General features: G+C 45.1%; 1 long non-coding RNA gene across 1 annotated transcript; it reads left to right on the top strand.

Moving 5' to 3' along the window:
• The first annotated feature begins 39,497 nt into the window (after positions 1-39,497).
• LOC146797764 (uncharacterized) lies at positions 39,498-42,013 on the top strand. The gene is made up of 3 exons (XR_014969043.1): positions 39,498-39,733; positions 40,054-41,052; positions 41,373-42,013. It is a non-coding gene; the product is annotated as an uncharacterized LOC146797764 (long non-coding RNA).
• Positions 42,014-72,089: the final 30,076 nt, after the last annotated feature.

Raw genomic sequence — 72,089 nt, 5'->3', positions numbered from 1 at the left:
ACCTGGCTCTATCCGCGAGCATGCTCTTTGGCATCCTGCTAACCCTCTCCTGGCAGGGGGCACAGTCTTTACGCACTTAGCTAGACACCTGTACCATAGTGTCAGGTTACCCGTAGGGTGTCAGTTGCGCTCTATAAGCAATGATAAATAAATAAATGTCACTTCCTGGGACAAAATGACATATTTGTACATTGCCTATGATAATTTATACCCAACTATTTTTTAGGGCTTGTTCCCGCCTTCCTAGGTTCAAGGAAGAGGGGTTCTTTTCCGGTTCAGTTGTCAACTCTACACAACATTATTAAAAGAGGTTTATGCAAGGAATAAAAACCTGGAACAGTGCAGGAAGAGGCATTAATCTAGGAGCTGCAAATTCTCCTACAGCTGGAAGTTCCTATTGGGGGGGCTGGTAATGCGGTAGCTGAAAAAAGCCATTTCACAATAAATTCTCTGACACCTCAAACTACGATGCCTCCAGTTACAAGAAATCCATGGGTGTAACAGGGGGCCCGCAGCTCCGGCATTGTGTGGGGGATTGGAGCATGTTTCTTGGTTTGGATCAGGCCCCCTCACTTCCCAAAGCCATGCCATAGCATGCTTTGCAGATTGAGTGCAGTGAAATGGACTGAGAAATAGGAAAATGCTTGGGAAAGTCACTCTGCTTTTCCGAGTAGGCGACCTGCAGCATAGGGTAGTCCCAACCCTTCAGTGGGACCCCATTGAGCCCAAGAACAATTAATATCTGTGTGATCTGGGAGACGACGGACCCCTTATCTCATTTTGCAAGGGGGCCCCATAATTTGGCGTTATGTCACTGAAGAAATCTTTGATAAAATGCGTAACAATCAGAGAAGTTCCTGTAGATTTTCCAAAAGGACATTCTGTGGGGAGAGCAATGAATGGATGAGCTCTTGTTATCCCAGTTTGGTGCTCTGGCACCACTCCCTCCAGCCCCGCTGCGGAGGAAGAAAGCCTACTTCCTCAGTTTACTCAGATGCATTGTGTTAAACGCAGTGTACGGTAACCCTTACTTCAGTAAAAGTCTTCAGTTTTTACCATTGTTGGTGCAGCCAGTGCTGTGTCTCTCTGGACTCGTATTTCATGATTGCTGTCCTTCTTCAGTAGATTGTAACAAGTTGTGTTAGAGGTTCTGGAAATCCTGTTCATAGTCTTCTCAGGTCTCTATTCCACTCACTGAGCACAGGTGCATCAACTGGAGCTCATCAGCTCGAGGCAACATTATCAAACAGCGGAGGAAGGCAGCACACTGCCTAGACGCTCTTGAAAACGTAAAACCCTGGCCTTCCCCAGGTGTTCAAAACTAGAAAGCTGGGGTGTCCAGGGTGATGTTCCTTGCAGGGGACCCATGACGTTTTGTTGCTCACAATGACCTGCAAACATCAAACTTTGCTTAAATCATGCATTTTCCTCACATTTTTGTGACGGAATGTTACAGAATCTGTGTGAATCTGTGTGGATTAGCAAAATTCCTACAACCCAGCCTTCCCACATGTCTCTCAATAAAAAGGCTACCCTAGTTGTGTGGCTGAGTGTATCACTCATAAACAGAAACAGATCAACCAGGGACCTTGTGAAGCCCATGTTGGCTTTACATTGTCCCCAGTTTCATCCTTTCCTATTGCGTAGAATAGGTCTGGCTGAGAAAAGGCCCTGGGCTATTTAATACTAACTCTCCTTCCACTTTCCTTGCTTAGATCAAACTCTGCCATGACAACATGTTCAACTCTTCTTCTTTTTTGCAGGAACACCATCAGCAAAGTGACCATCCTGTGGTCTTGCAACGTCCTTCCCAGCAGATGAGGTAGAGGCTACTGCTTCTGCAGCAGTAAGGCTTTCAATTATGGCTAACGTAAAGTCAAGAAAAGATAGTGATCTTCCTGTGGTGATTTGAGAGTAAACAGCATATGCACTGTATGTTGCTAACTGGATTAGGTGGGTAAACAACTTCTTATACCATGTGTGAGCTTTATGACTCTTTATATGGATGAAGTACCCAATTATTCTTATCCACCCAGCCCATGCACTGTTGTGCTTGTGAACTTCTGCCAATTGACCTCAAACTGTGGCTGGGAAAGTGCTTTCATTCTGGATTATAGTGAGCATGTATACATACTGCCTAACTGAGGGGCCGATTCACAGAACTAATCTGAGATAAAATCCTAAACTTACTACTTTTGGTATTCACAGAAGGCATTTAGTAGTAGTAAAGTTAGGACTCCTAACTTTACTACTTCTAAACTGAGCCAAAATCCTAACTTTACGACTTTCCGTATTCACAAAAAGCATTTAGTAGTAGTAAAGTTAGGACTCCTAACTTTACTACTACTAAACTGAGACAAAATCGTAACTTTACGACTTTCGGTATTGACAAAAGACATTTAGTAGTAGTAAAGTAAGGAGTCCTAACTTTACTACCACTAAATGCCTTCTGTGAATATCAAAAGTAGTAAGTTTAGGATTTTATCTCGGTTTAGCGGTAGTAAAGTTAGGAGTCCTAACTTTGCTACTACTAAATGCCTTCTGTGAATACCAAAAGTAGCAAGTTTAGGATTTTATCTCAGATTACTTCTGTGAATTGGCCCCTGAGAGTTTGACTGTGAGCAGTGTTTGAACAGAACATAATGCTCTGGTTTTTTTGGCCCTCCTTACAAACAAGTACCTTAGGGAATCATTTTCAGTGACATCATACTATACTGCATACCAGAGTGACAGCTTTATGCAGTTTGCTGAGAACTTGACTCCTGTATAGAAGTTTTTCCACATAAAAATTATAACCTTTTGAAGAAGTGATTAGACAAGCTCCCATACAATCTACACACTGATTCCTAGCGTAGAAGGGCAACCTGCAGGATTTATAGCAGAATCCTTCCCTGTATACACTCTCAGGCTGTGTATATAACCATTAGAGCAATCACACATCATGTACATCTTGATGCCATAATGAGCTCTTTTGCTTGGTATGAACTCTCTGAACAGCAGTCGTCCTTAATACAGGATTAAGGACTCATCAACCACTGTATTTGTTCCTGGAAAATTTTGAACAGCCTGTCATTGTATGAAAGGTCCTGCGGCAATGCTACACTATGATCAGTGCAATGCAGCATACGCCGCAAAATCAAAAACCTGTCTCTACTCATAACTGGCACAAAGCTGGGTGTTGCCCAAACCATGCGATTAGACCAATAGGAATGTACACTTGGTTTGTGCACTATTCCAATGTTCACTGAAATGCCCAGAAATGATTTGATCTTCCCAAGTGAAGTGGGAGTCCACCAGTATGTGCTAAAATGTGGCTCCAGGGTGCCTCTATGCTCCCTAGTAACTTATTTTTATATGTGTTTATTTATTTTCCAAGTATAATGCATAGCCACACATCGTATACAACAACAATACTCTACAGTGAAGGAGGGGAGCCAGGTACAGCATCATAGCTCAATATAAATAAGGCCACTGGAATCCTGCAGTTGTGGGCCCTGGCAATTTTATCATAATTATAGATTTGCTGCATTTGCCATATAATCCATAATCTGCAGATTTTAACAATATAAATTTTGTTTCTAGCTTAAATGGTTCAAAGGTTAGTAACAATGCAGCTACATGTGTTGCTGTGCAGTGGAAGGCCCCATGCAAAGCTGGACTGGTCACCTTTCTGTTTCTTATTGCTGTATTTGGGATGTTAAAATGGCACTAAGGAGGTGCACCCTATGCTCATACAGTGTTACCAAGTTTAAAAATGATGAAATAATGAAGTAATACTATTACAAAATATGCTGCATTATGCTGCATAATTTGCCTTTTTTTGCTGTAAAATTTACTCAACCCTGCTGCATAATTTAGCCCTCTCCTGCCCCATAATTCCAGGGGCTCTGAATATACATGCTACATCAAATAACACATCAAAACCACAGCCTAATCATGTTTGTGCATGGCCAACTCTGCTCTGGTTCCTGTCCTCCTCCTGTAGCCTCCAGATTCCCTTTAGTGTCCCACTCTAAGATCAGTGTGACCCTGCCCCCGCCACTCCATACGGTCCATGCCCTGCCTCACCAAGTCTCCCTCAGAAACTGTTGGGCATGCAAATTTGTTTGCCACACAGTCGCCTTAAGGATGTCAATATCCAGAAAAATATGGATATAGTCAATAGCCAACAAATTGCAACATTGACTTTAAATCAAGTGTCTGCAGTGAATGGAGGAATTCGAGACTGAACTACATTGGGGGGCTAGCAAGCGAGCACTCTCGCTGTGCTCGGCACTGTGCCTGTCTGCTGTCTAGGATGACCCTGCTACTGCCCCTCCACTGCACAGATTGTGCTTGCGAAGAGAAATCATAACTTCCATGACCATGTCCCTCAGAATCACTGGAAGATAAGCCATCATCAGATGAAACTTTGGGATATATTTACAAAGGGATTGCACCACCGGAACATCACTTTTTATGACGTTCTGGTCGCGCAAACCCCTGCACCATATTTACAAAGAGGTGTTAAGCTACTTTGCGTGACTTTACACCACTTTGTAAATATGGCACCCTTTCATGCAGTTTTCTGTTTGAAAGGGGCGTGCAATGGGTGTTGCTGTGGGCATTCCACTGCACAACCACTGATTTTTGATGCTGCACTAGATTTCCTAGTATCTATAGATTTTAGGCAAGGCCAAAATCTAATGCCATGCAAACGCAGGCGTTAGATTGGCGTAATGTAAAGAAATACTTTTATTTCTCGTTGTTTTTTCTTTTTTTATGTTTGCTGCATTCCGCACCCCACACAGAAAGAGCAAAATGCCTTTAATGATTATATATGTGCAGGATTATTTAACAATCATTAACCCCATGGGTGCTCAGGACGGCTCCCGGCCGTCATGAGTCACGGTAGTCGTGTGCTCATGACGGCCGGGAGCCGTCCGACCGTTGCCGCTCCGCGCGGCTAATTCCCCGGCTGTGCGGGCAAAATAATTAGTGGGCAGAGTTCGGACGGCTCCCAGCCGTCATGAGCACACGCCCACCGTGATTCATGACGGCCGGGAGCCGTCCTAAGTACCTCAGCCCCACGCCCAGCCCCGTCCCACCTCGTACTACGGCAGAATTTGCCGCGCGGCGAAGGGTTTAAATAATGACAATTTGCTACAGAGCAGCCAATTGTCATTATTGATTGTTTATGTGCACGAAGGAACACCTTCCTGCACATAAACAATAATTTTCTGCAATGCAGGCACCCTTGCACTATGGCGTAAGGGTGTCTGTGTTAGCTCTAGACATAGGGTGACCAGATTCTCAAAACAAAAAACGGGGACAGTTTATAGACATAGAAGTAGGGCTACCGTTTGCAGTAATGGTCGACATAAAAGTAGGACTATTTGACAGCTGTCATAGACATGGAAAAGGAACTAAAATGACAGCCGCCTCCACAGACACAGATGAAGAATTACAGACAAATCATATGTGTGACAAAGACTAAGCCGAGAGAGACATCGAGGTTTCAGTGACCGTCACCCGGGTGACCAGCTAATTGCTCGTTGTGATATCCTTACTTGGTGACACTCATTGTTCCCTGTGGATTGCAAAGTATGACTCACTGCACAGCTTGGACAACACGGCCTGGAGGTGCGGATTGAGCAGCAAACCCGAATTGCCGGGGCATGCAGTGGCTCGCGGCCTGAGCCTACCAGTGCCTGCAGCCTGGCCAGCCTTGGCAGAGTGTGTTACAGCCCAAGTAAGTTTAAGTTTCAAGCCAGGGGGCCACTGGCAGCGCACGATCAGGCAGCTGCAGCGCCTGCGGTGTTACTCAAAACGGTGAAATGGGTTGCAAGACTGGCACCACGTGAAGTGTGTTTTATGTTGTTGGGGGCCTCTGACGTAGGTTCCCTGTTGGGCCGGGTCACTCACATGACCCCGAGTCCTGATGTTCTCCTGACTTCAGTTTGCTGGGAATGAGGAGGGCACCGCAAAGGCTGACAATCATTATGTTGATTTTTCTGCTGGCCCATCCAACAACAGTAGCCACCAGAGTGTTGTTGGGGCCTCACACATCTTTTTTGAGCTGGGTCCCACTTTGGAGAGAGGCACGGGGTCACTCATGTGACGTCAGAGGGTGGCCCGAGTCCTGATGTTCTTCTGACTTTAGTTGCAGGGAAGGATGAGGGCCACCACAAAGACTGGAAATCTTTATGTTGTTTCTCTGCTGGCCTATCCAACAACAGTAGCCACCAGAGTGTTGTTAGTAGGGCCTCGCACATCCTGTTTGGGCTAGGTCCCACCTTGGAGAGAGGCCCTGGACTGAGTGATGCTCTCTGCGCAGCATCATTAATTACGAGGGAGGAACCAGAGGATCCAGTATAAGTAAGCAAAGGCTGAAGGTACAAACCTCCAAAAACAAACAACCACAAAAAAATAAAAAACAGAACAGCTCCTGACTTTGTGTGGAGAGAGAGCCTTGATTTAATACGTTGCAAGGGAGTTTCCTGATATTTGTACGATTCTAAGTATATTTACTTAGACATGAGTATAAATGAAAGTTGTTTAACCATTATTTCTTACGCTTTGCAGCAGCTAACGTAGAGTTTCTAGTTGCTCAAACGGGTGTCATAGCTGATATTTATAAGTTTCCCTCGTTTTAATATCTTGATTTTGCTCGCAAGAAAGTGCCACTCATAGACGTTAAAATGTCACTCATAATTAGTCTGAAATTATGAAAATGTCACGCATAGAAATCCGAAATCTTGGCAGCTATGCATGAAACATTACACCTGCAACAAGCCAGGACTCTTCACTTTGTCAGTTGTTCTTAGCTGCCTAAGATAAATGAGCAACAAACGTGGGCTTTGTTGTACATAACATTGAAAATGCTTCAGTTCTGGGATGATGAGCAGCAGTAAAATTGTTTTTTCATCCTGAGGGTAAGAATGGACATCCCAATAGAGGCCCGTCTCAGCACCTCTGCTAAGTAAGCAGAGACATGTCCCAGTTTTTAAATAGTGTTTCAGTGCGAGACACTATTTAAAAACCGGGACATTTCTCCATTTATCCCGGGCACTACACAAAAACCAGGACATTTCTGTAATTAGGAGCAAAGTGTCGGGACACGGGGACACTGCTCCAAAAACAGGGACCGCCCGGAGAAAACCGGGACCTCTGGTCACCCTATCTAGACAGGAGTTTTTTGCACCAGCGTGAAGGAAAACACAGGGGTGCTCCGTATTGTTGCAAATACGGCGCATGCCTGCGTTTTTTAAATGATGTGGTGCTGCAAACTTTGCCGCAGCACCACGCAGCGCCATTTCCTTGTAGATATACCGCTTCATCTCTTCCAGTGTCTACTCCATGATCCATGCCCGCAGATAACGTCTCAGTGTCAGATCCTGCCTCATGCCCGTTTTCCACTGTTTAAGTTAGGGCCTGGGCAGCAGTCATCCACCAAGATGACATCTCTGTTAACTGTCTAAAAGTTTCCTCCTGAAATTCTATGTCCTGTGTAGAAAGCCCACATATGCTTACAAATCAGTGTGTGTGTGGGTGTGTTAGATATGAGCTCAAATACTGTAATAACATAGTGGAAAAGCAAAAAAGCACTTTGCTCTCGTTGCTGCGATCCAAAGAACCTCTCCGAAGATTCTAAAAGAGACAAAATGAACAAACTGTTACTTCAACTTCCCAAATGTGCAATAACAGCACACAAGGTGGGACGAGGAGAGAACCCACTCCAGTCATAAGGACTGATTATGACTTTGGCGCAGTTGCGCCGGCTCTCCACCGACACAGCTGTGCCAAAGCGGCACAAGGACAGCCCGTCATATTACAAGTTGAACTCGTGTACGGCGGACGGACTTTCACATTTCCCATGGCGGGCCTGGAAAACAGGCGCTGCAATGGGAACGGCAGAAAAGTTCCAGCACAGCATGGACGGTGACATCCAGGCCATGCTGGAACTTTTCAGGAATACAGACAGGGGGGCACATGCTGTGCTCCCCTAGATGTATACCCATGGTGGGGGGGACATGGGTACCCTGTAGGGCCCCCTTTGTTCCTCTACATCCAGCCTTTTCATGATGGTGCTCCCGCTATCAAATGGCTGGCAGTGGCGGAACTCATAACATGCTGAGTGGGATGGCCCCAGTCCCGCTCAGCATGTTACATGTTACGACTGTTCTCTGGCACAGCCGGTGGTCCTCTGCCTCAATGACTTTTTAAGTCATAATGCTTAAGACAGACCACCAGCACCGCGAGTCTCGCAGTCTTACGACTGTCAGACTCGTAATCAGGCTCTTAGCTCATTTACTGCACCATTCACCGTGCCCACTTCAGCCATTGCTCTTTGTGCTGTTCATACTGCCAGCTCCAGCCACTGTTTATCTACTATGGCATTCACAGGGTTGCCAACTTTCTTATAAAAAAATACAAGCCACGTGTTAATGTTTAGATTTGGAAAGAACCAACAGCTTGTATATGAAAAGAATTGATATACAATTGTCAGGATTTGTTTTTAACACAATTATATCTGTTTGGTCTAAGAGCACAAGACTAGTCCCAATATCCGGCAATAACTAACAATATCCACTGGATTATCCACTAACCTTAGGGTTCTGGAGCAGCTTGCACTTCATCTCCTCTCCAAGGGTAATGAGGTCTATATAAATGTTATTAAAATACCATACATGCCAACAGATTGAAACTGGAAATAGTGGAGGGCACTTTGGTTGTAGTTTTTATTTTCTCCTGGGGGGCTGATCAGGCCCTCAGAGAGCCCAATCCTTAGGGAAACTAAACATTTCACTGAAAAGTTATGTCCTCATGGTGCATCAGCCCCTGGACCTGAGGGGCCAACTGTCCCCAAAAACGGAGGGGCAGATTTACAATCCCCTTGCGCTGCCAGTACATCACTTTTTGTGACGCACTGGCAGCGCATTACACTGCACTACCTTTACGAGGCCAGGAAAAGCCACCCTGTGTGGCTTTTCCTGTCCTTGTAAATTCTTCCCCTTTACATTAGGGGTGGGCGGAATTTGCGAAATCCACTTTCGCAAATTATCGCGAAAATTTTAAAAATTATCGCAAACACGCGAAAATATCGCGAAGATGCGGAAGTTTTTTTCCCGCATGTTCGATTTTCTGCATGGTTGCGGCTCGCCAACTTACCCATGCGGTTGCTCGCGGGCGCGGCCATCTTGTTTTCAGTTGTCTCGCGGTGCATTATCGCGAGAAGAAAGACGTGATCGCGCGACGCATGACGTCACTGCGGGCGCGAACTGTCGCGAGACAGCGCAAATGGCTAAAAACAATACAACATCTCATGGAGAACGCGACCGGATCAAGAAAACTTGTCGGCGAACGCAGGGATTCAGGTAAGGCGATCGCGCGCGCGCGAGAATGTATTATTTTACAGCGCGAGCAAGAACCAAATTATCGCAAAGCTGCGGAATGCGGAAATTTTGACATTTTCGCGCTTTCCGCGAAACGTGAAAATGTCAAATTATCGCAATTTCCGCGAACGGAACGAAATTTTAGCCCTGGCCTACTTTACAGGCATTACTTTGCGTGAAAGGGGTGTTCCATGGGTGTTGCTGTGGGTGTTCCCACGCAACACCCATGAAACCAGACACATTTCCAGATTTACGAGGATTCGTAAACCTGGAAATGCGTCAGTATGCTGGCACAACGAGGAGAAATGTTTTCATTTCTCCTCCTTTTTTTTCCTCTTTTAATGCGTGCTGCATTCTACAGCATGCATTGAAAGAGGAAAATGCCTGTAGTGATTGTTTTTGTGCACAAAAACAATCTCCCCATGATGAAGGCATCCTTGCACCATGGTGCAAGGGTGCCTGCACCAGCGCAGGGGAGAGCACAGGAATGCAAATTATCCTTGTAAATATGTTGCATTCCTGTGCTCTGATAGTGCCGCGGCGTGGCGCAGCCAAAGGGCTTGCGGTGCCATGCTGCAGCACCTTCTTGTAAATGTGCCCCGGAATTCCCAAGTGGTCTAGTGGACTCCTGCATCCACGATTGCAGAACAGGAATTTGTTTCCATTGATGCCTCCTTTCCATCGATCGTTCCCCCTCTGGTGGGGAAGGATCCCCACCAGCTGCACCCAGGAGCAAATCCATTGGCCCCTCCTCCCTGATCTGGTGGGGTTTTGTGCTAACGTTGCTAATAGGCGGGGGGAAGGATGGGAGTCAAAGTGGGAGAGGAAGCGTTTCCAAGTATCTCCTGTTGTGAAAAGCTGGCAGCGCAAGATTTATTAGATGCTTTTCTATAATCAGCACCTCTGCACCATTCCCTAAACACAGGCCTTAAAGTGGGCCAGGTCCTACCGGTGCTGAGCACCGGCAGTTCTATAAAACACAGGTGTCAAGACGGGTCCCTATCGGGCGATAAATTTTTGCCTTCACCCTCCATGTGAATTTTTTTTTCTTCTGCAGCAGTACCACCCTTTACCACCTTCGAGGTAACTTCAAAGAGACTCGTTATAGTTCTTTCACAGTCTCATCATATCAGAACTGAAGGATGGTCATATTATATTCATCAAAGTCATAGTTGTTTCTTATGCAACTAACAACCATTGACAAAGCCAATAGTTTTGATTTGCTCTCGGTGTAATGTTACTTGTTGTATGACATATCTGGATGCAATGACAGAAGTAGCAAAATACAAGTCGGGCGGCACACCATGCTAAGCACAACTTTTTCGCTTACGTGTTTTAAGCCTCTCCCTTAATTACATTGGCCACACCCCTTTGAGACACCCCCCAGTTTATTCATCCCACTTAAAGCCCTCCCTAAAAACCTCCTGTGAAGACATGCAATCCAGAATCAGAGCTAGTGCAGCCGCACTGTGCACTGGCCAGGATGGGGGCACTGACCTGAGGGGGTGGGCCGCTGTATTTATCATAAATTAAGATTTGAAAGCCCCTGCTGCAGAGTTTCCATGGGCGTCCAGCTTTCAGGCAGCAATAAAAATGTAAATGTAACTCTTGTGATTAATGTTCCTCCTAGAGAGAGAGATGGAGTTTTCTCTAGCGGCAGTTTTGACTCGCTATAAAGTAGCGTAGAGGGTTAATATGCATGCGGCAAATGACCGGCGCCCCCGCGCCTAGAGGAGGGGCGCCCTTAGTAGCGCCACGGGACTGGACCTTCCCCAGGGCCGAAAAGGGGGCTGAATGAGGTGACGTCATCGGGGTGCGCTGGAAGGCTATTTAAATCCGCGCCCTGCGATCTTCAGCCTCTTTGTCCCATTAAACCTCCGGCAAGCTGCAGGGGCACATCGTCGACGTGGTGGGAGTTCGAGTCGGCGGAGTGTTGCGTGTGGCACAGGAGGTTTGAGGGGGCCTAGGCGTAGCTCGCCCACATGGGGTCGGTCGCGATCGTGTATTTAATTAATTATTTCCTTTTGGAGCGCGAGGCGTCCCGCTGCTATATGCGGGGGACGCGCCGTTGTTTTGCGTGTATTTCCTATAAAGGCCGCGTGGTGATATGAACCATACTGTTCGTACTGCGAGGCGTCTCGCTGCGATATGCGAGGGGACGTCCCCCCCCTTTGTTGTCGAGGGTATTCGCGCTAAAGTTTTTCGAATAATAATGCGTTTTGCACATACTGGAGTGTCAGATGCGGGGGACGTGCCGATGTTTCGCGTGTATTTCCTATAAAAGGCAGCGTTTTGATAGGAACCATACTGTTAGTAGTGCGAGGCGTCTCGCTGCGATAGGCGAGGGGACGCCCCCTCCTTTTTGTTGACGAGTGTATTCGTGCTAAAAGTTTTTGGAACAATATTGCGTTTTGCACATAATGGAGTGTCCGGTCGGTTGCCGTGATGCGGCCCGTGGAGCGAGGCGTCCCGCCACCAAGCGCCCCCTTTGGTTTTCGGGTGGTTTCTCGCAGTGGGTTCGAACAATTTGGCCGTTCGCACCCATAGTTGTTGGTGCAATTGTTTGGTGAAGCAGCGTCGATACCGCTTTACATCTAGGCATACGGTGCTTGCCATATTATTTCACCAATTGATCACTCCCTCACATACCCCCGCCAGGCATCGGGAGCGGCTCGCGGTTGGATTTTTCCTTAAAGCTGGATGAGGCGAGGTAAAAACACCCTTGAGATAAGTCTATGGTCCTCCCACTTCTACACAGTGGGGTCGAGCCCGTATGGAGGCGGTGGAGCGATACTATCCACGCAGCTCAGGAGGCGCGGTTCGCCTAAAACAGCCAGAAGTTAGCTCACAGGTACAGAGGGGGGCCGCCCCGTAGCGGGTAAGATGCGGCTAAGATGCGGCTTGCGGTGAGAGGCGGCCCTCGGCTTTCGCATCGCTTGCGCTTCATGTCAAAGTCATTAGCCCGGATCTTGGTATATATTCTACTTACGATCGGGAATTTTGCTCTCTTAATGCGCTGCATGCCAAAGAACTTTTTCAAGGCACCATTAGATCTGCCAGTGCGCTTCATGCAAAGAACTTTTCAAGGCATCATAGTCCGGTGATTTGTTCTTCTGTATCCTTGCTGTCAACGCGTATGTATAACAACATATATAGCGGAGGTAGTTGTATTACATAGTATTAGAAGTCTTTGCGCATCATGCCGCCGGCTTCCTGTATTTGCTGTATTTATTGTCCTGGAACTGTAAGTTGTGTATCGGTGGGTGATTTACAGTGACTTTCTTATATCATAATAATTAGCATAAAATGTAAAACAATATGTATAATGATTGTAGTCGTTTCTCAGGGTATCAGAAGTGTTGCTGGGCATCATGCCGTCGGCTCCCTGGAATTGCTGTACACCCATGCGTCATGCTTTGGTGAAACGGGAGAGTCGGATGAGGCAGAGGTATTAAATATATACAGTCAGGTTAGGGGGTTGAATTGGTAGAAGTGCCTAATGTACTATCATTTTGCGCAGTCCAAGTTCATGAAATAACTGTTTCGCCTGTATTTCGCATGCGCTGCACTTTGAAGTTCATCCCATTCCTGCAACGGGGGCTTCAGCACACTTGTACACCGTCGGGAATTAACTACTTCATCGATCATTAGGAAAGCCCTTTAATTGTGCTGTGCAGTTATTATTGGCCAGCAAAATCCGTCTGGGCTGACGGGGTAGTCCATAGGGGTCACTCAGGCACACCCAGTTGACATGCACTGCATGTTGAAGTACATCTCATTGCTGCAAAGTGTGTTTAAACACACTGGGTCTGTGTCTCCAGTCAGTTCCCACGGTTAAGGAGTCATGCTGTTCTTATTTACATTTCAAATTGAGACAGGGGGTTACTGGTTCATTTAATCTGCACCTGAATTAGTGGCCTGCCGTGGAAGCTGTACACTGGCATTGTTTAAGGTCCCAGGTGCCATTCCCGGCGGGCACACCGATGCATACAGAGGCCGCTGGCTAATAGCGGGTATTCTTACTGTGTGGGTGTACAATTCATGCCAAATGGCGCGGAAGCACACCGCTGCGCACAGCAACTGCACACTAGTAGTGGGCATTGCTTCCGGGTGGGCGTACGCTTATTACCACTCTCGGTACATTGCAATGAGGCAGTGGGATAGGGGCTGGACGTGGAAATACTGGAAGCTGATCCAGCCCAGTTTCCATAGGCGCCGGATGTGTACCTGAATCCACACGCTATAGGTCACCTGGTACAATGCATATACAAGTTCTCTAAACAGCAGGATTTGCGGACTGGCTTTCCTTCATTGATAAGGTACACGTTGGAATAGGCTCTTGCAGGCACAGCTGAGCAGAACTTTGCGTACTCGGGTAGCTCCCATTACACCAACTCCAGTAAGGTTATGTAGTCCAGTAGGAACTCTGTAGCTCTAAAACCGGACAATGCTGTTATTGTAAAGGCAGCACATACTCATTTCCGTTTTATGTTACCAGCAATAAGGAAATCAGCCATTGGTCTCAGTCACTTTTAGTACGTTTGGTCCCAATACTCCCGTCAGTGGCAATAAAAAAGTTTCCTGGGGGTAACACGGTACGGTTAAAATTGCCAGCCATAATGGTCCTGGTGGCTAAGTCTCTGAGGAATGTAAAACAGCTTGTTTTACCTTATAATCTCTTGGATTACCAAATGAAAAGACACCACACAGGTATTTATGTCAAATATATATGTATTTATTGCTAAATATACTCTACTAATCTCTTTATGAGATTAGAGCCAGGTAAACATTCAAAGATCAACAATTCTCAATAAAGGAAGGACAAATATGGCTGTAGCCCTAGGGGCGTACCAGACCATATATTAATATAACATTTTTTTTTTTTTAAATGGTTTAACAGTTCAAAACTTTTACCTGCTTCCAGTTATCTGTGAAACGTTAGGGTCAGTTCAGCACAAGGGACATAAGCTCTGTCTTGCCAACATAATCACATGGCTGGTGTGATAGTATAGGGGGAATCAGACTTGGCCTGAATGGAGAACGTCTCATCAAGTGCTCATGGTGCTGCTAAGAAGTCAGGAAACAGATGAAATTTTGTCTGCTTACAATTACCCTTGAGCCGCTAGTGCGGGGGAACCAATTCTGGCATGGATGTAGTTTCTTGTTATGTTTTCACGGTGATGCCAATAAGTGTGAGAAGACAGTGCAAAAACATTCTCAAGGCTTTGTTGCAGGAGGACCCCTTCCAAAACCCAAGTTTACAATCACCAGTTTGTGCCGATATGGAACAGTATTTATTCCTTTCACGTAGGGGGTCTTTTGCGAGGGACATAATACCCGTTAGGGTAGTAGTCAGTTTGGGGCTGAACGGTGAGTATTGTTGCGTGGGCTACCGGGTCTGGCTAGTTACCAGGCAATAAATTAAATCATCCAGCCGCTGCTTCCCTCGACCAAGGGCAACGCCATCTTCACATAGTGTCGGCCATGCGGGGGTGGGAAGATTTATAATGAAGAGGCACATAGTAGAGGATACGGTAACCGGAGGCTCCCTGGTAAAGGTGGTTATGGAGTACAATTTACAAACTTCACCTCGGGCACAGGGTAATTACCCGGCAGGTGCTACATTATCATGGTAACCCAGCCATTTATACCCCTGTGGCAGCCTGTAACCACAGGTCTTAACAGTAAGGGGCGAAGCAAAACCAGCCTTTTATACCCCTGTGGCGGCCTATAACCACGGGTCCTAACCAGTAAGGGGCAAAGCAACACCTCTCACAAAGGGAGCAGCCTTGTCTGTGGGTGGAGAAATAGCTCAGAGGGTGGCAGTGCAGGAGTCCGGCCCAGTGCAAGTCCGGCTCAAGAGGGCCTGTTGATGGACACAAAATATGTAGCATAGCTGAGTGGTTTCTAGGCACAAGGAGGTGCCTGGTTGGTAAGTTAACTATGACTGATGTCAGCAGGTAACGGTATGGGGCAGTAGTTCTTCTTCGTCTGGCTGGCGACAAACGGGACTGACCTGCCGGTGGTCCCGGACGTCACCTGGCTGGTGACAGAGTTCGGACCTGCTGGGGGTCCTAGACTTCATGGGCATACCGGAGAGGCTCGGGAGAGTACACTTAGGGTTACACTAAGGTTGCAGGCATCCCGGTGGGCAGAATTGCTATTGGAGGCCCCAAGGGACTAGTTTCCTTGGGGAGGGAGGTGGATGTCATAAGGTAAAAACGGGAGATAGTGTAGGGCCTTCCCAACTCGGTGGGCATTAAGAGAGGCTTCTGGACAATGTGCCAGCTACTGAGGTTAGTTGCCAAGATATTTTATCTAACGCATTCTTGGGCCTGGTAATTTATCACAAGGCTGTAAGAGGTTGCGTTATTACGCCACCGCTCAATGACCGATGGTCTGAAGGGAAGTTTCTATATGTGGTCGGTAGGATAACGCAGGCAGTATAAGTTAAGGGGGTCCTGGTTAAGGCCAAGGACAAGCTTGGGAAGAAAGTGATACGGGCGACCAGTAAGAGGAAGGCAGCGGGTCCAACACTTCCTCCGCTGTCCCAGGAGACCAGGGGAGTCCAATTGGGTTGCGCTAGCAACTAGGCACCCGTACGGGCGGAAATTTTATGGAGGGCCTGGGTAGTAGTTCCCTTTAGGATAGCGGTGGTGGAAATACAGCTGGTGACAGGTTCCTGGCAGGGGGTCATGGATTAATTCAGGGGAAACAGGAGATGGTGTAAACTAGGGTCTTCACAACTCGATGGCCACTGAAAGGGGGCAGGTAATGTATCACAGGACGGCCCAGTTAACAAAAGGGAGAGGTGGAATCAGGATGGAGGGCATAATTTTGGTAGATGGGTAGTGGCTCATACAAACAATACTAGGGGCCATTTGGGAGCACAGTTAGCGCGGGGGGAGGGCGAGCGCGCCAGGGAGCTTCTCGCCCTGTGGCGGTTAAACAACTGGATGGCCCCCAGAAAGGGGTAGGAGCCACGTGTGCAGAGGGTAGGCGGAAGGGGGGACTGGCCTGCTGGTGGTCCCTGACTCTTCTGCCCTAACCCACAACCTATGGACTGAGGTGAACCCTGGGGAGGCTGCCTGAGTGCAGGTACCCAGGTGGGCATGCCAGTGTGCCATGCGGGGCCCTGGTTTACAAGTAGTGCAACTGTTCGCTGTAGCGCGTTGGGGCCTGCTGGCACAATGTGCACAGCAGAGTGGGGGCTTGGTGGGCCGAGACGGCCAAGTTCAAGTGTATGGCCAAGTTCAAGAGTTCAAATGTAATGTGGTGCATATCTTCTTTACTGCCTTTGACAGACCAAGGCCACTAAAGTGTACGGCCAAGCTCAAGTTCAAGTGTACTGTTGTGCCTAATTGCCTGGCAGCCTTCGTCAAGTTAATACCGCTAAAGAGTGATGCTTTGGTAATTTTATATCCAAAAGGGATACTGTTACTCTCGTGTTGGTCACTGGTGAATTACCTGTTTCGTGAATAAAAAGGCTACGCCATGAACAACACGCTCTGTTTCTGAGAGTTCTTGGGCAAATGGGAAGAGTGAATGTCACGTTGTGCGCCTACTATGACCGGCGCCCCCCGCGCCTAGAGGAGGGGCGCCCTTAGTAGCGCCACGGGACTGGACCTTCCCCAGGGCCGAAAAGGGGGCTCAATGAGGTGACGTCATCAGGGTGCGCTGGAAGGCTATTTAAATCCGCGCCCTGCGATCTTCAGCCTCTTTGTCCCTTTGAACCTCCGGCAAGCTGCAGGGGCACATCGTCAACCACCCACCCACCCGGCAAGAGAGTGAGGGCGGAACGGTGACAGTTAACAACAAGCAAGCACAACAATGGTGGTTAAACAACTGGATGGCCCCCAGAAAGGGGTAGGAGCCACGTGTGCAGAGGGTAGGCGGAAGGGGGGACTGGCCTGATGGTGGTCCCTGACTCTTCTGCCCTAACCCACAACCTATGGACTGAGGTGAACCCTGGGGAGGCTGCCTGAGTGCAGGTACCCCGGTGGGCATGCCAGTGTGCCATGCGGGGCCCTGGTTTACAAGTAGTGCAACTGTTCGCTGTAGCGCGTTGGGGCCTGCTGGCACAATGTGCACAGCAGAGTGGGGGCTTGGTGGGCCGAGACGGCCAAGTTCAAGTGTATGGCCAAGTTCAAGAGTTCAAATGTAATGTAGTGCTTATCTTCTTTACTGCCTTTGACAGGCCAAGGCCACTAAAGTGTACGGCCAAGCTCAAGTTCAAGTGTAATGTTGTGCCTAATTGCCTGGCAGCCTTCGTCAAGTTAATACCGCTAAAGAGTGATGCTTTGGTAATTTTATATCCAAAAGGGATACTGTTACTCTCGTGTTGGTCACTGGTGAATTACCTGTTTCGTGAATAAAAAGGCTACGCCATGAACAACACGCTCTGTTTCTGAGAGTTCTTGGGCAAATGGGAAGAGTGAATGTCACGTTGTGCGCCTACTATAACAGATCGGTATTTTATATGGATAGCTGAGTGGATTAGTAAAGCCAGTCTTTGCCAGCACTTTAAAACAAATTAAATGCTTTTGAGAGAAGGGCTATGGAAAGATGAGGGGCACTTTTGCAGGGTGGTAGTGAGGGAATCTGAGGAGGAGGTCATGGAGGGATTGCCAAAAAAGCGCTAATGCCGGCCCTGCCAGAAAGTACTATCTGCCCAAAATTCCAAACAATTCCACACAGCTCTTCCTGCTGAAATGTAGGAGATGTGATACTGCCAGCTGACTAATCACACCGCATAACCTCTGCCACCTCTATTTCCTCTCAGAATTCAGATCTCTACAGCTCCCCCTAAAGGCAGGTGCAAGAACAGCACTGAAGGCCTCTCCCGCTGCCAACTTGACATCAATCCCCCACCCACCTTCTGTCAGAAGCAGCTACTGTTCCTGTGGCAGTGCCGCTGGCAGCTGTAAGCTGAAGGAGGCCATGTCCTCAAGGACTAACGCAATACGCAGCAGCACCCCCTCTCATGCATGGAGTTTTCCTCTGCAGTTTGAATGACTTTGTTCGATAAGCTGACCGTGTTCATTTCCTGCTATTCTGAACAATTAAGATTCTGCATAGATTATTGAAAAGATTTCATTTGAGGCTGCAGTTCATATTTTAATTAGCGGTACTCTGGTGTCCTCTTGTATCTGACGATCATCCTATTAGATGGTCACGAAACAATCCTCAATTGTTCTACAGACGTCACTAGTGTATGGATCCGTTCCAAGAAAAAAAAATTCCCATCAGATCAATGCAGAGGAAAATTGAAGTCTTTTCTATTCATGAGTTCGACGGGGAGAAATTCTGAGGTAAGATATCTGTTTTCTGCGCCTTCTTTGAAGCCCAAGTCGCATAGCGGCTACAAAACCAGGCAGATATTTTTAGCAAAATTTCTGAGAGCTTCCAAACCTTCCAAAGACTTGTAGAAGGGAGAGCAGACCGACTGCAGACCGGCTAAGCTTTCTGGAGCACTTGAGCACCCGCTGGAATTGCCACAGAGCCATTGCTCTGACCACAGTTTCTTCAGTGAAGACCATTCTGGTACCTCCTGATTTGTCTTGAGATGGTTGGAGGTCATGAGCGCAACCTTTCTTAACAAGTAAGTGATGATGCCATAGATCACTGGTGATGTCTTTGAATTTGTGTCAGAATTTTTCCTTGTTTCGTGCAGTCATAGGAACAGCCTATCAATATCATAGGTAAGATTGCAGGGCTTAATCACTGACCAGAACACTGTGTAATTGTTCTGCTATATAAAGATGGACTCCCAAGTCTCCTTAGGCCTAATGGCTGCTTGATCGAGCAGTCACGGCCTAGTTCAATGGAACTGGTGTGAAGGTTGGGTAGAGGTATGGTACAACACACTCATACCATAACAACGGGGCTCTTTTTACGTCACAAATGTCTATGGCAAAGGAATGAGTGTGCTTGTTGGGATGGAAAAGACCCCTGCATGGTGAAGATGTGTACCCCTGCCCTGATTGGCCAACTGTACAGTTGTCTGTAACCTAATGCAGATTTTTTTGTCATAGGCGAACACGGATCTTGAGTGTGCGCCGTGACATAGGCCTGTCTCAGAGATTGTAGTCTTGTTGGACCAAGAGGGGCTACCACCTTCAAAAGTAGTTAAGCAGCATCAGCGGGTTGAAAGAAAACTATGTAGTGATCAGTAACAGTGAACTGTGCCACTGGAATGAGGCCTACAGGCTCACTCACATTTTTACAAGTTCCACTGCTGTGTGCTTAACTCACCCTTGGCCTACATCAGGTAGATGTGGAATGGTGCACAGCGCCGGAGTGGTGACTCCGCATTGGTTGCATGTGTGCCTGGCAGGGCCGGACTGGGAACAGCAACCAGCCCTGGCAGATTGCTGCCCGACCAGCCCTGGGAGTGGGGGGGTGGTTACTAGCGAAAAGCACCACTCCCACATTTGTTACAGGGGGCCGATGGTGGTAGTACTCCTGCAAAACTGGCCCCCTGTAACAAAACCAGCCCCCACAGGCACAAAACCATCCCCACCCGTCTGCCGACTGGGGAAATGCCCGGTGCCCGCTATGGTCAGTCCAGTCCTAGTGCCTGAAAAGGGTACAGTACAAGGATGGTGCAGTACATGTGTGGTTAGACATGTGCAGGGTGTATGCATGCCGGAGAGGAATAGAGTACATGAGGCATGTCGTGCTGTGCAGTGCGTGAGCAGGGACCGCATATCCTGGGTGCCTGTGTGCTTGAATGAAGTACAATAAATGAATGGTGAAGAGTTGTACAGACAGCACATAGTGAGTGTGTGTGCTGGAAGTGCATGTGATTAGAACTAACACACCCTGGCTAAAGATAGAAAAGCTTCAGTGCTGGGCTATGCACGCAGACTGGGTGTGTGTGCAGGATGCATAGGTACATGTGAGTGTACAATGCATAGAGGTATTAGTGCTGGCCAGAATGTGTGATATGAAAGTACATTGAGTGAGTGTGCCTGCAATGGTTCATGTATGGAGGACCCTGAGTTCCATTTTGGGAAGCATGGGCCTATCTATTGAAGACATGAGGAGGAGAGGAATCCCCCAGACAGATTTGTGTATTGCTGCATTCCTGTGAGCTAGGTGGGGACACACTGGAGGGAAGGAAGAGACTCCCTTTACATCTCAAAAGACTGCTCTTTGACTTAGTTTTAGATCACGAGGAAGTGGCCTGGACATATCTTAGGAAGGGAGAAGGAGTTGATAAGAGGATCACAAAGAGTAGGACTGGAAGTCTGGGATTAACCTTTAGAAGCACATATCACTGTGGCTGACATTGAGGTGTAAACTCTGGTCGCTCACATGAATTATGTTGTGGGCAATGAGCTTTGGAGTTGTGCATGCTGTGACAGACCTTTTTCATGAAGGAAGGTGGAAAGGAGAAGTGCCCACTTCAAAAGAAGCAGAACCCCAACATAAAACTTCAAAGATCCAGACCCTAATTACATTTGATGTATGGAAAAGGACTATAAGAAGGGGAGGTTGAGTTCCTAAACATTTGTCATCTGCCAAGCAGCCAGACAGGGTGTGTGAGAAGTGAACGCTAAGTAAGATTTCTGCCAGTGACCAGGACTGCGGGCCAAGGCCTGCTGGTCTCGCTGTTGTGTGAAGGGACATCACCCAGGGAAACCAAGACCACCTGTCCTGGAGCCTGGAGCACCAGCACCTGCCTGCTTGCCAAGACCAGTGTGACCTGTGAGGAAGTGGAGGGTGTTGTAGGAAGCAAAGTCCAGTGTGGACATGTGCAAGTTTGTTTCTGGTGACCCCTGTATGCAAAGTCAGGGCCGCCATAGACTGAGCTGTATGTTGAGCACCATGCAGGTCCTCTTACATTAGTACGGCCATGCTGCAGTGACATCGTACCCAGAGAGGGCAATCGGTAAAGTACCATCTCAAGGAGTGTCAAGACTTGTGACTGGAAGAGCCTCCACCCATATCACCACATAGCATGGCAACCTGTTCTGCCAAAGAGGAGCTGCCAGTACCAACATTGTGAAAGGATTCAGGCTGCTGCCTGGAGGAGAGACTGAGTCTATGGGCCTTATTATGAGTCTGGTGGTCCATGGACCAAGGCGCCAGCAGTCTGACTGCCATATTATAAGTTTGGCAGCCGACCACCGTGTGTCCCCCTCAACTGAAAATAGCTCCTTACATCACATGCGATTTTACCACATGCTATTACAACACGGTCGTTACAACGACTACGTTGTTAGTACACAATACCATTACATCTCAAGTCATTACAGCGACTTGCAGTAGGGGGCGTGCTGGACTTAGGAATAGTATTATTTACTATTCCTACTCCAGTTTGCACAGCAGCAGGGAACGTGTCAGATTTTAAATCCAATACCAGTGCGCCCCCTACAGCAAGTCTTTGTAATGACAGCATTGTAAACGTTGTTTCCCCCTCAACCGCCAGGGAACCACATTCCCTTGTGGTTGTGCGGTGGTCAGGGGCTCAGAATATGCTTGTAGTGCTGCTGTGGCACCGCCATGTATATTTTGAGTTTCCCGACCACCAGCCTTACATGGTGGTCAGCACCGCTATGTAAAAGCTGGCAGTAGGGAAATGTAGGGCCCCCTTGCCCCATGCACGTAGGTGCATGCAAGGGGTCACATGTTGTACCCCCTGTTTGCAAGCACATCCCAGTTTCAGCATGGCAAGGACTTTACAGTCAATACCGTGATAGAACGCGCTGTGGCGGTCTCATGTGGGGCAGTATTAAAGGCTCATTGAGCCTTTCTAGTGCACTGCTGTGGGATCGCCACGCTGCCCACCTACGATTTGTATCATTATGTGGCAGGCAGACAGCATTCGGGACGGGTTTGTCGGTGCGGGAGTGGTGGGGTAGTGAACAACCCCACTTCACCAAACTAATAATGAGGTCCATAGACTTGCGAGGTGGACACACGCTGTGAGGGAACTGTGTCAAACTCACCATGGAGGAATGCCGGAGATGCCATGGATGACCTTGATTCCTCGCTGGCTCCAGTCAGGAACTGAATGAAGGATTCTGCACCCCATTTAAAAAAGTCAACTTACAGTCAACTTACCACTGCTCTGCGAGCAGGAAGCTGCTCAGACATCTGGGAAACCTCCAGCAGCACTGCTCAGGAGAGAGAGAGAGCCTTCTCCGCTGGGTGCTGCCACGTGTGCTGCTCCGAACTGAGCAGGACTCGTAGGTGCGTGTTTGACAGCTCCTGCTGAATTGCTGAACTCTTCTGTGCTGCGAGAGCAGGTAAGACAAGAACTGGGTCATTTGGACCCCGGCAGACTAACGGATAATTTTGCTACGGCACCATTGAGACTTTTGTCTAAATTCCTAAAAGGACAGAAGGGAGAACTCTTAAGTATGACAGAATAGTTTGCTTTCCCTGATGTGACCACCAGTGAATGGGGGGATAACCCTGAACACATCTCACAAAGGAAAGTGGGACAGGGATTCACCTGACAACAACTAGAGCCTGGCCTCAATGGGGGTTGTGTTACTGCATTTGAAAGTCGCATTTCTTTGCCTGTGTAAAGTTAGAATTAAAATCCTACTCTTTCTTATAAAGGTAAGTATTTGACCTGGACATTGAGTTATTGTTTGCATTTTTAGTTATGAGTTGTGTTCACCAACCTGTATCTAAATCCCCCCCCCCCCCCGGAGCTTTGACTGCTCAATCACGGCTACCACAGAGAGTCAAGTGCAGAAGGGCTTGAGTGCGATCCATAGTAGGGCGGGCCCCGGGACATCAGGAGCAAAAGGCCTCAACCACCACAGTTGGGTCCAGTAAGGGATTCTGATGCTTCTTTAGAGAATGATTCCAACTGAATATAACTAAAGGTTACCTCTAAGTGCTAGAACCCTTCCTTTTCCTACTGGCCCTCAGATGGTGGCCATTTTTGTATGCTTCAGAGATCCGCATCTAGACGACTGTGGCTGTATAGGGGTGTGGCTATAATTGGTGCAGCACGTACAATCGTACTTAGACCCAGGGATCAGAAGGGCTCACTGCACCTGCTGCAGTCGTAATTATCTTTTATTGCTCACCTGTGGCTTCATGGAAGTAAGTTACTTGCTTACAGTATGCCCGCAAAAACCTTACCATGCCACCATGCCTATGAGTCCAGTGGGAGAAGCCTGTTTTGAGCAGGTCACTACCATCTTCTTTCAAACTCCCTATCTTCTGACACAGGGTAGGTTGGAAGCATCTGGCAGGAGAGGGACTATGTAGACGGCCTCTGCATATGTAGAGATACATCAGAGGATGGTATTTAATCCATTGCTTATATTCAAGGGAAGATATGATGATTGTGTATTTAGCACAAAGTGCTTGGGTAGGTTGGGGAAAATACATTAAATCCTGTGAAATGTAGTTCAGTAGGGTGCTTGCCGTTATCCGGCACTGTAGAAGTTTTTTTCTATTTATTATGATTATATGTGTATAAAGAATAATTTGCATTTCTGCTCCAGGATTGGGGATTCCAGGTTTTGAGTATATTGTGCTTACACAGTCAAGACCAGGCACTCACATCCACCCATACACAAAGAGATTAATTTTACCATTCTGCCCAAGGACATGGTGGGAAAGATTGCAAAGTGTAAAAAAACTCGATTAGTGAGCTGTGATGGTGAGCTGTGGAACTTCACCCAACAAACGATTCCTCCTGGACAACATCTCAAGCCAGCCACACCTTCCTGCTTCTTCACTGGCGTGACAGCTCGTCCTACACACAGGAGAAAATCTATATTTTATCAAGATGACTATTCTTGAGAATTTACCAAAAATACACACTACAGAAGTAACGCATGGTGACAATCTGATGATTATTTTGCTCTGATGTGTACTTGAGGTAGCCTCGAGAGCAATAAATGTAAGGACTAAACCTGAGACTAATTGTAATCATACCGGAGTAATTGGAGTAAATCCAATAATTCTACGGTACACTATATTGTGGAATTACCAATAATAACGCGATTATGCCTGCTTGCGTAATTAGGAGTAATTTGGGGCAAAAAAATCTTACTACTAGAACACATTTGGGGAGCACGAGCGGCTGCTTGCACAGCTCTTTATATTATATTGCATTTAGCACTATTTTCTTAGTGCAGAATGCATAGTTGCGTCCATTTTGGCGCTAATTTGGCGCAATAAAAATAGCACTAAATGTTGGTAGTAAATTGGGGGAAAATCCTACCCCAAGTGCACTAAATGTGCGGCTGCACATGCTCACTATTTGAATCCTGTTGCATTTAGCGCTATTTCTTATCACAGAACGCATCCTTGCATCCACTATGGATTCAAGGGGGCATTTCTGTGTTAAGGAAATAGTTCTAAATGCAGATTTACACTTCGTGTGATTCCATGTAATCTCACAGATTATTTAGGTAATCCAGATGATTACACTAAATGATATTTCATGAGTTATGCCATGCCCAGCCCTACTAAGGAGGAGCATGCCCTGCTGGTCCCCTTGCGGCAATGCCGTCTGCATGAAGGAGAGATAGTCTGAGATATTGAAATAGCAATAACACGCCTGCCAACAACCTGCCATGAATATCAGGGAGTTTTCCAATCGGAAATAATCAGAGTGACTCTGAGCCCCAGAGCCTCCACAACACAGATATACCCTCCACAGATAAAGTTGATCAGAAGCTTAACAGCTCCTTTTAACACTTAAGCAGTATAAGTTATCAGGCAGATCAGACCACATCTGCCAGGTAAATATTAGAAGCGCCATATATTCTTAATTTCTGAAAGCTTAAAATGTTAAAAACTGTAACAATTAGTTCCCCAGAGCACATGTAATGACCAGGAGGGCACTGTCAGTGGAATAGTCTGGGATTATTGGTCATCACATGCATTGGGGTTCTTGATAGAAGGATGAATGGGTGTTTTAGATAAAATGAGACCCAAGGTGATGGTGAGCCTGGAGGGAACAACCTAGTAGCAGCAATGCTATGCGTTGAACAGCAGCGGGTGAATTGTTTGAATGCTGAATCATTGGTAAATCAAATAAAAAGTCTCCATGAAGCAATCTACAGGTCTGTGTGGATGGCCAACCTGGAATGCACAAGTGAGGAGTTAATGGCTTCCATGATGGTCTCTCAGAGCTACCAAGATGGTACTCCTTTCGTGTCTGTTGCATGGTCAGAGAACCCCAGCTCAATGTGCAGGGTCTCGGAGAATGGGAATACTTTCAATGGATAGGAACTGGACACAGCTCAAAGGTGCTCCACCTTTCTGGACTTCCGATCAGGTAAATCTTGTGCTGCGAGAATATGGGCATTGGTAGAAGAATGTGTGTCCAACTAGCTGAACTACAACATTCTGCATTGAACCTCTACTCTCTCCTTTTGGACATCTGGCCCTGTCGGCTTGCCTCTGGAAATGGAAATGGAAATGGAAATGGATGTACATTTGTAAAGCGCAAATTGCTGCCCGGAGGCGTCCAAGCGCTTGAAGATAATAGAGGAGACCTCATAGAGTGGCTGAATGGGGATTAATAGGGGAGATTGAAAAGGAATGTTTTTAACTGCTTTCGGAATGAGGAAAGGTTGGAGTTGGCTCTGAGATGCAGAGGGAGAGCATTCCAGGTCTTGGCTGCATTATAGGCGAACGTCCTGCCGCCCGACCTGGTCTTTTTTATTCTGAGGGGTGTAGCTAAGAAGGTCTGACTAGAGCGGAGGTTTCTGGTGGGTATGTAATGGGTGACTAGATCCCGGGTGATCATAGGACCCGTATCCCAAAAGGCCTGATGAGCAATGCACATGGCCTTGAATCGGATTCTTTGACGAACTGGCAGCCAGTGAAGGTTGACCAGACCGGCCTTCACAGATTGTCTGCGAGGAAGTTCGAGCAGTAGACGGGCCGCGCAGTTCTGCACTGTCTGAAGTCTGCGTAGGGTGTAGTCTGGGGCGCCAAGGTATAACACATTGTTAAAATCCAGGCGGGACTGTATCAGACACTGTATAGCTACCTGCTTGGATTCCATTGGGAGAAGAGGCAGGATTTTCTTAAGCATTTTAAGGAGGCCAAAACAGGTTGCAGAAAGTTTTGTGGCTTGAGTCTTAAATGAGAGGGAACTGTCCAGCCAAACCCCAAGGCTCTTGATGTTGTCCTTAGGTGCTGGAGGGGGGCCTAGATCAGAGGGCCACAGGGAGTTGAAAGAAAGGGGGTCAGATGGGCCCAAGAGCATCAGCTCCATTTTGTCCCCATTCAGTTTAAGGGATGATGAGGACATCCAGCTTTTTACTTCTTTTAGGGCAGTCTCTAAGTCCGCCTGACGTAGGTGGATTGGCTACCTGCGCCAGTGAGACCACCAGTTGCGTGTCGTCCGCGTAAGAAATGATCTTAATCCCAAAAGGGCGGACGACATCGGCCAGTGGCCTCATATAGATGTTGAAAAGAGCGGGACTTAAAGAGGAGCCCTGAGGGACTCCACACCTCAATGGTCTACTGGTGGACACGGCCTCACCGTCAAAGACTCGGAAGGATCTGTCCTCCAGGAAGGATTTAAACCAGAGCCAAGCTTTGTTCTTAATTCCGACGCTGGACATACGGTGCAGCAGGGTGTCATGGCTGACCGTGTCGAAGGCTGCGCTGAGGTCAAGGAGGATCACTGCCACTGATCCTCCCTGATCCAGGATTTTTCTGGAATCCTCCGTGACCATGAGGAGGGCGATCTCAGTCCCGTGTTTAGGTCTGAAGCCCGTCTGGGTGGCGTCTAACAATTGGGAGTTTTCTAAGAAATTTACCAGATGGCAATTAATGTATTTTTCTAAAATTTTGCTCACCCACGGGAGCAGGGAGATGGGCCGGTAGTTGCTGAAGTCTAACGGGTCTAGATTAGGATTTTTTAATAGTGAGCGGACCATGGCTCGTTTCCAGGCTGAAGGAACTGAGCCGGAAGTGATCGAAGCGTTCAGTACATCCCTGATGATTGGCAGTGTAATTAGGGATGCTGACATTAAGATGTCTGGAGGGGCTGGATCATCAGGGGAACCGGTTTTTACTTTCCGGGCTAAGGTTTCCAGAGTGACAGGATCCAGGAGAGGGAAGTGATCCAGGGCAGGATGAGGATAGGGGGAGGAGGTAGTTAGAACTGCGTTGGACTGGGCTAGGGAGGTGATCTTGCTGGGGGAAAAAGTGGAGTAGATGTTATTAACTTTTTGATGGAAAAACTCAGCTACATCGTTGCAGTGAGTGGTGGATTTTGTATCGTGCAAACTAGGAGGGGGTTTGGTTAATTTTTTTACAATCTGGAAAATTTCTTTGGGTTTAGATTTGGCTAGGAGAATTTTGTTCGAGAAATAAGTGGTCTGGGCGATTTTGACTTCAGCTTTGTTTCGCTGATTGACTCTCGATCACAGATTTTGCTTCCTGGTGAGTAGTCTAAACGCCAACGTCTTTCGTTTTTTCTACACTGGCGTTTCTTGTCCCTGAGAGCCTCCGTATACCAGGGAGCCGTTTTGTGGGATCGTTTTAGCGTGATTTTATTTTTAGGGAGGGTGTTTTCGAGAGTTTGCGTGATCCAGTCAGCGTAGGCCTGGTTGGCTAGGCCTGGGTCATCATTGTAAAGAGGTTGGTTGGTAGCGAGCTTGGAAGACCAGTCGTCGACTGAGAGGCGGGACCAAGCTCGGGTGAATTTTGTGGTCGGTCTAGTCGGCAGAGGCTTAAATGTGGTCCATGTGAAGGGCACAAGAAAGTGATCTGTCCATGGGAGCGGGAATGGCGGGTCGACTGTAAAGTATACACAGTTGCTAAATACCGGGTCCAATAAGTGACCCTTGACATGAGTTGGGGTTTTGACGTATTGGGTGAGTTGCAGCGCGGCTAGGTCATCTACCAGTGTGGTGACTCCCTGATCCAATACAGAATCAAAGTGAAGGTTAAGATCACCTAGCAAAGTGAAGTTGGACGTGGTGCTAACGCGTTCCGCGACAATCTGAGGAAGAAGGAGGTGGAATTGCTTAGGGGGACCTGGGGGACGGTAGATAAGTGTACCGGAGAACGAGTTATTCGGAGAGAGAACAATGCTGAAAGCAAGGCTCTCACAGTCGGGAATGGTTTCAGGAATAACTCGGCATTGAAACTGTTCTTTATGGATAATTGCTAGGCCTCCACCTCTCCCATCAGAACGGTCCTGCCGAGTAATTTGGAAGCCAGGAGGGAGAGCGCTAACTAGGGCAGGATCGGAATCTGTGGTGAGCCATGTTTCCGTCAGGAATACTATGTCCGGAGTGAGTTCATCTAATAACAGGGCAATTTCTGTCCTATGTTTCGGCAGAGATCTGCAATTTAACAAGAGCAAATGATAATCGTGGGTTAGAGCAGCTGTAGGCTTGGGTTTAAGAAGTGATTTACATCTAGGGCATGTTTGTGGAATGTTTTCAGCTGAGTAGAGGTGCCGTGAACAGTTCGTAGCAGGGGGCCTTAGGCTGTGAAGGGTTTCAGCATTGTAGTACCTGGGCTCTGGTGTCTGAGGAATAGGGGGTACGGCCCTGTGCCCGGACTCGGCGCGGACGTGCGCAGACGAGCTTGCCTTAAGCGCGCCTTCGGCGCGCAATCGTCGCGCCCGCTGCGCTTCCGGTAGATACACATGTATATAGTGTAGGGGAAAGTACAGGGGGCGTGGCCTCAGAGTGGGCGTGTCCTTGTCTGGGCGTGGGTGATGGCGGGTGGAGTAGGTCGGCGATTTTCTCCCTTACCAGCGCTCGTTCCGCTGAGTGGGGGATGCCTGCACACCGTGATCGTGTGTCAGGAGGAAGGTGACTGAGTTTTAAAAAACAAATTCACAAGTTTAAAAGCGATCAATACGCTGTGTTCTGCCTACTCCCGGCTGTGCCTCAGGAGGTTCCGTAATTATCTATCGCGCTCGTGATGTCAGCGCGCTTTTATGATGGTTGCAGGGGGCGTGGCCTCAGAGTGGGCGTGTCCCTGTTTGGGCGTAGGTGATGGCGGGTGGAGTAGGTCAGCGATTTTCTCCCTTACCAGCGCTCGTTCCGCTGAGTGGGGGATGCCTGCACACCATGATCGTGTGTCAGGAGGAAGGTGAGTGAGTTTTAAAAAACAAATTCACAAGTTTAAAAGCGATCAATACGCTGTGTTCTGCCTACTCCCGGCTGTGCCTCAGGAGGTTCCGTAATTATCTATCGCGCTCGTGATGTCAGCGCGCTTTTATGATGGTTGCAGGGGGCGTGGCCTCAGAGTGGGCGTGTCCCTGTCTGGGCGTGGGTGATGGCGGGTGGAGTAGGTCGGCGATTTTCTCCCTTACCAGCGCTCGTTCCGCTGAGTGAGGGATGCCTGCACACCGTGATCGTGTGTCAGGAGGAAGGTGAGTGAGTTTTAAAAAACAAATTCACAAGTTTAAAAGCGATCAATACGCTGTGTTCTGCCTACTCCCGGCTGTGCCTCAGGAGGTTCCGTAAATATCTATATTAACTCTCCTTTCTTAAGAGTCCAGGACTACTGTCAGGCGAACGTCAAATGTCTTCTGCTTCCATTGTAGACCTCTAGACTTGTAGGTCTACCTGATGAAAAGGAGGACAATTGCGCTCCACTAACAAATCACATGTGCAGGCTGAATTTTCTCCTCCCAGTGACAGAGATCACCAAGCTGCGCCACCCTGGATGAAACGGTAGCAGCCGACCGGCCTTTGTTGCTTTCCATACTGGGACTCAGAACAAGGCCTGGCACTTCCTGGATCTTGAAGGAGACTAAGGAGCATGCTGCATCCTTGGGTCTGATCCCAAAAGTGATCCCACATCGGGCATGAAGTCATCATAATACGTGGGCCATTTCTTGGACCAAGGTAGATTTGCTGCTTTCTGGGGCATGCAACAAACCACAGAGAAAAAGTCCACATACCATACACCAGATGCGGCCCAACTCACTCAGCTCAGATTAGAGACAACAGACTTTCAGTGAAGCATTGTGTGCCTCAGCAGTATAATTAAGAGCACAGTTGAATGAATACATTTTGTAAGGCACAGAACAGCCTTACATATATATCACTCTTTGGCATGTATCCATAGAGTAATTTATAGGGAGGTTAAAATCACTTATTTGTATTTTCCTTGACGTGATCTCCATCATCCTCCAACTTAGAAATTTAGTTGCAACACTGGTGGGAAGCAAAGAGTCTCTGGGCGATCTTCAATGTCACTAGCTCTACAGATTGATTTAGGAAAAATCGAACACAGAAAGAGCATTTTGTTCTTTTGACTCTCTGTGTGAGAGGTAATGATCAGTTTGTGCTGTTTGTGGAGCCGAAATCTGATTAACAAATCAAGGTTATTGATCATTGGTCCGGAAGAGGCTGAGGTTGCCAACATTTCAGGATATCTATGTGAGATACATTTACATACAATGAAGCTGAATGGGAATCATTTTACATTTAAGGATATCCTTGTGAGATAAATTTATATTCAGTTAATCTGAATTGGAATCATATATATTTCAGGATATCCATGTAAGAATAAATGTACATACAGTGAATGTGAGTGGGAATCATTTACATTTCAGGATATCCTTGTAAAATAAATTTACATACAGTGAATCTGAATGGGAATCATTTACATTTCAGGATATTCATGCAGTAATAAATGTACATACAGTGAATGTGAGTGTGAATCATTTACATTTCAGGATATCCTTGTGAGATACATTTACATACAGTGAATCTGAATGGGAATCATTTGCATTGCAATTAGTTACTCTAGTCATCTTGGATACCATCATCATCATCATGAGCTGATGCTGGACAATCCTAGTTGAAGGAAACATGCGTCCTTCTACCACTCCTTGACTCACGGCACTTCGCACACTTATATCCCACGCTGGACTGCCACACATTAATCAAACCTCATTTGACGGGCTCTGTTTATCTCCCGCTACCTCATTTCTGCAGGAGCTCCTTCAAGCCGAGGTTCACAGCAGAAAGCGGTCATTTGCATTGCATGCCATCCGTTCCCTTCTCATTCGCTGTCCCTTTCCCCCACTTCCACCTTGTCACTCTCTGCTTCTCTTGCTTTTCATCATTTGTGGGATATGTCTGTGGTAGCTGGAAGCCTTATTGTGCTTGCGGAAGCCCCCCCCCCCCCCCCTGGAGAGGGATGGCTGCCATCACTCAACAAACAACCGCACAGTCTCTCTATAACAATGAGACAAACTGCTAATTTTCTGCAGACTTTGTTTGTTTTTTCAGTAATTATTTTATGAGGAAGCAAACATCCAAGCAATATCATTGCATCATGCATACAATATGATTAAAATATAGATTTAAAAATATCATGCAAATGTGCAAATTAAATTAAGCCTACCGTGCATCATCCTGCAAGCAGCAATGGGTGTTTAAGAAACCGCCAATAAATAACAGAACTGTGTGCACTCCATACTAAATGCAAGTCATTCACATTTACAAACTACTGAAGGCATTTCCATTCTGTAGAGAAATTATTTACCTCTGTACCAGTATATATTTTAAGGGAGAAGCTAATTAAATAATAGACAAATTGGTGCCAGTGGGGGAGGATGGTGGGACAGGCAATGTGTGGGAGGTTGTAGGAACCTTTGTTTACCAGATGGGAATACCGAGTGAAGAGGTAGATCCCTTATTGCTTACTAAGGGGCATATTTACAAGGGCTTTATCTCCGCTTTTTTGGCTTTCAAAGCCAAAAAAGCGGAGATAAAACTATCGCCCTATTAACAAGAGGATGCTAACATGCATTAGCGCGTTAGCACCCTTTTACCCAACGCCTCCCTTTGCATCTCTAATGAGATGCAAAGTGGGCGTCACTGGGCAGGACAACCTTGTAAATATCGCTGATGTTCACATCGCAATATTTACAAGGTTGTCCAGCATTTTAGCACACGTTAGTTTTTGGAGAAAACCGCTGTTTTCTCCAAAAACTAACGTCTGCTAAAATGCAGACTTACCTATCCCTTACATTGTGGTGGATTATGCTGATACGACCCTGTGGGTCGTATCAGCAAGGTTATCGCCGTTTTGCAGGGAACATCGCTGGAAAACCAGCGATGTTCCCTGCAAAACGGCGATAACCTCGCTATCTCTGGAATTTGTATCGCCCTGGAGAAACGCGTTAATAACGCGCTACCAGGGCGATAAATTCCAGAGATAGCCTGCGATAACAAAATGATCACTAAGCACGGCCAACGATAATTATCGCTGGCCGTTGATAATATGCCCCTGAATTGTTGTAGAAGGTGATGGTTGAGGGATAAGAGGTGTTTCTTCTACAGCGCAGAGCACATTGCAAAAAGGCAGTTATCTTTATCAAGCCTTTCAGGATCTTGGGATCTCCATTCTTTTGAGGGCAGTGTTATGTGGTTGATACAGTTTGCAAAAAATAGATAGTATTTCTGCCCTTAGTCTGCTTTAAGAGTTGAAAATCCTGGACATTATTCAATAGATATAGTCTTAGCAAACCAAGTGCTGAATTAGGCCTGCTGAAATTTATGTTATGCAGGCATTATCTTTTTCATAATTTTGGTAATTAGATGTTAGGCTTGTTACACAAAATTCCTGTAATTACCCGATTCCACCATGTAAATATGGCACTGGGATAACACGGATGACCCGAATCTGAGTGACTGCTGTTTGCAGCACTTGTGTTGTCTGCTCTATCTGTTTAGCATGAAATGCATCCTCACTTCCAAAATGGATAAGAGGATACATTTTGTGCTAAAATATAGCACCAATTGCAGGTTTTGCTTTCTATGTAATTATGCGTAATTTCCCTTACGTTTTCAGAAATTTTGCATAATTATGTGAAAGCAAATTACACAAATGTTGCATTCCCCTATTCTAAATATCGTCTGACAAAAATTATGTATCCTAAAAATCGTTTACAAATATTGCCCTGTTCGAGATAATAATAAAAAATCTACATCTAATGGCATTATATTTTTGTAAATTGTATAAGAGCTACAATATTTCAAGGGCAATGTGTAAAGTATTGAAGCGGTGCTTACAACATAGAAAAAGTCACATAAAATAAATAATAAAACTTCACAAACAATTTTAAAATAAAGAGAAATATTTAATGAGTAAAATAAGACCAATAATGACAAAAAGTCCAGTAATGAAACCAGCCCTGGGCGTAGTGGGCGTAGTGAGGCTACGTGAAGCGTTACGGAGTGGGGGCAAATCTACGCCCACCCGCACACTTCGCGTAGCCCCACTACGTGCCGCCCGCCTCCCTCCCGCCCTCATTTCTCCCGAGAAATTCGCATGCGCGGGCGTCCGCGCATGCGCATTCGTGAGGAAGAAGCTATCCAGGAACCAGCAAGATGGAGCCCCGGGACACGGCAGCTCAGGTAAGTAATTTTCTTTATGTAATGTTTCTGAGTAATTGTAAAATGAGGGCGGGAGGGAGGCAGGTGGCGGGCAGCTCTGCTCCGACGCGGGGTGTGCGTAGTCTGCCCCTGCTACGCCTACTTTGCGAAGCGCGAAGTGGGCAGTACTACGCACACTCCGTGGGCGGAGCGGAGCACTGCGCCCACCCTTAAATGAAACCAGTTATATGGCTTTTTAATGCTTTAAGAGCAAACATAGCCAAGAAACGCAAAGTGCCAATAATAGTCAATGGTCAATGTAAACCAGGATATAGGAGTGATTTGAGGCTGACTGCGATGGAGCATTGGTTGGATAAGTCAATTGGTCCTCGTGAAAGTCTGGAAGTCAAAAAGTATGAAAAGGTTTCTAAACCCACTCCAGAAAGTGACTTTGTCACCTTTTTGGGGGACAGTGCCAACACCAAATGGGACTTTGTTACGTTTTGAGAAGAAAAATCCTCCCTCAGGGGCTGCTACCAAAATTGTATCTGTTGCCAAGGAACCAAAGGATGATATTTGAAGCAGGTTGGCCCTGCTGGCGCACTGGAGTTTTGGAGATTTCTTGCGGAATATTTTCTACGTCCAAAAACACAATAGGACTTAGCCATTTTTTGGGAGGTAATTGGATCCTTGAGTGGAAACTGCTGCCCGGACACTTTTTCTGGCACATTCCACTGAAGCTCTGGAGGAAAAGTTTTTAAAAGTTCACCAACCCTCTTCTGGTTCCCAAACAACCTCAGAAGCACACTTCTAAAGCTCCCAGGACTTCATGTGAGGACAATTAGAGACTCAGAGAGTGTCGGACAGAAGCTACCAGCAAAGTCCAACCCAAGTGCAGTTGCTACTTATAAGATAGGCATTTCCAGCAAAAGGCCTCTGTCAACTTGCAGTGTCCCTGTACTCACACTGAAGGTCAGCCAACTGATCTTTATAGTCTAGTTTTCTTGGGTACAAGATGGAGCTGGTACGCTCATTCAGGGCGCCTCTGAAATCACAGACAGCATGTCCAGTCCTCTTCTGATCTTTTGCAGTGTTCGCAGGATGGTGCATTGGTGTTTTACATTTATGGTTGGCACTAGCAAGTGGGTTGGGGCGGGGGACTCATGGAGACTCCACTAAACTTGGGCTCAGAGGGCTGGGGTGTGCATGGGAGTGTTGTAGGGAAATCACAAGTGTCCTCCCATATCTAAAACTAAACTCCAGTTTGAAGCAAGCTCTGGACCCATAACAAAACAGGAGAGAGAAGTCTAGTAAAACAAAACAGTATCCCTTAGTGACCAAAAAGGAGATAAACAATAATTGTTTTCTGGTCAAGTTTGATCCCTTTCTAGAGTGAAAAGGTTTTACATGTGCCTCAGGTAGACCTGTCAGGAGGAACTGACACTGCTCGGGACAGGGTGTGGTGTTACAGCCAGAGCTGCTGACTGTAGGAAAGGGCCCTTTTTGTATGATCACCCCCCCAATCTTTGCCCCAATGCTGATGGTTATGACTCTGAAAGTGCACTGGAGCCTGCTATCCAGTCCCCAGTGGCAGTGCTATCTCTTACTAAAACTGATATGTGTTAATTTGTAAACCTAATTGCCAAAGGGCTTTAACCCCTCCCTATAAGTAACTAGTATATGGTACCTGTGTTACCCAGGGCATGGGTGTTAAAGGGCTCACCAGGGCCTGAAGCATTGTTCATGCCCCCTGAATGATCCAAGTAAACTACTGACAGCAGGCTTGCCATTGCAGACTGCAGAACCAGTGCAAACTGCTCAAATTCGACTTTGCCCTCACCATATGTGGCAAAGTCAATGCACTATTATTAATATATGCCAGTCACCCCTAAGGAAGGCCTCCTAAGTCCAGGAGGTAGGATGCATTACATTTCAAGGTCTGGACAAGTAATTGCAAGTGTATATGCCCCTAAAGCGGTATTTACCATTAAAGGACACTGTTAGACCTGGCATCATTGGCATGAGTCTCTCCTCCATTTTCTTCTGTTTGCCTCCTCTGTTTACGATGTTTTTGCTGGATTATTGCTTTGGGCACTGTGCCACTGCTGATCAGTGCCACAGTGCAAGTGCTCCCTATGTTAAATTGTTACATTGATTGGTGTTACCATGATTGGCTTGGTTGACTTACTGTTCAGACCCTAGTCTAGTGCACTGCGTGTGCCAAGGGCGTGTAAGTTAACTGCTGCTGGTGGGCTTGCAGCACTGGTTGTGCCACCCACAGAAGCAGCGTGTAAAATGTGTCTCAGGCCTGCCATCGCAGAGCCTGCGTGCAGTCCCTGACTGCCATGTCGACTTGGCAAGGAAACCTACTTGCCAGTCTCTAAAACCTTCACTTTGCCACATTTCAGACACCTCTATGGTAGGCCCTAGGGCTGGGTGCATTGTGGGTAAAAGGTAGGTCATGCCCTGATGTGTGTGGCATGACCTAATAGTGAATTACAGCCATTTTCGTTTTTCACTATTGAAGGGCTACCTGCCTCCAATAGGCCAGACTGGGCAGACTGATTATTAACTCCATTATAATCTAACTGACTCAGGGAGCATGGTAGCAGATCGAGTTTAGTATCCCTGAACTCAGAATTTAATAACACACCCTTAATGATGGATGGTTTTTAAATTCTGTGTTTGAAAATAGCCCTTTTAGAAAGTGGCTATTTTCTTGTCCAACTATCCACCGGTCTCTGCTGGTTTGGTGTGTGTGTCAGGGGCTGGGTGGCTCCAGAGGTCTGAATGAGTCAGTGTGGGGTGAATGAGGCATTTACACATAGAGTGAGGGAAGAGTAGCCTGCCCTGCCTGGCACAATTCTGGCTCCACCTCCTGCTGGGCGACTGATAGCCCTGCTCCTGCCAGTGACAATACTGGCTCCGCCTCCTGCTGGGCGGCTGAGGACCCTGCCCTGCTCAGTGAATAGGCCAGGTGCCTCTGCCTGGCAACACCCACAACAAACCTGAGATAGGGGGAATTTCCCTGCTTGGACAAAGGGAACAAAGGAGAAATGGGGTATAAGAGAAGGACCCCTGAACCAAGAACTCAGATCACTTCTGACAAGGAAACCTCTACCAAGGACAAGAAGCCTGCTGATCTAAGGACTTGCCTCCCCCTTCTGCCAGTGTGCTGTTTGCTGGGGGGAACCTGAAGCTGCTTCTTTATTTTTGCCAAGGAACAAGGAGAGAGGAACTTGGTGTGTACTCTCAAAAAGCTTGCTAGAAAATCTCCAAGGGCTGGAAGAGTGCCAGCCTCCTGTTGAAGTCACAGGGCCAAAGGACTTCATCCTCTGCTGAATTGCTGGTTGCTGGAAAGTGTTATTTCCAGTGCACAGGGGAAATCTGCAGTCTCGACGTCGCCGACGCCGCCGAGTTCAGCTCGACATCGTGAGTAACGGCTCCAGTGTTCCGAGTCTTCGACGCCGGCCGCCGGGCCCGATCGACGCCAGTAGCGACGCCAGGAGTAGTGAGTATCGGCTCCAGCTCCAAGTGACCCCGTCTTGACGCCAGTATCGACGCCAGTGAGTAGTGAGTATCGGCTCCAGCTCCAAGCGACCCCGTCTCGACTAGGCCTGGGCGGTAAATTCCGTTCCGTTCGCGGAATTTGCGGAATTTGGGTAATTTCGCGTTCCGCGGAGAACGCGAAATTGCTCAAAAATCTGCGTTCCGCGACTTCGCGAAATTTTTTGCTTGTTCGCGTTCTCAATATGCGTGTTCGCGAGATATTTCACCCCGAGCACGCAAACAGCGATCGCGAACAGGAAAAAAGTACCGCGAACAAGCAATTCCGCGTGTTCGCGAAATTTCTGCGTGTTCGCGGAGATTTTTTACCGTTTCGCGGAGATTTGCGTAACGCGATTGCGCAAATTCCGCCCACCCCTAGTCTCGACGCCGCTGCTGATCGCATCGACTCGACGCCCTTCTCGACGCCGTGAGCGCTGCTCCGGCCCGACACCTCTCGACGGCGCTGCAGATCGACCCGAATCCGAGGCACGATCGACGCCGACCTCGACGCCGACATCTCGACGCCGTGGATCATCGTTTTCTTCATTTCCAAAGGTACTGTGTTTGTGGGTTCTGTTGCAACTCCAGGCTCGACGTAGCGCTCCTCGCGGTCGACGCCGAACCTTGGGAATATCGTAAACTCAATGTCGTGTGACTCCTGTGAGGGTCACATTGTTGCCAAGAACTGTGTTTCAGAAGAATACTTACTTTTGTTGCTAAAGAACTATTTCCTAAGAAGAAACTTTACCCGATCTACTATTTTTCCTTCCAAAGAGTATTTATTAAGATTGTGGTATATTTTTGTCGTTATTTGGTCTTGTGCTAAGCCTTATATAAAAATACTATTTTTATAATAACTCCTGTGTTGTGTCCATTTGTAGTGTATTCACTTTATTACTGTATTTGGTCATAAATGCTTAACACACTGCCTCTGAGATAAGCCTGTCTGCTCTGCCAAGCTACCAAGGGGGTAGCAGGGGTTATCTGTGTGTGTAATCCCCTTGCCCTGACTAGAGTTGGTGTGTCCCTATTTGTCAGAAGTGTATACCTCTGCCAACTAGAGACCGCCGGTTCTAACAGACACTATAAGAAAATAGATGGTCCATAGGATAACATGGGCCGACACCAGGGCAAACTCGAGGTTGGCAACCGCCTAAATATGTTGTGTTTGGTATCAACAACGTGCCTTATCACATCTGACACAAATTCCATGTTGAGATGGTGTGGCAATAGTCATATCGTACTTAGGCATACCGAGAGGTTAAAACAATTGGGAGATAATGCGCTGGGTTATACTTGTGTGATTAAGGATGGGTTTTAATAGTTTGGAAGCAATATGTTAGTGGCTCCGGGGAAATTAATTCACAAATGTTTTAGTAGATAAGTTTACAGTCCAGAACCGATGAATTTGGTTATTTAAAAAAATCTTGTGAAAGTGTCTTATCAAACAAATGTTCTTTTAAGCTTATGAAGAAAATTAAAACGTAACATACATTTGTATTTGTAGATACCCCTGAAGAAGGGAATGTATTTCCCGAAATGCATTGGGTTATTGGATTAAAATCATGGCATGTGAAACCCACTTCACACTCCTGTGTTTTTGTGAACATCGACGTCGAGTTATGATGGGATAAAATGAATTGAACATGAGTTAAGAGAAATTGATACAAAAGTATGGTGAAAATAATGAAGAAAACAATGAAGAAAAATAGGATAAAAAAAGCATATGAAATTGATTCATTTGATTCAAATTATGTCGGGCTGTGCAGCCTGATGGAACTGAAATGGTTTCCTCCACTGGTTTAGTTATGTTGCAGCGCAACGAGACGAAGCGCGGAGCAGGTATTGCACGCTTGCAAAATTTAAATGACCAAAGAAAACTCAATTAAAGAAAGTTTACAACACGGATTACAAGGTGTGCATCTCACTCTACATATCTCATTGCATGAATTTTTTCGTCTCAACTGAGATTGCACCCAGGATTACAAGGAGAATAAAGGAAGTTATCAGAAGCAGGAAGAAAGATGAATACTAAAGCAGCGGTACAGATGGTTGAAGGCTCAGGAGTTCGGGTTTCCTTCCGTATCATACCATTATGAAGAGGGAAGCACTTTACACAAGAAATCATTACGAAGATTTTGATAAGGATGAACTATCTTATGAAAGGACTGTGAAAGGAGTTGTTTGATAAAACGGAGTAATGTGAATTAGTGTATGGAGGGGGGTTATAACATAAGGCATTCTGGGAGATGTAGTGAGTCCGATTTAAATAACCGTTGAAGCGCAGCTTAGTTAGTCCTTTGTCATTATCGATTTAGATTTCCGGTGTACACACGTGTAGTTAATTGCTAGGTGATGTGAAACAAGGAAAGGAAGGCAACTAAGGATGTTTCAGTATAAACGGTTTGAGCTCGTACACGAATGTGATTTAAGTGCTTTTGCACGCTGGGAAATGAAAGGACGAAATTCATTATTTTAAGATGACGGGTTGACCAGCAAGCTATGGTAAGCTTACATGAGTAAATATCAGTATTTACACTCATGGCAATAGTCATATCGTACTTAGGCATACCGAGAGGGTAAAACAATTGGGAGATAATGCGCTGGGTTATACTTGTGTGATTAAGAATGGGTTTTAATAGTTTGGAAGCAATATGTTAGTGGCTCCGGGGAAATTAATTCACTAATGTTTTAGTAGATAAGTTTACAGTCCAGAACCGATGAATTTGGTTATTTAAAAAAATCTTGTGAAAGTGTCTTATCAAACAAATGTTCTTTTAAGCTTATGAAGAAAATTAAAACGTAACATACATTTGTATTTGTAGATACCCCTGAAGAAGGGAATGTATTTCCCGAAATGCATTGGGTTATTGGATTAAAATCATGGCATGTGAAACCCACTTCACACTCCTGTGTTTTTGTGAACATCGACGTCGAGTTATGATTGGATAAAATGAATTGAACATGAGTTAAGAGAAATTGATACAAAAGTATGGTGAAAATAATGAAGAAAACAATGAAGAAAAATAGGATAAAAAAAGCATATGAAATTGATTCATTTGATTCAAATTATGTCGGGGCTGTGCAGCCTGATGGAACTGAAATGGTTTCCTCCACTGGTTTAGTTATGTTGCAGCGCAACGAGACGAAGCGCGGAGCAGGTATTGCACGCTTGCAAAATTTAAATGACCAAAGAAAACTCAATTAAAGAAAGTTTACAACACGGATTACAAGGTGTGCATCTCACTCTACATATCTCATTGCATGAATTTTTTCGTCTCAACTGAGATTGCACCCAGGATTACAAGGAGAATAAAGGAAGTTATCAGAAGCAGGAAGAAAGATGAATACTAAAGCAGCGGTACAGATGGTTAAAGGCTCAGGAGTTCGGGTTTCCTTTCGTATCATACCATTATGAAGAGGGAAGCACTTTACACAAGAAATCATTACGAAGATTTTGATAAGGATGAACTATCTTATGAAAGGACTGTGAAAGGAGTTGTTTGATAAAATGAAGTAATGTGAATTAGTGTATGGAGGGGGGTTATAACATAAGGCATTCTGGGAGATGTAGTGAGGCCGATTTAAATAACCGTTGAAGCGCAGCTTAGTTAGTCCTTTGTCATTATCGATTTAGATTTCCGGTGTACACACGTGTAGTTAATTGCTAGGTGATGTGAAACAAGGAAAGGAAGGCAACTAAGGATGTTTCAGTATAAACGGTTTGAGCTCGTACACGAATGTGATTTAAGTGCTTTTGCACGCTGGGAAATGAAAGGACGAAATTCATTATTTTAAGATGACGGGTTGACCAGCAAGCTATGGTAAGCTTACATGAGTAAATATCAGTATTTACACTCATGGCAATAGTCATATCGTACTTAGGCATACCGAGAGGGTAAAACAATTGGGAGATAATGCGCTGGGTTATACTTGTGTGATTAAGGATGGGTTTTAATAGTTTGGAAGCAATATGTTAGTGGCTCCGGGGAAATTAATTCACAAATGTTTTAGTAGATAAGTTTACAGTCCAGAACCGATGAATTTGGTTATTTAAAAAAATCTTGTGAAAGTGTCTTATCAAACAAATGTTCTTTTAAGCTTATGAAGAAAATTAAAACGTAACATACATTTGTATTTGTAGATACCCCTGAAGAAGGGAATGTATTTCCCGAAATGCATTGGGTTATTGGATTAAAATCATGGCATGTGAAACCCACTTCACACTCCTGTGTTTTTGTGAACATCGACGTCGAGTTATGATTGGATAAAATGAATTGAACATGAGTTAAGAGAAATTGATACAAAAGTATGGTGAAAATAATGAAGAAAACAATGAAGAAAAATAGGATAAAAAAAGCATATGAAATTGATTCATTTGATTCAAATTATGTCGGGGCTGTGCAGCCTGATGGAACTGAAATGGTTTCCTCCACTGGTTTACCTTAGAGGTTGCCCACCTGGTACCCCAGCCTTTCCTGCGCTCTGCTGCCAGCCTGCACTAGATGCCACACACACAGGAATCTGACCTCCAGCCAGGAGGTGTGAACTCTCCCAGGTGTCAGAAACAATGGCCTGGCTGGGAAGGAGATCATACCTCGCTCCCAGACAGGCTGACTAGTGTAGTGGCACATCAAGGTGGTGAGCTTTAAAGGCTGTGTCACCTGTGATATGCAACCCAGCTGCCTCCAAAAGGAGGAACCAGCTGTCCCCCCGTGCCCAGCCACATTTGCACCTGGACAGGTGGGAAAACTAGATATTTAGGAGGTACTTCAGAAGGCTAGCCAAACCTCTAGGGTGGGATACCTGCACTGTACAGCCATTTTTCAAATTGGTAGAATGGTGGGTTCTGTGTAGAAAAGGTGACCTACATCTCCAGACGTGACCACCTCAGGGGGAGATTAGCCACTGGGCTAGTATCCCATTGGCCACTTGCACCCACACCCCTCATGACCATAAATCTAGGATTTAAGGGCTTCCCCTGACACCAGAACTTCAGTTCTGATCTGGCTTGCAACAAGGACAAAAGAAGAGACCAGTGTCTGTGACAATAGGAGCTGCACAAACCAAAGGTGTGACACTCAGCACCTGTGAAAACCTTCCTGGAATTGCATGAACACAACTTATCCTGGAACAAAGCTCACTTCCCCCAGACAGAGGAATCCCATTGGGAGCCAAAGGCATCACCAGACTCACCTGAACTAGTGGCACTAGTCCTCTGTATAAACAAAATACCAGAACAGACGAATGTCTGGCCATTGGGCCCTCCGAGGGATCGCCCAGAAGTAGATGGTCCAGTGCATTGTGGAAAATGTAGTCCTGGCCTCCAAGAAGTTTCAGGAGGTTACCGTGTTCCTCAGGACCTCTGGACATTAAATTAACCTTCTATTGTGCATACTGTTGCCAAGGCTTGATGCTAGACAGTCAGCCAGCCACCTCTTTACTTGTCACTGCACCTCAAGGGAATGCCTCAAAACCTTCATCCAACATCAGCAGTGGCTAGGTTCTGACTATTTGCACCCTGTACCCCACTAGCACTCTGTAAGCAGTAAAACCTGCTCTCCTGCGGCTTCCGCTTCAGCACGGAGGATAGCCAGGACAACTCTGCACCCAGGCTTCTCAAGCAAAGTAAACCTATACCCTCCTTGAGTTCCCTGCAACTCGACCTGAAAGTGACCAATTGGCACTACTACTTTTTCCCATTGACAATAATGCAAACGTTTTGCATAAGTGAATTTCTGTGAATTATGTTTTCTTCTAAAATCCATAACTCCAATTATATGTATCTGATCTTGTTCATTTTGGTGTCTAATCTAAGATAGAATGCTGTTTTATTTTTATACATTGGTGTTGAATTTCTTTCGAGTTGTGTCAATTACTTATCATCCATGTTGTATTCTGAAATGCTTATCACGTTTCTCTAGTATAGCCTGAATGCTCTTTGTCACTCTACCTGGACTGAGCTAAGTATTTATTATTGTGAACCCAAGGACCATCTTTGGGATATTGTGAGAGCATTGCATGGTGAAGCCTAACCAGCATCACTACATAATATTCCATCTTCCTATACAGCCTTTGAAATTAATGAACCAGGTTTGAGTCTCAACATCATCTCAACATCCTGTGATTCTGGGCAGATCATTTAATTTCCCTAAGCCTAAAAAACAAATGTCTCTTTGTGTAACATAACTGAAGCTTGTGTAAAGAACTCCAATACCTTCAGGTCGTGTTTGCTCTATATAAGACTCCAGAGGAGTCATCCCTGCCCATTCAGGTCGGCCAGTCAATCAAACTGACCTATTGTGTAGCTCCTGGGAGGAAGTTCACACCTCAGTCACACCTCATTCAGGCCAATTACAGGCTAACCAGCTGCGAGAGGCTAATGCCAATTAGCTTTTTGAAGGTTTAAGCAGGGAAAAGGTAAGTTTCTTAATGTTGCCTTCCTTTAATGTTCTTAAAAACTTTAACTGGATTTTTCATAACTATTAAAAATATTGATTTCATTATTTTTCTAGCTGGTCTCTATCTGAAGATAGCAGTATTACTATTATAATCTGTACTCTGACTTTGTATATAGGAGAGATATGCCTGCCACAGTAAACATAGCTTTTGGGGTCTTGTCATGGTAGAGACATGATAACATTCGTTTTCTACATGCCTCACTTTTAAATACCATTCAACCTTCCTTGTAGGCTACCACGCCTACATAGCAGTCCCTTACTGATATTTAAATGGGAGGGTCTGTCTAAAAGGGTTCATTCAATAGGTTAGACTGCTGGTTGTACTTTGCAGCAATCAGGCTACACCGGGTGAACCCTCAGCCATGTTTACAGTGACACTGTAGTGGATGTCACAATGCCACAATAGATGTTGCAGTCCACAAGTGGCACTTGATTTTCCAAACCATGGGTGTATTTCTGCACCTTATGCTATGGCCTTATAGGGAATTTTACATTTGTCAATCAGTTATATAAGCCAATTTCAACCTGTTCAACATGAAAAACTTGGGGTGACAACCCAAAAAGGTCCACCATTCAAAAAATTACATTTAAGGACAGGAGGGAAAGTCAGTATTTAGGATGGGGATAATGTGGTTATATTGGCAATGGTTGTTATTGTTCGTATTTCCTCTTTTATGGGTGTCAACTGTGCATCGAAGAACCATTAAGGAAAATGTTACCCCATTGGTGCTAGGCAACCAGGAGTTGTTAAGTTTTTGATTCATTTTTGACATCACCCCTCATTGTTAGGTTGGTGTCTCCAAGTCCTCTGTTTCAGGTGTTGAGGGTAGGGACGCAACTGTTAAGGTTGAGTTGCAAGGACAGATATCTATTTGTGGATGTCTGTAGCCACTGATATTGAATTCAAGCTTAGTTTTGGTTGAGTTGAGCTTCGTGCAGATGATGGACATGCAGGTTTGAATGATTTTTAAGCTGGCAATGTGGCGTTGGGTTTCATTGGTGGACAAACTTTGAGCGAGATTTGGGTGTTATTAGCTCATTGGAGTAATGAGATGCTTTGCAGGGAAAACAGAATTCACAGGCGTTCCACATCTGTCTGGAACGATCTAGGTGTGTGTATTGGACCCCAGAGAACAATACAGGTGATTTGGAGGGGGAGATAGAGTGCGGAACGTCACAGAGACTGAGGGCCTCATTCACAAAGGGCCTCCACACTCATAGCGGAGGCACCACAGTTGAGGGGGAGTCTAAGAACGGAAACTCTGCAATAAGATTCTATTGCGGAGATTCCACCTAAGTATTCTGCCCGGGTGTGGAGAGAGACTCCCCCACGACTGCTGGGGCTCCGCCGCGAAGGCCATTTGTAAATCGCGCCCAGAGATCGGTGCACGTCCAATATATCATATATTATATACTATACAACCCATGCAAGTGAATAACATGCTGAGGGTTGAAAAACCTATATCAGAAATTGAGCTTTCAACGTACTGCGGAGGGTGTGCAGAACTACTTGCATTTCCAGTTCCTCTTCCCACCCCTCCCTTGCGCATGGCGCCCCCAGCTGCCACTCTCTGCAGCAGCAGCTGTCTTCCAGCTCAGGAGACAACGCCGCGCCATGTGAATCTTTAATTTGACAGCCGAGTAAAGGTGTTTCTTGTCCCGTCCTCCGCCTGCCACATCTCCGAGGCGCCTAATTGGATTATCTGCACAGGAAACGCCGGGCCTAATTGCTCAGACAAGAGGGTGCTGCCCAAATAACATTAGACTAATCTGTTTATGAATCTTATTTGCAACCAAACTACATGTGTTAGCAAATGCGGTGTCCTTGCAGATGCGATTGCATCTCTTTTGCTGTGTGACAGCGTCCTTTGGGGAAAACCCCATTGATTCCCGAAGCTACGTGCTGCACTGTTGCGCGGCAAGCTTATTGGATTATAGATTGGTTTAAATAAATGCAATTTATTTCACCTTACACTGCTCACACATTCAAATCCAAGGCTCAAATTAAACACAGAATAAGGTGTGTGTGTGTGTGTGTGAGTGCGTGTGTGTGTCAACCGTACCCGTAGAAAAGACACCTGGGAGAAGTACAATCTGGCTTCCTACCTTTAAAGCGATTAAGGTAAAAAAAAGTATTAGCAGTTGCAGTAACGGCAGCTTAGAAGGTATCAGCTCCTGTCACTTTCATTACTCGCCTTTCTTTCCAGAAAGTGCTTGCGTGTCTCATCATTCTAGCACTTACATGCTTCACGGGCACGTTGCTATCTGGCACATGCATCAACGTAGGCTTTTGCGATTCCTTAATTGCGATTATTAAGGAATCGCAATTAAGGAATCGCAAAAGCCTATGCATGTAGGAATCGCTAAAAAAATAGCGATTCCTACACATTCCTTAATTGCGACTCGCAAATTGCGAGTCGCAATTAAGGAATGCAGTCCCATTCATTCCTATGGGCCTCCAGGGCATGTGTGTGCGCAACATGAAACTTTGAAAAATGCACAAAAGTGCATTTTTCAAAGTTTTTGCAAATTACCATGAAGTTCAACTTCATGGTAATTTGCTCCCCCTATTAGAGAATTCGCTATTTTTTTTACTTTTATGCATTGCATTTAAGGAATCTCAATTTGGGATTCCTTAAATGCAATCGCAATTTAAGTAATCGCAATTTAGAGATTCCTTAAATTGCGATTTTTGCATTTGGGATGATGCATCCCAAATGCAAAAATACCGGTTGCAAAGGGGCAGATTCTGAGAATCTGCCCGTTTGCGATCGGTATTTTCCTTGATGCATGTGGCCCTATGTCATTTAATTTATACCCTAAGGCCCAGATTTATAAATAAATCATGCAACGCAATGCAGCAAGTGAAGCACCTGTGCTGGGTTGCATGAACTGGAGCGAGCAGATCTGCACCATATTTACATGGAAGTGCCGCAGTTTTGCTCGCTCTCTGTGCTGGTGACCTTTCAGCAGCCATGCGCCAACACAGGCACCCTAGCGACAAAGTGCAAGGTTGTGTTCATTGTGGTCAGCATAGATTTTGTGCAGGAAGGAGCCACTTCCTGCACAAAAAACTATGCTTTAAGGCAATTCCTTCTTTGTATGTGTGATGCATGCAGCATGCAGCATACATGCAAACAGGAAAAAACAGATGAGAAATAGAAGAATTTCTCCTCGATATGCCAGCCTCAGCGAGGCACAGGAATTTGAGGCTAATCCATGTCTACAAATCTTTGTAGATATGAATTTGCATCAAAATCCATGGGTGGGTGCATGGGAATGCCCAAGTACCACCCATGGAATGCACCCTTGGCCCTAAGTAAAGCAAGGCAGCAGCATTGTATTACTTTTTGTTACAAACCTATGCAAATCATATTCTCCATTGGTTTGTAAATACCAACCTGGAGTTTGCATTGGGTCTGTGTTAAAAAAGGAATTCAAACCCAACGCAAAATCTCTGAGACCCTGGGCCTATGTTTATTTTGTGCCAGCAGCACCCCAGGAAGGAATTTGGCCCATAGATTAACAACCACTACATGAAAACATGAAGGGCCAGATGTACGACCCTCCAATTTGTGAGTCGCAAATTGCGCCGCAGTTGCGACTCGTAATTTGTGACTCGCAAATAGGGATACACAACAGTGTCTGAGATACTGTTTGCGATTCGCGATGGGGTCGCAAATTGCATGCCTCATGCATATTAATGAGGCAAGCGCAATTAGCGACCCCATTGGGAATGGCTGGCACTCCCAGGGATGGTGGCCTGCTGGGGTCAGCAGATCACCATGTCTGGGACTGCTTTTAAATAAAGCAGATTTTTTTTTAAATGCAGCCCCTTTTCCTTAAAGGAAAATGGGATGCATTTAAAAAATCAAAAATAAACTTTTCACTTTAATTTTGTAAGGGCAGGCAGTGGTCCCTGGGACCACTGCCTGCCCTTAAAAAATATTTTGAGAGCCACTCCCAAAGGGACCCATTCCCATTTGTGAGTGGTTTACCACCATTCTGCGAAGGGTGGTAAACTGCAACAATTTTGCGACCGCAATCGTGGCCGCAAAACAGTCATACATAGCTTAAGGAGTCGCTATTAGGAAGGGACACCTTGGAACGCCCCCTTCCTGATAGCGAGTCGCTAATTGTATTTTGCGAGTCGTAAATGTATTTGCGACTCGCAAAATAAGATTAGTACATGGGCCACAGGTTTTTTGCGGGAAAAAACGGGACTAAAACCCATTTGTGCCCCTAAAAAACCTTAGTACATCTGGCCCAAAGCGCCTTATGTTCATACAATGCATTCAGTAAAACTGGTTGCAATTTGCACAATTACTTTTACTGAATGCATTGCTTTTTGCTAACCGACATATATTCAAATATTTTGTTTCAGAAAATTCACAGGGGGTCACAATCTGACTAACCTCATTAAAGGCATGAGGGAGGCAATAAATTGTGTGCCATTACGAATTACTGCCATCATAGGGACAGTGGCCTGTTGGGGTCAGCAGACCACCATGTCTGTGATTGCTTTTGAATAAAGCAATCATTTTTATAAACACAGCCTGTTTTCCTTAAAGCAAAACGTGATACATTTAAAAAGAAATGGCTATAGGAATATCTAAATCAAGGTGGTGGGTCATGGGACGGTGAAATGTAATAGACAATCTTGCATCTAGAGTACAATCCCTCGGCTGAATCATAGGAATAATATTGAGGGGAAAATTCAGATAGTGGATTGTATTCCACATTTAGTGTTTATCCCAGATATTAGAGAATGTTCAGTTAACACTGCACTCTAAATCACCCCAAAAGAAATGTTGTATATGGTATTAAGCAGCCACTCAGTTGCTTTAAAAATGGTGAGCTACAGTGAGTAATCTTTCACAACTTTAATAGAAGAATGTCATGGTAGCACACTGCGGTTTAGATGAAAAGTCATTACAAATGTATTACCTAAGTCTGCATGATGATAGTATGTTTAAAAGCATGCATTTACATACATGCAATCGTGTGTTTGGTTGCGTTCCATCCACAATACATGATAAATGACCTTGATGCTGTATCTATCTTCCTCTAGCTATATTTAGGAGGTGGGAGGGTGGGGATGGATGTGTGTGTGAGTCAGGAGGACTGGTCCCAATAGTGTGTTTAGGTACTTTCAAGCAAGTATATAAAAAAATTAAAAGTGCAGTTATATTTGCCTCGGTCTGCTTTATAACTTACTCTTCTACCAAAGCGCGTTTGGAGTTAGAAAAGTAAATACAGACTTCATTACTTTAGGTCTGGAATTAGCCAAATCCGTTAGTTTTTTTCTACAATGATATGAACAATAAACATAGTTATGAGGTACGGTAGCCACCCATCTTCATCTGTTGGCTCATTTATGTGGCATTCCTATTTGTTCCCACCTACAACAGCATTAGGCAGTGGGCAGTGCTTAATTTGAGAAAGAAAGAGTGCCAGTACGCAGAGCTCTACACAGAAGCCCACTGCTGGGCAATTAGATGTTGGCATGTCAGATACTAATGCTGGTAGTTTAAATCCACGTTATTCTCCTTTAATCAGGTACCAGAAATTCCCTGCCCCTTTAGCTCAGTTTTGCACGTTCCTGCTTTTCCCAGTTTTGCAGTCTTTCTCTTCCTACATCTTTCCGAGCTATTTATTTTCCCTCTCTTGAGTTTGGTAAATATCTGATGGGGAAAATATGTGCTGGTTCTCCACCGGCAACCACTGGCTCAAATTAAGCACTGGATGGGTGATCCCACTGCAGCCAAAGACCAACTTCACTATGAGTGACAGCCTTCTGCCCTTTTACCAGGATCACACTCCCACACAAAGTAGTTACCTTCAGAGCCCCAGGGACTGCTATAGAAATGTATCCTTTTTGAGACCAAAAAATTGATTTGTTCTTTGCCAATATTCTTTCTTTTTTTTAGATTAACAAGAACTCGGCAACTTCCACAACAACAACATTTTGCAAAAAAACATACCAAATGGCTGACAGCCAATGCCAGACCTGTTAGCTTTGCCAATGCTTGAATTTTATAGTTGTCTGTGTATCTAACTCTCTGTTTTAGCGCACACTACACGCGGCGCAATATATCTGAGATATTTTCCAAAACTCTGAATTCTGCTTTACAATGATGAACAGCGCACATCACACGTCGCCTGTTATCAACCTCTTTGCTCATATTTCTGTTTCAGAAGCACGGACAGGGCGCGGTGCACATTTTCAATCCTTCCACTCCGCCTGCCTCTTCAAACATTTTTGTTTAAGAACCGGCAGAGGCTACTATCAGCTGTTCTGTCGAGATATCTATTTCAGGACCATGGACAGGGCACGATGGTTTCCATGAGCTGTCCGGGCCTGATATTATTTTCATTATTTCTATTTCGTAACATTGGACAGGGCACAATAGGAGCTATCTGTGTTTTCTGTAGACTGTCCGGTCAATATTCCTATTTCAGCACCATGGACAGGGTCACAGCGAGCGCTACCTGTGGTTTAGAGGCTTTCTGTCAATATATCTATTTCAAGACCGTCGGCACAATATGAGCTAACAGCGGTTTCTATAGACTATCCTTTCAATACTTCTATTACAAAAGGTTGGATAGGGCACAGTACATGCTAGCCGTGGTTTCTATAAGCTATCCTGTCAATATGGGTGTTTCATTCAGAGCCATAGATAATACGGCCCTGCCGTGGTATCTCTGGGCGATTCTGTTCATATGTCTATTTCAAAGCCATGGTCCGTGCACAATGCACCTTTTTTTGATTCCCTGCATGCCTGGTTTTCTGTTTCAGAACACTCGGTAGAGCATATTGCACACTTTTCATGCCATCTGCCTGCGCCTAGCTTTCTATTGCAGCACCATTGGCCCGGCACAATACACGTATTGCCATCTGCTATGCCTCGCTTTCTGTTTCAGTACCACGGTCAGGGCACAATGCACCTGTTTTTTTTTGTATTCCCTGCAGTGCCCAGTTTCCTGTTTCCTGTTTCAGGGACATACATGCAGCATAATGCACACTTTTCACATCATCTTCCTTTTCTAGCTTTCTGTTTCAGTACCACAGTCAGTGAACAATGCACATCTCGTCTTGTTCTCTGCTGTGCCTAGTTTTGCTGTTTCAGTACACTGGATAGAACATGTTTCACATGTTTTCTGTTTTTTTTTCTTTGCTCGTTCTCTTTTGCAGGTCCATGGATAGACAATAAATCAAATTTTTTTGGTTATTTGCTTGTGCCAAGCTTTCTGCTTTATGACCATGGGCGGTGCATAATGCTCACCCCTTTTGGATATCTAAATGTGCCAACAGACCTGACGGAGAGTTTGCCAGACGAAAACACTGTCAGAAAAGTGATGGGTATCCCGTCCACCTTATTGTAAGTGCATAACATCCGTCCGGATATCCATCATGTTTGTGACAGAGTACCCCTCCGCCAAACTCTAAATCAGGTAGTAGATTTCTATTCCAGAACCTTGGAGAGAGTACAATACACATTCCGGTTACTGCTGTGACCAGCTTAATTTTCAGCACCCTGGAGAAAGCGTGAGGCTCATCTTTCTGAATAGCTGCCTGTGCCCTGGTTTCCTCATTATGACCATGGCCAGGGCACACTAGTCAGTCTTTCTCTAGCCTTTCTACACCACTATTTTTATTACAGAATTACACATATGGTACAGTGGTTAAAGGTAAATGAAAATCACTCTCTTAGCCTACTCCAAGTGCAGAATATGATTATTAGCAAAAAAGCAAAGGAGCTAGTTATCATCAAACAAACCAAAGTAGCTTTGCACTCACAAAGTTATTGACCATATCATGCGTACATAAATATACATTTTCTCCACATAGAAACTACTAATAACAGGATCTAAGACATGTGCCCCTGGTTCTAATGAGAAAAATGCTGAGGGCCAGATTCACAGAACTAACTTAAGACAAAATCCTAAACTTACTACATTTGGTATTCACAGAAGTTAGGATTTTGTCTTAAGTTTGTCTTAAAACAAACCTAAGACCGACTTAAGACAGACTTAAGACAGACTTAAGAAAAACTTAAGACAGACTTAAGACAGACTTAAGACAGACTTAAGACAAACTTAAGACAGACTCAAGACAGACTTAAGACAGACTTAAGTTAGGATTTTGTCTTAAGTCTGTCTTAAGTCTGTCTTAAGTCTGTCTTAAGTTTGTCCTAAGTCTGTCTTAAGTCTGTCTTAAGTTTGTCTTAAGACAAACTTAAGACAAAATCCTAACTTCTGTGAATACCAAAAGTAGTAAGTTTAGGATTTTGTCTTAAGTTAGTTCTGTGAATCGGCCCCTGAGAGTACCTGGAGGATTCTGACTTTCTCGCTGATGAGTGAAAACAAAGCTTCAACTCTAGCACAGGAGAAGGCCTACACATCTTGGTAAAACACAGGTGTACATTATAAATGTGGTTTTAAAACAACATGGTGACTGTAAAAGTGGCAGTCCACCTTTACAGTAACAAAGATATCGACGTAAGCAACAGACAGATTTAGAGCTTGCCATCAACCAAGGTGGTGCAGATACCTCCACTACTACACAAACAGTGTAAATCTTTTCAGGTTTTCGGTTCTCTGCAACACTGGTGGAAAATTTCCAATTATAGTGGCTGTCTCTACCAAGGGCCGAGCTCCTGTAGGAAAGAAAGCATGCTGACAACATTCTGGAAATGCCTACTGTACGTGGTAAAACTTCCACTGTCCTTGTGTGTATTCTGTGTGTATCTTCAGAGTCTATAAACCCTGGGGCATATTTATGAGAGGGCGGCACCACTAATTTTGATGCACTGGCATTGCAGACATTACTCCACAGCTAAAAATTGATGCACGTGGCCAAAGGCGTCAGTTCTTGTAGGCCTGTTTTGGAAAATACGTGTGGCAGAACTGGCTGCACCACTAAGAGAATAAAATATGCAATGGAGGTGTTCACCCATAAACTCTAGCGTAAAACCCATACAGTGACATTTATCGTTTTGTAAATATGTGACACATCATTGACAAGTGGCATGCAGAGCCTGAAATGCGTCATAATCCCTGTACATGGGCAACCCAGGAGTAGGAAATGACGCATTGGCTGTGGTACATAAAGACAAGCCATACAAAACAGTTTGGCAAGCACAACAACGCCATGGAGGTGCTTATTTTGTAGCTGGGAGTTGCGAAGAAACCCCCACCACCACCCCCAGCCCCACCCAAACCACTAGGCAGCCTAGGAGAAGGGAGGATGAGCTCATCACATACCACCACTCAGGAGGAAGTTCATAATAGAACTGTTGAACCAGATATCTCCATGGCTCCAGCCACCCACTGCCATGACCACCAACATCCATCCGCAGGTCAAGCTGATGGGTGCCCTCCACGTGCTGGCATCTGGTTCATTCCAGATCACGACAGCCAGACTGGCAGGAATATTGCAGCCATCTTTCCCAGCCTTCCCACCCTCTGTCCCGGATGCCATCATTCACCTACCAACCTAGTACCTCCTCTTCCCCAAGACACAACAACAGCAGCTGAAGACCAAGCAAGGTTTCTATGCCATTGCCAGATTCCCAGATGTGCTAGGTGCTCTGGATTGCATGCATGTGCAACTGGTTCCCCCTGCAGCAACATCACACCTGTACAGGAACCAGAAGCACACCTACTCTGTCAACATCCAGGCCACTGTTGACCATTGGGTGATGTTCCCCAATGTGCTGGCAAAATACCAAGAGAGTGTGCATGATGCCTATATCTTCAGGCACAGCGTCATCAATGAACGCTTCCAGAATGGGTGATATAGGAATGGCCAACTTGTTGATAAGCAAATCAGAGGTACATAACAGGCCTACTAACAGTAAGCAATGTAGGACAAAATAGCCATCACTGTGTCTGTTGATGGAGATAGGGTCATATGTGTGAGGGGTATGCCTCATACATGTACTAGGCATCATGGTACAAGTGTAATTCAAACCCCCAAGTCACACAAATTAAGACACATAAAGCCATTTTGAGTGCCTTTGAGTGGCGTAACCGTACAGATCAATGCAACACTGGGAAAATGCAGTGTACCATCATTGTGTGCAATGGAAATGCTCCATGGGCATTGAGGAGGTGCCGCCATGCAACACCCATGGTCAATGAGGCAAGTCATGTATCCCACACCAGGTAAACTTCCAAATGTGACATATCAATTGGTCTCCCCAGGTGATGTGTAACAAGGACAAATTACTGAAGTCATCACATTCACTCCCGATTCCCATGTGTCCGATATTCTGTGGCAAGCTTACATAGAAGATCAGGCCTCTGAGGGTTCACCATGTGTGGGTAGGTGCCCCCTCCTGCACAAAGACAATCTCACATGCAATGCAGGCAGCCAAGCACCATGGTGCAAGTGTGCCCTTTTTTGTGCTTGGCAGCACATTGTGTGCCTGTGTAGGCTGAAAGGTCAGGAAAGTCCGGTATGGAATAAATACTGTGCACTACTGCCCTTTCTCAGTTACACAGTGCAGTGCAGACAGGTGACCTGCTGCACTGAACAGTGCCACTTCCACAAATATCTGGGTCCTGGTGTCATGTACACATAGTGGTAACAACGCACTGCAACTTATAGAAAATGTTGTCCCATATTGACATGCACTTACTAATCTGTGTATGGCAGTAGCGACAGAAAGTCAGTGAGTAGCAACGTGTCATTTCACTCTGTGTGCATGTATGGAACCACTTCATCTGCACTGGGTAACGTATCACGAATTAAACCATGTGGCATGACAGACAAGCCAATATGAGTACAAAGGCACCATAAGAATAACTCTGAGATTAGTGTTTCCTCACTGGTGTAGCTACTCCTGATATCAGTCAAAGGTCAACAAGGTCAGTGATGTGAGAACAAGTACTGTGGAAATGAGCAAGTGTGTCACACATTGTAGCATAGTTGCATGATGACCAAAGTATCAGAGCAACACAGCAAGAAAGTAGAAAGGCCATGTGTGGCATGCAATGTCAGTGTAGGCCCCAGATGAGTAAATGTCAACACTGGATAACATTATGACACCAGCAGTATAAAACACACAAACGTCTCAGCAATACTGACTGTCTATATACACACATACATGTAGGTTGACAGCCACATTGACTGATGTAACCAATGTGATAGCTCACCTGTTCTGTGGCGAAAGCAGCTTAAATGAAAAGCAAATTAATCCAGCAATGTGAAAATAACTAAGTAAAACACAATGTTGCCACACATGTCATACATCAGTCATCAACATAGAATAAATTCCAACCTGGACAAGCACCACAGTGTATTCAGGATAACAATCTCAACATACATTTTCCACAGCAATGAGTAAAAAACACAACATAGAAGATCACAATCCCCTACAAATTAGAGTTACACTCACACATACATGTGAAAAAATAAGGTATTGTGTCTACTTTTGGAGTAGACAGCTCCTTGTAACAACATCAGTGTGTCCCACATAAAGATGGCCCACATTGCAACACATATGTGTCAATCAAACTGCGCCATGACAACTACTGTTTATTTATTTATTTACAATTTTTATATAATGCAACCCTCATCCAAAAACTCCCTATCTTTTGAACTGTGAGGACTGACAAGAATTTAAGAATAAACTACTAAGAAAAACGTATCCTTTCAAGAAACAAGTTTTTAGTTTTTTCCTAAACCATAGGTAGTTTTCGGTAAAGTGAAGGTCTAAAGGAAGAGTATTCCAATGGTCCGCTGCCAGATGAGAAAAAGAACGGCCACCTGTTCTGACTTTTTTAAATCCGTTTTGCTGTGGCGAGCACCAAGTTTCGTGTTCTCAATTTGTGTGCCAGAATGTAAAATTTCACTTTGTCTAGAAGAATTCCAGGACTAGTGCTATATAGTGACCTGTGTGTATGGCAAAGAAGCTTGAAGCTGGCTCTTTTACTTACTGACAGCCAATGTCGGGTTGCCAGGCAGGCTGCAGCCAAGCTATATCTGTCCATATTACAGATCAGCATGGCAGCCACATTCTGGATTACCTGGAGTCTAGTGAAGAGATAATCCACCATGCCCACATACATGTCATTGCCATAATCCAGTCTGCTGGTTATCAATGCCTGAACTATCATTTTAGCTAGTCAACCGGTAACCACCTGAACAGCTGTTTTAGTAGTTTGAGGATCTCATAGCATTTTCCTCAGGTGGCCATAACATGTTCCTGCATTGAGAGTGAGTTGTCACTGATGACTCCAAGATTTTTTTGCTGATTTCTTGGGAATTGTTGCTTCTCCTAGAGAAGTAGGCCACCAGGTTGAGTTCCATATTCGAATAGTATGATTTCAGATTTCCTAGCATTAAGTTTAAGACAGTGGTCTGTCATCAAATCAGCAACTTCTGAGAGGCAGTTGGTCAGGTTGCCTCGGATTTCTTCATGTTGTTCCCCCATGGAGATGACTAACTGTGTATCTTCCGCATACAAGCAGATCTTAAAGCCCCATTTCCTTACTGTCTTTGCTAGAGAAGAGACGTAAATGTTAAAACGAGTCGGACTCAAACAGGAACGTTGAGAGACCCTTCTTTTGGATAGATGGGGTCGAGATCTGATAGTACTCAGCTGGACAGTTTGAGTTCTATTCTCTAAGAACAATCCAAACCACTGTAGGGCTTTAGAATGGAGACCAATTTGATGGAGTTTCCTGATCTACTGACTATGCGAGACAGTGTCAAAAGCCGCCGACAGGTCAAGTAGGATCAGGACGTGGCATTCTCTGGCAACTTCTCAGCAAAAAGAATAGTTGAAGCCTGCCAATAAATAGCATAACAATCAATGTGTCATGGTTAAACTGCACCAAATGTATGCACCAAAATCACATGTTAAAGTAAGTAAACTATGAAACGGCTGTGTCAATGTCATGTAGGCCACCAACAACATCAGTGGTTTAAAATGGACATATGTATATGTGAGTGTTAAACATGTTGGCAATGTCACAAACTACCTTGGACCAACTAGCCAAATATCTGATCAATAGTCTGTCACTTCACACAAATAGTAAGTTCACATAACATAAAGTGATCAGGAACATCTCTAGATACCCATCACAGTAGGCTACTAGATAAACATGAAAGTTAGGATGTAAAAGTGTACAATGTAGCAGGCCATGCTCATCGTTTGCTATTACACTGAAAACTGGAAGAGACATGTGTAAACCTAAGGCCAATTGCATAAGTAACACATGTGAAGTACTGAATGAAATGTGTATGAGTCATGCAATACACATAACACACATAGACAGGATTGTAGCTGTAACAGAGAGCAAAAGCTTTGACAGTTGTAACTTATTTTTAACTTTCAGCTGACCAAGGATATGGTCACTAGCAGGGCAGGACTGGCTACCGGGTGTTTTGGTGTGCTGCAGAGCTGGGGGCTGATTTCACTGCGGTGTGGGCTGATTTTGTGGATGGGGACCTGCGTGTGCTCCTAAATAAACAAAGCAAAATGAATGGTTTTAAGCACACGCAGGTCCCCGTCAACTAAATTAGCCCCTAGCTTGGCAGCACACCAAAACGCCCGGTAGTCAGTCCGGCCCTGGTCACTAGCCATAGGTCATGACCCCAATTGCGCATCCACAGACTGAGCTGGAATGACAGTACAACCAGGCACTGGTCAAGACCTGCAACATCATGGAGGGAACGTTTGGTGCGCTGAATTTCTGGTTCAGATGCCTGGACATGTCAGGGGGAGATTGCTATACTTACCACCTATGGTCTACAAGATCAGCCTAGTATATGCCATTCTCCATAACATATAGCTCAGGACAAATGTCCCGTTGGACAAGGACCATGATGAGCACGACCCAATGAAGGATGAGGATGGAGGAGAGAGACAAAATACAGTGACTGGGACACATTGTGCAGAATGTCTTTTCTCCAAGTACATGTACCTCTCTTAATGTACATGGAATTTGATGGACAGAATGTCTGAACATAATTGGAAGGTTCAACACGGAAATAAATATTTGAATCCATTATTTGTGTTGTCATTTATGTCCCAGTCCCAGTTAAGGTCAACTCACCCAAATCTTATCAAATAGAAGTTGGCATCAAAATGTAATAATCATGATGTTGAGCAACACGGGGCCATGCGTCTCTTCTATCAATTGCACATATACAGAAATGCAATCTGAAACAGTGTACTGCATGAAAGGTAAATGTTAAGCATGCCACATTTCCTATTCCAAATTGATCATTACTCCCCCCTAGCATATGACCAGGGAAGAGCTGCACAGCTAGCAGTCTTGCTATATTGTGCAGCAGCAAAGTGTACTACATTAGATGGCACTCAGTGTAGTTAGGAACACAAACGACCAACTACTATACCTGAGAATAACTTCACATTGTAGTGTGTCTCACCAATGTGTTTTATCGTGCAGAATGACGGCATTTTGCTGGAAATCATGTTGTCGCATATACCATCAGAGATAATGAATGACTGTTGTCATGGACAAAGGCCTGCTGTCATTAGAACATGTAAAATGTGTCACTTGTAAAGAACTCAAAAATTCATGTGAAGCTTTCCATAAAACAGGAGAAAGCATTCCACTCCATTGACAGGACACTAACACTAGGCATGCCGCCACTGTTCTACGAGCCGTAATCGTGCAGGCTCATTGGGAATGCTCCACCAGCAGGCAATCTTCCACTGGCTTCAAGTAATTCTCCCTCAACCACTTGAATAGCGCGTCCTGATTGACGCTGGTTCCCCGCTGTGTTACAACTGTATTTTGGCTGCAATTAAGGAGAGTCCCAGCTGGCAGTGCTCCAATGGACCTTGAACAAGCCTCGCTAAAAATCTCACCGGCTGCGCAACGGCTGTTGCTAAGTCAACCGGGCACAGCACATGCTGGTTGCTCCTAAATAAATCTCCTGAAGGTGGAGTCCCTTTCCCTTCATTTTAAGAATTGTTTCCAGATCCACAGGGTGATCCACCTGCCCTCACTAGTTGTTCTCTTCTTATCTGGGTTGATTGTATACCCCCTTCACTCGCCAGATACTTGGTGCTCACATACCTTGTCCTGATGATGAGCTCACAGTCATAGAGGTCGAAACGCGATAGACTGTAGACATTACTCCCTTTTTCACAGTATATAAAAATAACTCTAAACATCTTTTTCTGTGTTTTTTGAATGCACGTTCGTATCTTTCATTCATCACTGCACATTTTCTTTTACACAATTGTGAGCTCTGGATCTTGTTCTAAATTAGCTAAAGACTTTATATGCTTTCCAATAAAAGTGTGCAATAAATAAATGAATTGCCACATAACCATCGGGTCTTTGCCTGTTCTTACCTTAGCCTGGTGCCTTCTATTCCATTGGGCCAAGAATCTCTCTTACCCACTCTTCAATTAATTTGTTTTTTTCTTTTTGCATATACTGATCTTTGACTTTAGTGAACCACTGTTTTCTGCAATAAGGTTTACTACCTAAGGTTCTAGTGAATATAAGGCATCTTCTTTGTTTTAAAATCTATTTCCACAAAACACAGCACATGTGAACTATTACCTGGCTACATTTTCACACATACCACATCATGCTATAGTAGATAAAAGACACATTTGCCATGCATTGCTCAGCAATGCAATGAGGAACAAAAGCCTGTAAAAACGCAAAATGAGCAAATGACATTGTACAGTGAGTAAATATCCAGACCAGTATGACATTGGATAGGTTATATGAAACATCTGAACACCTAAAGAGTACAGAGATGTCAAGAGTGTGATTTCACTTGGATCAAAAGTCAGACAAAACCGCATGTCCATACACACTAACTTACTGCACATTGTTAGATGGAGGGATTTTAATATGAACTTACCTTTGCATGGCAGGAGTTGCTACCTCTGACCTAAGTGTACAAGTGCATTGTTGAGAAGATCACAAATCTTGTATCTACCCAAAGATGAAATGTAAGTTGAGTGTGTGCCATTACATATGCCTGTGTCAGGGAATGCAGTATCAATGGACCAATAGGCACACACAAAAGCCTGCCCTCACAGTAGATGTACTGCTACTAATGTTGACAGGAGTAGGACAGAGATCATGTGTTAATGGCATCATCATGTTAATTGAACATCACAAGTACCATTGACTATTTGGCCATGTTTCACTGCAGTGATGACTAATGGCTCACTCGCCTATTCCAAATGTCTGTTGTTGTGTGACACACTCATCCTATACCTATATCATGTTTTCAGGTATATGTGTGCATGATAGCACCATGTGTCGAACACATGTGCCTGTGCAAGACATACACAATAGAAAGTCTGCAAAGTGTAACAGTGTGCACATGCCGAGATTGTGTCTGCTGCTATAGTGTGTTCAGCTAACAGACCCTCTGTCACAGTCCAAAGTGAGTGTAGTACCAAACAATGTGTGATGACTGGGTGTGTGTCCTGCACTTCATTTATTTTGCCACCTTACATATGTGGATCACAGTATAGTCTACATGATGTCCTGTGTAAACAGAGGGGCATACAATGGGCATGGCCACACAGTGCAGCACAGATATTCTCTCTGTGTCACAGCTGTGTTTGTGAGCACATAGTAAGAATTGTACAGTGTCTAACATAACACTTTAAAATGTTGCCTATTGACCTGTGCTGGTGCTGGATTGGCTACTACTTGCCCCGTAAGGCAAGGATGCAACTGTTACATGCATGAATGTATGTGACCCTAATGGTGCGTCTTACTGATAACCAAAATATGCTGTGAGCCCTAGTGCTCCATCTATGTCTACTGCTGTGCAAAGGGCACATATAAAATTGAAGTTAAGATAAGATGTTAAGGTTTAACTACATTTAATATCACTCCTTTGAAGATAGTACTTACTGACGCATTTCAGGTTTGCCTGGTGTCATCTGTTTGTAAATGCACATATTACCATCTGATGCAAATGGTTGTCCACATGCAAATTTCAAGGAACCCCTCTCTGGTGCAATTCAGTGATTTGTTATATATACTGGCACTCGTGATTACTCCCACTTGTCTAGCCTACTCAAGCTGGACTTGTGATGCTCAAAGTATAGGCAAACAAATTTGTGCCACACATATTGTTTCAGACACAAAGCCCAGACTGCAGATGTGTCTGTACCACAACATACCATGGTGGAAGTTGCCTAGTTTAGTGTGAAATTTGATGTCTGCTAGACAATCACAGGTGTCATATTGCCCTAACACTATATCTATCATATCTATCCAGTTAATCGGTAAGCAGGATGCCACATACACTGTAGACTGGCTGAACCAGGCAGTTTCTATGCTTTCCTGAGTGTGTATTTCATTCATAAGACATCTTATGCAGGAATCCAGATAGATGGTCTGAATTTAGATATTATGCATAATAGGGAATACAATAGTGTATCTCATAGGCATAGCAACGCATGTATTTGACTGAAAAGATGCCTAATCTGCAGCTACTTACGTTCACCCAAGTATACTACAAACCGCCAAAGGAACAAAAACGTTGGAATGTATCTACAAATTACAATATGTATGTGTTTTTCACATAAATATATTTTGAATCAATATGTCACCATGAAGAAGGCAAAACCTCACACATAGGCACATTTTGACCACTGAAAATTCACACATACGGGTATATTAAGCCTATCAAGTGAGAAAAGAGAAACAAGTGAGCCCAAGGAGTGTTAATCATGCATTGGCTATCACTGTACCGATGTGTCATAAAAAATTACGCATTTGTCAAAAATGGGCGAGATACACCCAGGAAATGATGCAATGGTTGTGGCAGGCTGCAAACTAGGAAGTGTGAAGTTACTTTCACTTTCACTTATAGTCTGTGAGTCTATGCTGGCTGTTGGAGGTGTTTTGTGGAGTGGATTGGCTTTTGAGGAGTATTTTGGACTTGTCGGTGTCCGTGTTGTCCCTGTGTTGTGCCAATTGTGTTAACTGTGTATTGTATTTGTTAATTGTATTGTTTTTGTCATTGTATTCTTGGGTGTATACCTATTCAGGGGTTTCATATTTTAGGGCTAGGGGTAAGGTATAAGGGGGAATAGAGCGGGTTGGGCCATGTCAGAAAGGATAGAACAAAGAACCTGTCTGAAGAAGAGTTTGGGGGCCTGCTTTGACTGCTGCTGCATAATGTGCCAAACATGATTGCTTCGAGCAGTAAAGTCAGCGAGGGCTACCCCACCAAGGAGCACAAGGAGCGGGGGGAAACCAAGGTGTTTGGTGTCGACAGCACCGTACACCAGCTCAAGCACTGATTGGTGAATTGATGACCGGGGAGGCCGATCTCCTAGACCACTTTGGCATGGTAGCTGGAGGCTCCGTTCATAAGTACGTATTTACCACATTCATGTAGTTGAGTGCGTATCAAAATAATTTTAAATCTATTTCTTAACAGTAAGGGCAGATACTTTAAGGGGTAGAGTGCCAAAATACAGGGTTAATCTGTTAAATTGTACCACCATGCCCCAAAAGGGCTGTTCACAGCAGCGTAACAATAGCTCCTGCAGTGAAGGAGAGCCCCAGAGCTCCTGGTGCCCCCTTCGGCACTGTGCAGGGACGGTGGGTGCCTGGCCTGAGAGCTCTTGACTAAGTCCAGAGTGTGGGGGCCCCCCTCCATGTACTTTGCGGTGGGGCCCCCTCAAGTTTCATAATGCCACTGACTGGACAAGGTTTTGTGGTCTTAAAAAATTATTTCATATGCATGTACTTGTATACATTACCTGAATTCACATACATGCTTGTACAGAGCATGAACGGTTGATGTTGAAATACCCTGCACAGGCGACATGTACAGAGCTAAGTAATGATCAGTCTCCTATCATGTTGACCTTCTAATGTGTGCTGGATTATTCAGCACACCTAGAGAGTTGGACATGGCAATGAAATTACTTACAGATGGTGGCCCTTTCAGGATGGGAATTTGATATAGCCATCAACGGGATGCACCCTGTTGCAAGGTAGCATGCTTTGAGCCTACTCTTCACTCTTCACTTCAATGTTCCATACGGTACATATATGTCCTTTATTATTCCATCTCATCCTTACCAGATGATACATGTCTAACTGCTGGATATACCAGATCATTGTGATGTCATTTTACTGTGCATCATACTGTGCATCATACGTAGACAGTGTGTATTCCCAATATTCACAAAGCAATGTTCACTTTTTTGTCTTATAGGTGGTCGAGCACCATACACCTGGGGTGAAGTCAGGGATCCTAATGCTACCAGTGAGTGTAAATGGTATATGGTTGTAGCTCTGTAACGATTGTGTGTGATCTAAAATAGTCGTAACATTGTGATGTGTATGGGGTATCATCATTCACCTGTAACCAATTTACAGTAAATGTAAAATCACAACTGATGTTGCACACAGTAACATTTTAAATTGACAAGGACGTATGTGAATGTGCATGCAGGGGCAATGTATGCAGGCCCACATGAATCATCCTTCTTAACCTGCTATGGTGATGTTTGCCCACCTACTGTTTGGATGCTTATGGCACATGTACCATCACCTGCTACTAAATATACAGATGGTCAGAAGTTCTACTGTCTTACACCCATACCATAGCACAAACGTAACAAACTACAGTTCAACAAGTGTTCCAGTAAAGTGGAATGAGTTAAGCTGAGCCTGTCTGGACACGGTATGCTTGCCTATGCCCATATTGGAGCATGAGACAGCTGCTGGTGAGGTGTAACACATATCCCAAACAGCATTAACAATAGTTAACATTACAGTGTCATGGAATCATAATTACAGTAAAAATCTTTTTTGAAATACAACTTATAAAACTGTTGTTTAGCATCATTCTATGCTCATATATGCAGCATACGTTTAACCTTGATACTAAAATGAGTTCAATGTGAAAGAATATAGGCACGATCAGGCATTTTAAAATGTTATGTGATCCACACATGTACCAGTAGCTATGTGTGAAGTCAAAATTCACATTCAGACAACTTGTGTGACCGTGCTAGCAGGCTAGCCATCTCAAACCAACAATCCTTCCAATAAAAGATGCTGCATATGTTGTTGTGAGGGGGGTAAATTTATTCATAATCATTGGTAAGAGTAATCACATTTTGTATCTTAAAGTGTTTTGCTGTAAGGTTGTGAGTACATTGTCAGTAGGAATCACTTACTTTGTTTTACCACTTTTGCCACAATTAACTTGAGGTATGGCAGCTGTAATCCTTCCTCAGGGGTACCTGTGGATCCCTTAGAGTAGTCCATATAATGCAAAGTGTGAGATGGGGTGACAGCAGAATGCTTATACAAATGCCATGGGGGATCTAATGATGTAGGACAGCAACTCTATTTTACCCTGGTGTTGGACGGTTAATCTTCAAACTGCCTGTCTGATGCACATTGTGAGTGTAGATGTCCACATGCAGAGTATGGACATATGGCTGGGCAGGTCGTGTCAAGATGTAAGGAATCCTACATCAGTGCAAATACATTAGGTTGGCGTACATGGGCACATATCACCAGTTTGCACATGGAATTGCAGTTAAATGTTTTACTCATGGCCTCATATACCCAATGTCCAATTTCTGGGAAACATTCATACATTGGCAGGGAGTTGCTGATTTTGAAGCAATGTGGAGAGGACCACATGCAGGTCTGCACTGTGTCAGCAGCATACATCCCATTACATTGCTCACTTACTGGTGGTGTTACTTCTACTGGCTGGCACAAACCCTGTCACCCTTGACTCATGGTGGAAGATTACCTACTAGATACAGCACTAAGTACTTGTACACATGAGATTTGCAGTATGCATGCACACACTCCTGACATGGATAACCTTTTCGTCAATGTGCATCAAGGAAAGCAGCCTTGCTGACGTGTACAGACAGTTGGATATGTTAAAGTCACCATGGTTTTGCTAGACCTGTATACCATAAGCTATATGTTAGGGTTTCTGGTATTTTTCGGAGTCAATATTGGTGAAGTGTCCAACTGGTCTGTTTTACGGGCGGTAGCTACCCATCCTCCAGCTATGTTTTGACTACCTGGCACAGAGTCAGCAAATGCAAATAGGACTTTCCACATATTGCCATGGCAGTGGATATGCATGATGCTTGACCAGTTCCACCCAGAGCATGTGATAGGGACTGGGGCACAATTTCCTTGAGATGCTAAGAAGTGGTTTTTGTATTAACACATCCACCATAGTCTAATTAGTCCTATCTGTCACAGACAAACAACATACTTGTTCATGGTAGTCCATTTATTTACAGGTGTGTACATAGTCAATTTCAAAGTAGCAGTTCTTGCTGCAACAATCCTAAAATTGTTTGAGTCCAGACATGTGACATGTCGCGGTGAGGAGTATTTCAGTGAGAACGAGGTCCAATATGCCATTATGGAAGGTAGGCCTCATCAACAGTCCACCAATAGATCAGATTAACAGGTGTGCATACAAAAAGGGGACAGTACCAGGTGAAAAGGGAGATGGCATGATGTTAAACACTGGTTCAATGAGAAATGGGCATAGAGGCACAGACAAATGTTACTGGGCAGTTCATCACCGGGGAGTGGTGTAGTCCACATCTTTACCCTCTGATGTGTGTTGTGCCTCCCCTGAGGCTAGTGGTGTTTGTACAGGAGGCATACACACATCAGGGGCTGAAGATATGACACCCCTGTCCCATTACCGTTGGCCTGTGCCAGCAAAGAGGGCAGCAGATCACTGACAAGGGCCTGTTGGCTTGTCAGCCATGCATCAACGTCACATTGGAAGGCACCCATAGTAGCAATGTAGGAGTTCTGCTTCTGTTCCATAGATTGGAGGATGGTATGGATGTCCCCCAGCTGGGAGGCAACCTCACTGGTGTCACATTGGCAGGGATGTTGTTGTTTCATCTGCCTCATGGCACCAACAAGCTCAGCCAGGGACAGTTCCATTCTATGGAGCGTAGGGTAGGTGCCTTTGATTGCCTCAGAAGCATCCTTATTGGGACTGAGACACCTACGGACTGCCTCTATGGTGCCCGCAAGGGTCTCCATCCCTGCCCGCACCTCATCTACCATCTGCCACAGAACTCTTACCACTCGCCATTGGAAGACAACTTGGGGGTCCTTGGAGTCCAGGGTTGGGCTTTGGCTGGCAGGTGGGGCATGTTCCTTGGTTGGCAGTTCCTCTGGAGACCCAGCAACACTGTCACCCCTTGCCATGTCCAGAGAAGGTGTTCCAATGGAGTACAGGAGTTGCTAGAAAGTGTCATCGACCATGGGGGGCAGGATGACATTGCCAACAGATTTGTCATCCAGGACAGGCTGCTGGTCAGGTTGTTATGTTTCTCCCTCAGCAATGAAACAGGAATATGTTTATGGTGATCTATGCTATATATTGCTATGAGTAACTTTGGCTGACATACAGATGTTATTCTCATTCACTTTTAGTTCAACATTGACGTGTGGGACATGTGTTACTCGTAGGAATTGAGGCCAAGTTTCACGTAGTTGTCTTTCAGATGGCGCTATCTCTACATTGTTCATGGGACCACTGTGTGACAAGGGTGAATTTCTGTGCCATAGCACAACTTGCAACAGAGTTAGATAGATTGCTGGTCTGCCCTGCTGGGGAGGGTACCTTGAAGTAAGGGCCACATCTGCCTTGGCGATTGCCTTTCTTTTTAATGATGGCTATACTGAATCAAGTTTCACTTATTGACACCACTACTGTGCACATTGCACAAAGTCACCATGGTGCCTGCATTCCCTCTGGCGACTACTCAGCCCACAGCCCCTGGGAAAATGATGTAGCTTTGATCATGTATTGTTTTTGATCCAGCAGTCTGCCTTTCACACATTGCACCACACCTGTCTGCCTTGTTGTGCTGTCTTGCATGCACATTATGCATTCATGTGGCCAAGGGCTCATATTTGACACGCATCCACACAACTCTACACTGCTAGCAAACTTGTTACACTGCAGTGATGTGTAAGGGCATGAACTTTCCATGGGTTTCATATTTGTGTATTCTCATGTGATTTTAGTACACATACAGTTGTCACCATAGTGCTGAACCTTTGGCACTGTGTACCAACTCTGAGGGGAGAGTCCCAGTCAAACTAGCAAGGTTGCCATGACGCTCATCCCATTTTGTCATTGACAGAATTGGTTATCTGCAGAGTATCACACATTGCTCAATTCAGCCCCACTCACTTGTGCCTGTACATTACTCCTCTGCCAATCCTCTAGTAGACCCAGGGACTCAGCTTTCTGTCACACACTGATGACACACAGAACATATTTTGACTCTCATGTGATACCAACACCCCCAATGTGAGTCATTATTTGCAATTCACAAATGTGGCTGCCTATATCTGAGGACTATGGCTCAAGCTGTGCCCCACATGCTAGTAGTAATGATATTCTGTGACATGTACCTACCCAGATTGGCCACACAACTAGGCCCATACATTTCACCCTCCAACCATCCCTAAGACCTGCCCATCGTCATGGAAACCTATCTCATCTTGTCACTTCACGATTCTCTGTTTAACATCCACCTGCTTTGACATATGTGGCATAGTCAGACATTTCTCTTTCCAACTCCCTCCTGAGACATGGTATATCTTCTCCCAAGTCCACAATACATATAGGATGTAGTACACCAATGCCCTCTTCTATAGCATCCCAAGTGTGACACTATCAGATACTGCAGTGAATGAGTATCAATCAGGCTACCTTGATGTACACACGTCATGTCTCACCTCCGTGCTATGCAATGTCTCCCCATTCAGAATCAGTGCCTGTTCAATGTGCTCAGCCACACCTATATTGCATTACAGTACCAGGGTACCAGTAGACTCACAAAACATCTATTCTTACTACAAACACTCATGGTCATCACTTCCATTTACACCCACTCCCAAGATAAATATGTACATGACAAGAGGTAAGGTGGTCTCATGGCAGCCTACACCTATGAGCTCTCCACCCTGCACATTGGGACAGCTATGTGCAATGCAGTTTCATGCTTGTGACTATACACATGGCTCGTTGCATGTTCCTATGTCATGATACTTAAAATACAACACACCTGAAAATCCTCTCAGGTGAGGAGTTAACCCTCTGGCAACCACATTCCATTCCAGTGTTTTACTATCCAGATGTGGCTGCATAGGCATGAGATAGACACACTAGCCTCATGGCGCAAAGAGGCTTGCATTGTCACAGACAGGTTGGGCAGGGTTCAAGTTCCTTGCATGATGTGGAGTTGCAGGCCAGGTTTCTTGCTTTGTATTGTGGGACTTGTAGTCCTGGTCGCTCATGTTATACATTCCAGTACAAGTCCCAGTACACAAAGGTGAACCTGGACTGGTGCTGCATATTACACATGTTCTGGACAAACTTGAGCTGAACTCGGCTGTAAAACATGCAACTGGGCAGTATGACTTACATTTATGTGATGTGTGACTGAACATGTGAGAAATTCCACCCCTTTTCCTTGCACTCAGTACAGTACAGGAAGGTAGCTTGCGCTGCACAGAATGACATTTTTTGGCATATTGTCCCTTGTTGCCACTTACCCTGTAGGTCTTGGTCCTCAAAGCCAGCACTGTCCTGTCTTGCCACTCCTGCCACCAACTCTGCTGGGATGTCTGATGCCACCTGCTCCTCCAAGGGGTCCATCTCCTCCTGGTTCTCAAGTCCTTCTCCTCCTCCAGTCCGCATAGCTGCCCATAGGTTGTTGGCAAGTTTCTCCTTGGTCCTGCGCTCATAATCATGCCAGTACTTCTTTCACTCTAGCACAGTCCTTTTAGTTTGCCCCACACTGTTATTCTTCTCCACTATGAACTAGCAATGGCCTCTTTCTTCCCAAATGGCAATTTGGGGGTGACAAAGAGTTGATGTTCATGCTTTCTCACCTCTGGTATTAGAATGTTATTCCCTTCTTCACTTAAATTACTCTTCCTCTTCCCCTGGGGTTCTGTCTGGACATCCTGGCTGGTGTTGGGGTTGTTGCCCTGACTACTGCAGCCTTCTCCATCTACTCCATCTCTCCCTTTTGAGATATAGAAATTGTTTTCTTCCAATGCGTCAATTTGTAAGGGATTTTTGATGCATGACACACTCTAATGTGACACTGCATTGCTTCACGAGCACAAAGCAGCTTAGCATCACTTTGGCTGCACTAGAGGATTTATCCTTTTTGGTCGATCCTTCAAAACTGCCCTGCTCCAAATCTGTCTGTATGTATTTATCTACCATTTATTGATGATATGCAAAGCTTGCTAAAAGGTCAGAAAGAAAGAGGGTATTTAGCAGCTAGATTCTAAAGTCTAGCACATTTGGAGTCTGTGCCTCTGAAGCCCACGTTTCTCTCTTTTGGAGCCTGTATTTTGAAGTGTTTATTATTTCTCTCCAAATGTTCTAATCCAGCCTTTTAAAGTGTAGGAGCTCCTCTTGTAATGCTGCAAGAAAGACAATTAGGCCTCTGTACGAGTGGGTTGTATCTGCAAATTCAGGTGGGCTTTATGTGGTGCTCAAAGCCTTGTACGAGATACAGACAAAGGCAAAGGGAGGAGAGACTGTGTGTGGGTCGAGGAGCGAGGATTATGTGTGAGCACCATACATACTTAACTATATGCAGGGTTGCTGAAGAAAAAAGGCCTGCCTGGTCCACCCCTATTTGAGTTATGGATCCTCCCTACTAAGCACTATCTCTGGCTTTACTCCCACTCTCACAACCATTTATGGATCACAGAGACTGTATAATTCTGTTTCTTTGTCACCCATAACTTCTATGTATCATATTTTCCCATGGCAAACCAGGATTTCTCATGCCCAAACCCTGCCCACGTGCCAAAACTTTGGGGGCCAATGCTTGGCTGAGCTAAATACAGTTTGAGACTTTTTTCATACAATCTGAAAGCTTCCAAAGGCAGACAAACTCTTTCTTGTGATGTTTGACTCACGCTGCAGTTACTGTTGCACCATGCAGGTATGAGTATGAGACTGCTGGCCAGGCCCGGCCCTGGATAGAATGATGGCACGTCAGTCCTAGTCAACATAATGTTCCTTCCCATTTCCCTCTTTTATCCCTACAGTGCAACATAACATCTCACCCTTTCTCACTATCTCTCTGTCAATCTGTAGCACTTCCTCTCTCTTTTTCTTTCTCTCCTACACTTATATGTCTCCTGTTTACAGGGAGGGAGGGAGGCCATGAACCCCATTCTTGTAGGCAATGGCCTGAGTTCCTGAATGGATACCTGGGGCTAGAAGTGTGTAAAATCGTGTGAATTGTTCGATGAAGTGTTCTTGAAATTCCATGAATATTTCATAAGTTTACTCTTTAGTATAGAGATGTGGTTTGCCGGTATCTTGTCCCACATAAAACAGTCTAGCAAGGTAACGGATGGGACTGATGTGCGCAGAAAATGTCTCTTAGTGACATATTTTCCATACAAACCAGTCTCCCGCTAGTATATAGCGAGACTTTTTTATACATGATGCGTGCACTCGAAGAAAAATGTGATACATTAAATTACCTAATGGGACATTTACAGGAATTTCGAACATGAAAGTCAAGAACTTTCCAAGTGCAATTGAAATATTGCCTAGGTCCTACAATCTCTTTCTATCCCCAGCAGAGGTACAGAAGTAGGCCATGTGTCAGTTTTCAATGAAAACACAATGCCAACATGACATACATTAACTTTCTAGCGGCATAACCTGCAGGCAGCACAGCTGTGAAATGGACAGTGATGGTTCCTGCTCTGTACTTCTGAACCATGCTGTCTGCAATTCATGCACAAAATTGTAGGTTTACTTTTGGGATGGAAAAGTTCCCTTCATGCTGGCAAACTCAGTGCCTCAGCTGCATGGATATCTGCATGCTTGGTACTCATTTTTGGTCATGGATGAACACCGATCATGCCTGTGCACCATGACCTAGGCCTGTTCTATGGTGATGCGGTCTTCTAAGACTGGGAGGAGCACACCCAGTGCTACCCTTGTGAAGCTAGAGGGCTACTGCCCTTACCCGTAGCTAAGTGACGCTCGTGAATTGGTGGCAGCATACCAGTTTTGTCTTCAGTAGATCCAGTAAGGTACCTGTGTCACTGGAGTGGGGCCTATTTCCCACGCATGCAAAGTTCTGTGGCTGTGTACTTAACTCTCCCTTTGCGTACATCGATTGTATGTAGCACCCAACAGCGTGATACTTATGTGTGCAAATTGGGTTGCATCTGTGTGCCTGTGGATGGTACTTAACATGGATGCTGGTGGGTTCAATTTTGGAAGTCTCTGTCCTGGAGACACTAGAGAGGTGAGGACTGTAACCCTCAATCAGGAGATGTGTATTGCTGTCATTCCTGAGGGCTCAGTGGGACACACACTTTGAAGGAAGAGGAGCATCAAAAGGCTCTTTGATTCCAAGAAGAGTTACTGGTCAGTCTGGCCTGGACTCATCATCAGGGAGGTGGTAGGACTGACATGATATGCACTAACAGAGACTCTTGATAGAGAGGAAGACTTAGTCCTTTGAAAAGTTATAGAGCATATTTCAGTGGAGCCTGACCGCCACTTGTGATCTCCAGTTTCTCCCTTGGCCTGTGCTGTTGGTCTCACGAAATTTAGGCCATTCCTGCTGTGGCAAACTGTCCCTTTGACAAAGGACAGTGCAGAGGAGAGAGCTCTTCAAAGGAGCTGACACTGCCAGGACGAATTTCAAAGGCCGGACACATTTACATATTTGTGGAGATAATACTTCATCACAACGGCGATGAAGTTTCCCCGCCAATATGGTGGTCCACCCGCCAAATTTAAATGCAAGCGGACCTTAAGTTTGGCCACGGTGAAGAGTATTCTGTCTCTGTGTTGCCAAACTTCTCCAATGGCCCTATAGAGAAGGGCCATTGGAGAAATGGCTACATGTCCATCCACACAATGTATATGGGTAGACATGCAATAAATGTTTAATGTTTCTTACCGCAAGGTAAAACCTGGCAGTAAGGAACAGTAAAATCATTATAATACTCTACCCTACCATGGGAGATGACTCCCATAGCAAGGGGAACATTATATTTTTTTCTTTACCCCCTTATGCAATTTGTACAGAAAAAACAATGACTATGTGCTACAGGGCTACGTCCTGCTAATAGAGCCCTGTAGCACAGGGTAATATTTATTGCAAGGAACTGCCACAATAGCAGTTCCTGGCAATGATTATATAAATACCTGCCTGTTTGGCGTTCATTTATAAGTTGGGCGGGCAGCCTCTCCACAATGTGAACTGAGTGCATTACTCTGTCCCCATTTTGGAATGGCAGGCCGTCTGCCCTAATATAAATGAGGCCATAAATCACATCTGTATCTGGATTCGGACTATAAATGTGGGAATACG

This window comes from Triturus cristatus, chromosome 9 (genome assembly GCF_964204655.1).
Source record: "Triturus cristatus chromosome 9, aTriCri1.1, whole genome shotgun sequence".
NCBI lineage: Eukaryota > Metazoa > Chordata > Amphibia > Caudata > Salamandridae > Triturus > Triturus cristatus.
This window is presented reverse-complemented; position numbering and strand designations above follow the sequence as displayed.